The 67871-nt window shown below is 35.5% G+C and overlaps 5 protein-coding genes and 1 non-coding gene across 6 annotated transcripts; 4 read left to right on the top strand and 2 right to left on the bottom strand.

Annotated features, from left to right (window-relative positions):
- Positions 1–13: 13 nt before the first annotated feature.
- LOC133285605 (uncharacterized) lies at positions 14–2971 on the top strand. Its single transcript, XM_061482861.1, has one exon. The coding sequence runs from the start codon at positions 14–16 to the stop codon at positions 2969–2971; it is 2958 nt and encodes a 985-aa protein (XP_061338845.1).
- Positions 2972–9972: 7001 nt separating this feature from the next.
- On the top strand, positions 9973–19711 carry LOC133285606 (uncharacterized). Its single transcript, XM_061482862.1, has 9 exons — positions 9973–10083; positions 10199–10261; positions 13617–13749; positions 14584–14866; positions 16345–16473; positions 16574–16623; positions 16819–16916; positions 17085–17372; positions 18918–19711. The coding sequence occupies exons 2-9, from the start codon at positions 10211–10213 to the stop codon at positions 19398–19400; spliced, it is 1515 nt and encodes a 504-aa protein (XP_061338846.1). The 5' UTR covers positions 9973–10083; positions 10199–10210; the 3' UTR covers positions 19401–19711.
- An 11030-nt stretch (positions 19712–30741) lies between these two features.
- Positions 30742–31533, bottom strand: LOC133285607 (ethylene-responsive transcription factor ERF039-like). Its single transcript, XM_061482863.1, has one exon. The coding sequence runs from the start codon at positions 31528–31530 to the stop codon at positions 30742–30744; it is 789 nt and encodes a 262-aa protein (XP_061338847.1). The 5' UTR covers positions 31531–31533.
- A 13659-nt stretch (positions 31534–45192) lies between these two features.
- Positions 45193–47415, bottom strand: LOC133285603 (uncharacterized). Its single transcript, XM_061482859.1, has 3 exons — positions 46742–47415; positions 45985–46211; positions 45193–45848 (listed from the first exon to the last, which is right to left on the bottom strand). Exons 1-3 carry the CDS (start codon positions 47413–47415, stop codon positions 45193–45195), a joined length of 1557 nt encoding a protein of 518 aa, XP_061338843.1.
- Positions 47416–48990: 1575 nt separating this feature from the next.
- Positions 48991–49097, top strand: LOC133285608 (small nucleolar RNA R71). Its single transcript, XR_009748026.1, has one exon. It is a non-coding gene; the product is annotated as a small nucleolar RNA R71 (small nucleolar RNA).
- A 15905-nt stretch (positions 49098–65002) lies between these two features.
- On the top strand, positions 65003–66781 carry LOC133285604 (uncharacterized). The gene is made up of 4 exons (XM_061482860.1): positions 65003–65399; positions 65517–65821; positions 65942–66187; positions 66437–66781. Exons 1-4 carry the CDS (start codon positions 65003–65005, stop codon positions 66779–66781), a joined length of 1293 nt encoding a protein of 430 aa, XP_061338844.1.
- The last annotated feature ends 1090 nt before the right edge of the window (positions 66782–67871 follow it).

A 67871-nucleotide genomic window follows, 5' to 3' on the forward strand; every position in this document is an offset into this window, starting at 1 on the left:
CCACCGTTTGTCGATGGACCCTAAAGCAAAACCAGTTGCGCAAAAGAAGAGGAAGTTTGGCTTTGATCGCCAGAAGGTCATCGATGAAGAAATCAAAAGACTCCACGACGCCGGGTTCATCAGGGAAATCAAGTACACAACTTGGTTGTCCAATCCAGTGTTGGTAAAGAAATCAAACGGCGCGTGGAGAATGTGCGTTGACTACACAGATCTTAACAAGGTCTGCCCCAAGGACGCCTATCCTTTCCCAAGCATCGACCAGCTGGTTGACAACGCCTCTGGTTTCCAGATGTTGTCTTTTATGGACGCATATTCAGGCTATAATCAGATTCCGTTGTTAGAGGAAGATCAAGACAAAACGACGTTCATTACTCAGAACGCCAATTATTGTTATACGATGATGCCCTTCGGGTTGAAAAATGCGGGCGCCACGTATCAGAGGATGATGAACGAGGTATTCAGAGACTTGATCGGCAATTGTATAGAAGTTTACATTGATGACATGATAGCCAAATCAAAGACGGCAGACCAACATTTAGCAGATCTCCAAGGCGTTTTCCAAAGACTGCGAAAATTTAACATGCGCCTCAACCCCAGCAAGTGTGCTTTTGGTGTTCCCGCGGGAAAATTCCTTGGCTTCATGCTCACGGAGCGAGGCATAGAGGTCAACCCAGACAAGTGTAAGGCGGTCATTGAAATGCGGAGCCCGCAAACAATCAAGGAAGTTCAACAGCTAACTGGAAGGTTGGTAGCCCTCGCCCGATTTTTGGCAAACTCAGCACACAAGTCCCTCCCCCTATTCGGGTTGTTAAAAAAGGGGACCGCCTTTCGATGGTCAGAAGAATGCGAGAGCGCCTTTCAGGAGTTCAAAAGGGCTCTCTCATGCCCACCAGTACTTTCCAAACCCGAGCACGGAGAAATGTTGTACTTATACCTCGCCGTCGGATCGGAGGCAATCAGCGCGGCCCTAGTCAAGGAGTCAAAGGAAGGACAAAAGCCTGTCTATTTTATCAGCAAAGTCTTACAAGGAGCGGAACTCCGGTACCAGCAAGTTGAGAAGGTAGCATTAACACTCATCTTTGCTGCAAGGCGTTTAAGGCCGTACTTCCAGTGCCATCCAATCACTGTCAGAACAAACCAGCCAATTCGACAAGTGTTACATAAGCCAGACCTTGCTGGAAGAATGATGTCTTGGGCGATAGAACTATCAGAATACCAGATCGCCTACGAACCAAGAACGGCCATTAAGGCCCAAGCCTTGACAGACTTCATCGCCGAGATGACTCCAAACCCCCATCCTGAGAAGCATGCAACTGAAACGCCTTCAGCTGGTAACTGGAAGTTGTACGTTGATGGCTCTTCGAACGCCAAAGGATCGGGCGCGGGAATGATAGTTGAAAACCCAGATGGAGTAGCACTCGAACATTCTCTGACTTTTGATTTCAACGCCACAAATAATCAGGCGGAATATGAGGCCATGATAGCAGGACTGCTCCAAGCAAAAGAAATGGGCGCCCGACGCCTCAAAGTCTTCACTGACTCCCAACTGGTAGCTTTCCAGATCTCAGGCGAATACCAAACCAAAGGACCATTAATGTGCAGGTACTTGGAGAAGGTAAAGGAGTTGATTGGAAGTTTTGAAGCTGTTGAAGTAGAGCATATAAGGCGAGCTGAAAATACACGGGCAGATATCCTCGCCAAGCTGGAAAGCACCAAAAGCCCAGGGAACAACAGATCGGTAATCCAGCACAACATGCCAAACTCGTGCATCGTAATGAGCATTTCTAACCCCCCAGACGACGCCACTGAGGAAACCTGGAAAACGCCTATCATCAACTACTTAGCCGAATGGGTGTTACCCTCGGATAAGAATGAAGGTCAAAAGCTAATACGGCGGAGCGCACATTTCTGCCTAGTAAAAGGATGTTTATACAAACGAGGGACCTCAACCCCACTCCTGAAATGTCTGAACCCTAATGACGTTCCGTACGTAATTGAAGAAATTCATGAAGGTATCAATGGCCATCACATAGGTGGTCACTCGCTGGTAAAGAAGGCGTTGAGAGCAGGGTTTTACTGGCCAACCATGGAACGTGACGCTCACGAGCATGTAAAGAAATGCGAAAAGTGCCAGAGATTCGCTAACGTACACAGGGCACCACCCGAAGAATTGGCGTCAATCACATCTCCATGGCCTTTCTACAAGTGGGGAATTGACATTCTTGGGCCTTTTCCCAAGGCGGCTGGGCGAGTCCAGTGGCTAATCGTCGCCATTGACTACTTCACCAAATGGGTAGAGGCGAAACCCTTAGCTACTATCACGTCCCAAAAAGCAAGAAGGTTCTTTTGGAGAAGCATCATCTACCGATTTGGTATCCCTGGGGAGGTCATTACTGACAACGGCACTCAATTTACTGATGCCAAGTTCCGAGCACTGATGAACAGTCTACAGATCAGACATCACTTTACCGCTGTAGAACACCCTCAGTCCAATGGCTTAGTAGAATCCACCAACAAAATGTTGGGGAAAGGAATCAAGAAGAGGCTAGAAACGCACAAAGGAGCATGGTTAGAAAATCTAGACAACGTCCTATGGGGGTACAGAACTACCGCCCAGTCCTCCACCAGAGAAACGCCTTTCAGGCTGACATACGGTGCCGAAGCCATGATACCAGTGGAAATAGGCGAGCCTTCCTGGCGACGAGAGCACGTGACAGAGGTCACCAACAACCAGCACTTGAAAGAAGCGTTGGATCTGCTGGACGAAGTAAGAAGATACGCCGCCCACAACGATCGCCAGACAAAAGAAAGATCTGCCACTTATTACAACAAGAAAGTGATTCCACGAATTTTTGAAGAAAAGGATTTGGTTCTCAGAAGAGCAGACGTTGGAAACAAGAACGCCCGGGAAGGAAAGCTCGCCTCTAATTGGGAAGGTCCCTACCGTGTAGCAGACAAACTGGGAAAATGAGCCTACTCACTTGAGACGTTAGACGAAAAGGCGATTCCAAGGGCGTGGAACGCAGACAAGCTCAAACAGTACTATAGTTGAAATACCATGTAATTTCACCTGCACTCTTTTCCTTCCATACTTTTTTGTCCCAATGGGTTTTACTAGGGAAGGTTTTTAATGAGGCAGAGTCCCGTATGTTCAATAAAAAGAAAACATTGATCGCCTATACTGTTAAATTAATCAACAAGCGAGACGATTCTCACCCTCGCCGCAGTTGGACTTGGATGGTCCTCACCCCCAGCCAACGCCCAACAAGCGAGACGGTCCTCACCCTCGCCGCAGTTGGATTGGGATGGTCCTCACCCCCAGCCAACGCCCAACAAGCGAGACGGTCCTCACCCTCGCCGCAGTTGGACTGGGATGGTCCTCACCCCCAGCCAACGCCCAACAAGCGAGACGGTCCTCACCCTCGCCGCAGTTGGATTGGGATGGTCCTCACCCCCAGCCAACGCCCAACCAGCGAGACTGTTCTCACCCTCGCCGTAGTTGGACTGGGATGGTCCTCACCCCCAGCCAACGCCCAACAAGCGAGACTGTTCTCACCCTCGCCGTAGTTGGACTGGGATGGTCCTCACCCCCAGCCAACGCCCAACAAGCGAGACGGTTCTCACCCTCGCCGCAGTTGGAGCGAGATGGTCCTCACCCCCAGCCAACGCCCAACAAGCGAGATGGTCCTCACCTTCGCCGCAGTTGGACTAGGATGGTCCTCACCCCCAGCCAAAGCCCAACAAGCGAAATGGTCCTCACCCTCGCCGCAGTTGGACTGGGATGGTCCTCACCCCCAGCGAACGCCCTTAAATCAGGCTTAGTTCTCAGGAAAAACGAGAAAAATAAAGCGGTCGAAAAATAAAGCGGGAAAAACGACAAATGTAAAGAGAATCCCTTCATTGATATTGATAAGTTTTTAAACATAAAGTTCGCAGTTGACATACCAACCGCGCCGAAACAAAAGCCTAAGTCCTAAAGGAATGTCGTCAGCACATCTCAAACATCCTGAGCCTGAACGATCGAGTCCTTTCCAACTGCGGAAGCAACCGCCTCTGGCGCCTGATCATTCTGCTCAGCAATCATGACTTCGGTACCACCGCCACCCACAACAGGATCGGTTGACATAGCACGCCCACCATCATCTCGTGTATGATCACTATCCATGTCAGTCGTAGGAAGCACGCCGCGAGCTCTTTCATCGTCATCAGTCTCTGGCGCTGTTTCAATCACCTTCACAACATCACCTTCAAGGCGATTCACAATCTGGCCATCCTCAACATCATAAGACGGATCCAGGCTAGTCAAGTCAGCACCAGGATACCTGAGGGCAACCTGTTTAAGGGCGTTGTTGAAAGAATCATACATCAGATCGGCCAGAGCCTCTTCCAACTTCTCCACTTGCCCAGAAGCCTTCTTATAATCGTCATTCGTGGCGTGAAGGTTCCCGTGCGCAGCAAATAAATCTGAAGATAATTGATCTCTCTCCGCTTGAAGAATCTCTTTTTCCTTCTTCAAATTTTCCACTGATAGACTCAGGTTGCTTTTATCGGCGGTTAATAGTTTCACCGCATCCTCTGCCATTTTTAACTTCGCGGAAAGAGACTTCGAAGAAGCATTCCCATCGGCAACTTCTTTGCCAAGGCGCCCCACGTCAGCGGTCAAGCTATTAACCTGCCGCCCCAAATCAACAAGACGATCCTCCTGTTGGGAACACCGTTCCTCAAAATCCAGGGTAATCTCCTGTTGGCCCAGGATACGGCCAATAATCACTTGGGTGCAGTCCATGAACTGCTGACGGTCGAAATGCGCAGACATTACCATCTTAGGACGCCTGATATTGGGGAATCAGTGGATAAGGTCCCTCTCCGACAAGCGGAGCGCCCTGCTCACAGGAATTTCAGAAAAAGGAGGTGAACCTACAGCCTCAGATGGCCCACGAGGGTGGTCATCCCCTCCATCGCCTGAAGCATTGTTAATCGTCTGATCATTTTTAGAAGCGCCGTCCCGAGTCAGACCACCCCCAGAAGGCTCAGTACGTCTCGCCTGGGAAGGTCTGGGAGGTGTCAAGCTTGTTGTCGCACATCGTAATCCAGACCCCAAAGTTGATTCACTGGCAGAAGAATGGCCAGTCACACCAATGGAGTCTTTAATAATGGGGCGATTAGCCCGTTTTTCAAGTTCACCAGCAGGGATGTCAGCAGCAGAACAAACTTTTTTTCTTTTTCGGTCTCACCTCTTTGTCTTTCCCCTTGTCCAAGCTTTTCCTTTTAGAAGGAAGGATGGTCTGAGTCTGAGGCGCCACACCCTGCTTGGCCCTCACTTTAGCTGCTGCATCACGCGCAAGCTTCAACGCATCGGTCCCCATGCTTCCAACTACAAACAACAAGACAAGTCAGCACAAACACAAGAAAGAGCAAACACAAGAAACAACAGTATAGATCGCCACAAATAAAAACAACACTGAACGCCACCACACCTCCATGGCACAACACTTGCTTCGTGGGCCACCGGTCAAGACCCCCCTTCACTTCCAAAAACCAATTGATCGCATGTACCTCCCCAAAAGATAGGACCCCTAGAGCAAACGAGTACTGACCGGTTGGCGTCTCGTAATGAGCCTTAGTCCAATATAGGGGAAACCGACACTCCCCACTCGACGGATCAACAAAGAAAGGAAGCTCGCCCTCGCCAAACACTGGTTCAATCCAAAAGAAGGTAGCGTCCAATTCTTATAAGAGTTGGCGTATTGGGCAAATATTGATCCAATCACATTGCCCGCCTTCAATGAAACCCAGCCGAGCTTCGTCTTCTTGGTTGGCGACACTTGAAAACAGTAGAAGAATTATCTTACAGAGTAGGCCATATCGAAATACTTGCATATACTCTCGAAAACTCTGACAAACGCCCAAGCATTGGGATGCAGTTGCGAAGGCGCGACCTGTAAGTGAGATAACACCTCCATCTCGAACTCGGACAGCGGAAACCTCACTTTCTGATCAGTAAAGTGAGTTTTGTACACCATAAATCGCCACCGTGATCGGAATGCCATAAGAGGCGCGTCACAGGCCCGACGATCAGCACCGATCGCGACCGGTTGCCACTTCGCCTCGTTTGCACCATTTTCAGTTATGCTAAAGCTGGGTTCACCTTTATAGTGGCTGCGTAAGATACCCTTGTCAGAATAGCTTGAAGAAGTTGTGGCCACCACAGGATCAACCCATTCCCGCGCCCCGAGACCGTCGTCCGACGGAACAGTCACCATAAGTCTGGAAAGTCTTTTAAAGTCCTACCTAGGAGCGACAAACACACAGTCAGTCCTCTAAACTTCACTGACGCCAAGAAGACCATTGCAAAAGGAAACGGGATAGTCCAATTCACCCTATCAACACTCCTGTCACCTCCAACACCCCCCACGTCAAGCACAATGAAAGAAAAAAGAAAAATGTAACACAGTTAAATCACCATCAGAATCCGAGGTGTCTGATGAACTTGAATAAAAATCTGAATAGCTTAGGTTCGAAGGCCACCAAGCAGGCGGTATCTTATAAAGCCCTATGTCTTCAAAGATGGCGTCCCACACGCCATTCCTTATAAGGCGACCATCCTCCGGGTGGTATCTACGTAAACGGTTCTCTGTGGACTCATCATACATACGACGATGGAAAGATTTGGGGATGGGAGGAATTAGACCATGAGACGTCCGAAGGGCAACAAAAGAAGGGCGACGGTGGAAATAATACTCTAAAAGACGGTTTTGTCGCTGCCGGTTGATGTTGGATACGGGTCGAATTAATCGTCCAGTTCCGAGATCAGAACGCCACGAAACACGACGACGTGAAGCAACCTTTCGCCTCTTAGAGCCGGCAGGCGAACGCCCGCCAGATCTGGAACTCTCCTCACCAACTAACCCGCGACGCCCACTACGGGGATTAGAACATGACGCCTCAACAGCATACGGGAGCACATGACCTAAAGCTCTTTCAGGAAGGAGCTTTTGAATCTCCACTTCACTAAAGCCCAAAAGTTCGGGTACTTTCCCATGGGGCAACTTCTCAACCCCAGGAATTAAAGGACGACTTGGGGCGCGACTAGCCAGATACTCTCGCATTGTTGGCCCCACTGAACTATCCCCTAGTGCCTCAAAGGCTTCATCAAACTCCTCTTCCTTAATTTCTACTTCCGGTTCAGGAAGTATGAGACCAGGGATAGGTTCTGTAAACCCAACCATCAATACAGCAGAAAAAAGGTGTACAAGACAACCAAAAACAAGAATAGAAACGATAAGAGAAGAAGGACTATACCTGAGAATTCCAGAAAAGGAGAGAAAGAAGACCAGCACTATCACACTAAACTGAGGATAGGAAACAAAGGCTTTGAGCAAAAGCGCAACAGGGTAGGGTTCGTGTAAGGAAGAACCCCAACAAAGGGTCTCCCCCTTTTATACAGAAAGAGGAAGAGGAAGGTCCCGCACAGACACGTGTAAGTCCTCCTCACTTAATCGTACGATGACACAGCCATCTCGCAATGGGCGGTTGAGAAAAGAGGGCAAGGTGGACATTTCAAAAGTACAAGAAAAGGTCTCGCACGTGTAAGTCCTCCTCACTTAACCGTACGATGACACAGCCATCGTGCAATGGGCGGTTGAGAAAAGAGGGCAAGGTGGACATTTCAAAAGTACAAGAGAAGGTCTCGCACAGACACGTGTAAGTCCTCCTCACTTAACCGTACGATGACACAGCCATCGTGCAATGGGCGGTTGAGAAAAGAGGGCAAGGTGGTCATTTCAAAAGGACAAAAGAAGGTCTCGCACAGACACATGTAAGTCCTCCTCACTTGACCGTACAATGACACAACCATCGTGCAACGGGCGGTTGAGAAAAGGGGGCAAAGTGGTCACTTCAAAGGACAGGTCACCAGTCGCGTCACATTAATGCGCTGAACCCTGTGACGCTTGGATGCCTGCAATAAATAGTAATGATGGGAAAACTCATCATTACGACTCCTCGAAAACTGAAAAGCCTCCTAAAGTGCCAGAAGCGGCAGCCTTTTCACTGGGTGTCACCCACCAATCATCGTCATCAATGACCTTGTTACAACAATCACCAAAAGGAATCGCCCATGCTCAAATATTTCACATCGCCAAACAAGGCGTCGCCAAATCCTACCTGCCTCGGCACCAGCCTATGCTCGTTTGAATGCAGATAACTTATCTGCATTAACTGCGGAAATATTTTTCCGAGAAATTATTTAAGACAAACTGTTTGAATATTATGCTTTTGACTTTTGAGCTTTTTATTAACGCAAATTAATGAGTTGAAATGAATTATTATTCTCATGCTATGAACCAAATTTATAATTGTAGTGATTATCAGTTTTAATGACAAAATATTAACCATTAAATTATGGATCATTGAAATGTAAAACAAAACTGTTTGAATTTTATGACTTTTGACTTTTGACTAATGCAAATTAATGAGTTGAAATGATTTATTATAACTATTGAAATCATTTTATATTTGTAAGATTTTAGGAATAGTATAAGAAATATATTTATTTATAATGTTATACATGCTGAGAGATCTTCTATTTTTTGTTTTGTTTTTATAATGGTCTTTGCTCGCGTGGCACGCGAAAAGCATCATGTTTCATGGCACATTCTGGTATGTTGTTTCTGAAGTATGGCATTTCGAAAAATAAAATGATAAAATGTGACATTTTGATGGTTGTCCCATTATAATGAGATTTTTTTTTTTTTTTAACTGATCCTAATTATTTCTTTGAGGCGAATCAGAATCCTCTGGTATCTCCACGGATTCGATTCTTTGAGTCGCCTATGGGACTAATCCAGAGTTCAGATGCGAGTCCAAGGATTATCGTACTTATACCCCTCCCAGATGATGTTGGTGGGATTCGAACCGAGGTCCTCTCCCACCACTCAGTTCCTATGCTACCAGAACCGAGATCCTTTTTCTATTTTATATTCTTCTGCATAATTATCTCATTTTACAAATAACTTAGATATGATTAAATTAGAGGAATCTTTTTATAATAAGAGGAAGGTTGTAGTTACTATTTCTTTTTTTGATTACTTGTTATTATTAAATCGTAACCATTGATTTTTATCAATTTAATGGTTATAATTAATTAAAAATTAATAATTAATTAATAAGTATTACCCAATAAATTATAATCGTTAGATTGCGGAAATTATAGTTACTATCTCTTTTTGTTATTACTTGTTACTACTAACTCGTAACCGTTGATTTCCGTCAATCTAACGGTTATAATTTATTGGGTCATACTTATTAATTAATTATTAATTTTCAGTAAATTATAACCGTCAGATTGATGGAAATCAACGGTACGATTTAGTAGTAACAAGTAATAACAAAAAGAGATAGTAACTATAAGCTTCTCTAATTATAATATTTAATAAATTTTATAAATTAATCATTTAAAACCAATATTACTGCTTAATTTTTGGGTTTGATGTTTGTCCTTTTGAAAGACATAAGTTATATCATTTTAAGAGAGAGATAAACACAAAAAATAAAAATCGTGAGAGAGGAAGTGAGTGATTTTTTTAATTTAAATTTTAAATAAAAAATTATTATTTTATATTTATATCTCTTTTAAAATGACATAACTTTAATTACCAAAAAAAATAACATAACTTTATATAATTCAAAATAACAAACATTTTTTCCTTAATTTTTTTTTTGCCTAAAACATTAATTAAATCTTAGATCTATAATGAACTAGCACATCTCAAATCAATAAAAGAAGAAAAGAAATTATTTAAGACAAACACCAATTAATAAAGTGGGCAAAGTCGAAATGAAAATGTATCAATTTTCAATTCTTCGACGCGCAAGCAAGTAGCAACGTCGGTGAAAGATTCAAAAGTCAGGCATAAAACGACGACGTCTCTTCTGGCATCCTTCTTCGTCTTACCGTGCCGTTAAGAAACACAAGAATCAAACCAAACCAACACAAACACAAATAACAATCGCTAAATAGTGGTTCTTTCAAATCCTTTTCGTTAAATCGCAGTCACTTTGATTCGCATCACAATACAAAAGGTATAATTAATATAACGAATGTTTCCAATTTTATTTTATTTTTTCCTTTTTTTTTTCTCTGAAATTCTCGCTATTTGATTTCATCAACATGAACTTCATTTCTCGCGTTTGGCAGAAACTGGTTTCGATGGTGAAAGCTCAGAATCCGCAGCGTGGGGAATCAACCGCACCCTTAATTGTGAGTCACGTATTTGCCAATTTTTTCATGATTTATTTTTATTTTGTTTTTTATTTTTATTTTTGTAATATATATAAAATTTATATCTATGCACTAAGACTACAAGGTACATATTAGATGTGTCTAGAATTGTGTTTGTTTGATAAATTTTGCATTAAAAAAATAGATTTTACTTTTGTTGTAAATAAATATCATTAGGCAAAGTGATTCCTGTTTAAATATTCATGTTCTTATCAAAAGTTTGTATGAACCGAGAAAATGTTCACATAATCATTGAATGAATTGCATGCATGAACAAAACTAATTACACTTAGGCAGTTAAATTAGTTACGAGGTTAGCTGAGTTTGTATGATTGTGCATGTGGGAAGGATTTATCGTCTGGTTCATTGTCTTAAAAATTAGAATGCATCAATTAATCAACATCAGCATCACTTTTTATCGTAAAAGTAAATAAAATAAAAGAGTAAATACCCTTTTTGGTCCTCAGCAAATTTCACGATGCCCGCTTTAGTCCCTAGCAAATAAAAAGGTCCATCGTGGTCCCTAAGAAATTCAAAATGGACCTATTTTAGTCCTTTTAGGGACTAATATGGGTCTTTTTTGAATTTGTGAGGGACCACGATTTCAACTAAATGGGTCCATTTTGAATTTCTTAGGGACCATAATAGGCCTTTTTATTTGCTAGGGACTAAAGCGGGAATTATGAAATTTGCTGAGGACCAAAAAGGGTATTTACTCTAAATAAAATAAAAGTTCATTGTGTTTTCTGGTATTTTTATGAATAGTGACAAAATTTTAATACTCAAACATGAACTATAAACGAAGTTTGGATATTCACTTGTCTTAAATTACCAGAACTTGTCCTTTAACTGAAAGGACAGGTATCCCAAATGTAAGCAGCTAGAGATCACATTAAGAACTATTGATAAAAATAGACAACAAATGACAAAGTCTAGTAAGTTTGATTGGACACAGGCCACACCGCACAGAGGCAATGTAACTCATTAAGGTTTCTGAAGTAAACACATTCATACCAAAAAAAAGAGTATTATCCAGGATTGGTGCATTCATACATACATGAAAAATGGGGCTTGAGAAGGATCTCCAGGTGCTAAAAAAAAAGTATAGAAGTTACAAAAGAAGTCAAAGGATCACTAGAGATTGTGGTAAATTGGGGTGTTACTGATACCATCAATGGATTTGAAGGATTTTAGAAGAGAGGATGGAGGTGAACTTTGGCCTTCATTTCTCTCTCTAATAGCAGAATGAGAGAAGGGCCAAACCATTGACAATGAGCTTCACCAAAAGACTACATTTTGGTAACAATTTGACAACCCATTAGGGTAAAATCCATTACCATCAGTCCCAAAACTTTGAATCAAATCAGCATAAAACTTTAGCAAGAAATTGCATAATAATCAGTATGTATGCATCAGTGAAGGAAAAAACATGTAAACATAGGAAGTGCCTAACTAACTCATATAGATGAATTTCCAAGCAAGAATCTTACCTCAATTGAGAATGCAGGCAAAACAGCTGTAAAATGGTGGTTGAAGGACCAATATTTGCTCCTTGACTGAGATGAATAGTGAAGTGGCAGAGTGAAAATTTCACCTCAACCGAGAGTGAAAATCTCACCTCAGCACAGTGAGAACTGTGACCCCTCGAAAGAATGGTTCTTCATATATAAGTATGGAATCAGGCAAGATTGACCTATATTAGGAAATACATTTATTCATTGACTAATACATAATTGATTGATCAGAATCTGGAAATAACTAATCCTTATATTAACCGAGACAATCAGCCATAAAGGAGTGAATAATCGGTCTCATTAACAGTGGAATATTCTGCAGAATATATCTGCTGACCATAGCAGAGTATATCGGCTGACAACACTACAACTTCCTTTTCTTCTTACGTTCATGATAAGAAATAAGAATTAAAAAGTGCTGCCTATGTTTCCTGATAGGTACTTGGACTTAGAATAGAAATAATGGAGACCAAGCTACTTACAAGCAGAGGTAGCCCTCTGTTGAAATGCTGCAACGGAAATTCTGCAGACACACATAATTCCTGCGTCCTGCCCATCCCAAAACCTCTCTATATTACTCAATGTTGCCTACCTCCCCCAGATCCTTCCCTCCCCGCTTATCCTTAATCCTAAATAAGCAATTCCCTTCTTTTCCCATACGGGTCCCACACCCCTTGCCACGTAGGCAAGGTTATTGCAGCCCTTTACAGTCCAAATTCCTCGTATGCCCCTTACTCACATTGTCCTCAGTAGCGGTCACTTGAGTTGAGGCCTAACACTTCCTTTTCTAGTTCTCAGCTCAAACCCATTTCCTAAATCGAAATCACTTTGATTCCTAATTTAATTTCAATGTATTAGATGAGAGTTGGTTCCAATTTTTTCTTTGATTTGTTTTTCCTTCTGATCTACTGTGACTATCGCTGTTAATTCTGTGTTTGATTCATCAATATGAGCTTTATTTCTCGCATTTGGCCAAAAATAGTTTTGATGGTACAAGCATGAAACCCACAGCATGGGGAATCAAGCTTGCCATTGGTGGTAAGTCATGTTTTTGTGAATTTTTCACAATTTATGGTGACTTAACTGGGTTTGTTAAAATAAAGTGAGGATTTTTGTCTGTGTCAGAGGGTGGTGGAAGTTAAAATTCTAATGACTGGGCGAATGAATAGGGGAAGTAATTAATGTAAAAAGAAAAAAGAAAAACCAATGTCTATGCAAGTGTTAGTTATTGAAACAAATAATTGGGGTTCTGGTAAAAATTTGTAAGTTAGGAAAAACATGTTTTGATGTCAAAATCTGGGCATTATTGAAATATCGTATTTAGGAATGGGAAATTGTTCTCTATTGTAGCAAAATGGGTTCTGCTGACTAATAGGAAACATCTGTGCTAAAATGACTATGGAGTGAAGTAAATGCACACTGGGGAATACTTTATTAGCATGAATTGTCTATTGCCTGTTTTGCATTGACACCCACCTCCCTTCTTCCTCCCGCCTCCCCTAGGCCCCAGCCAGAAAAGGAAGGTAAGAAAATGCCTTTTGGGTTGGTCAAATATCTTCAGCTTGTTATTAGTTTTTTTCTACTTAAATATTTGGCTTCTTGATGTCTGCATTTCATGGGGAAGGGGGGATTGTTTTTTGTTAAATGCGGATCTTGATTTTAATCATAGTTTGGTTCAAATGCATTATTGCTAATTTGCTATTAGATATAGTTGTACATTTTTTAGTATGTGCACCTTCATTTTATGATTGTCTGGACTAAAGGAATAATAATATTATTAGCTGTTTTACTTAAGAATAAGTCAAGCTTATCTTTTACAGCCACAGGGAGATGGTTTGACAAATGATGGACTTCTGCCTCATTTATTTTCATCTTTACCAGCTCTCAATGAAGCTGCTTCTTATCTTGCACAAACAACATCATACTTAACTGGTTGTTTCTCTGATTATTCAGGCAAGCTTCTTTTGTGTTTTATCTTGTTTTTCAGGGTTGTAGTTTATGTAGATTCTTTTTAAAAGTTTAAGGATTTATGCAGTCTGTCACTATAAGTTTCCATAAATAAAAAGGAAATAATAAAACTGAATTATTATGCAGCATTTCAAAGTAAATGTGGTTTATCTGCAAAAAAAATTGTTTAGAGGTACTTAGCTTATCTGCTTTAAGTAAAAAAAGTAGAAATGCTACATTTAAGTTTTATCCCACTTCAACTGTTGCATTTATATTTGGGAATCAAAAATTGTAGAACCTGATCAGATTGTTTTGGAGTTATGGTCCCCTTCAAGGAAAGAATAATAGAAGCCACAAAGTACATGATTATTATTTTAGAACTTTAATGTGCTCTTGTGAGAACTTAGTCTAATATTCTTAGAGAAGCCCAGCCATAGAAAAATCCATGTTAAATATATGGCCTTTATTTGTGGTTTTCACTTGAGAATTTATCGTAGATCTAATTAGATTCTGGAAATCTACAATTCCTCGTTGTGTTCAAGTCTTCATGACTGCTTTAGTCTGGGTGCGCGACTGTAGGTCTTAGGATTCTTTTTTATATGCCTGTTCTACTTCATCATATTTCACCTGCACATAATTTTGAATTTGTTGAATCTGAATGAATTTTGAGTATTGACTTTATTCTTATATACTTCTATCCTTATAACAGTTATCTGATGCATTACATTTCCTCATGTTATCTTATTTGATTTCTGTCAACTCATGCATTTATAATGACTTTGTCAAGGCCTTGACTTTCGCAATTTGAGTTTAAAGTTTTTTTTCCCCTTGCTTTTTCAGTAGAACATTCCTCTAGATATTCTGGTGCTTCTGACATTCGTGCACAAGAGCTTGTGACCTTTCCTTCTGCAGAACCTGAAGCATCTTCATCTACTGAAATCAATCATATTACTTCAAATAGAAACCATGTAACAAGTGTTGAATCATCTAATGCTGCAACTTTTGCACCTCCACATATTCATGATGAAATCACAAGGACTTCTGGTGAAGATCCATTACAAAATGCCAGTGCACTTGTTGAATCAAATAATACTGGACAAAGTGGCATTTCCATTTTCCAAGGGTACTCTATCAACTCATTCTAAATGTGATTTTTCCTGATTAGGCCTTAAAAATAAAATCTTTTAACCAGATTATGAAGCTTAGCTGTTATAATCTGTCATTGTCGGATACTAGGAAACAGTTTTTTTACTGTTCAAAGTCTTCATAAGTTTTTTAATGAAATAATTTGCATCCAATGTACATTTGGCCAAAGCATATGAATTATGAAGGTTGTGCTGTACGTTTTTGTGGGTGCATATAAAGAAAGGCGTAGAATAGGAAACAGATGGGTTTAAAATATGGTAGTGGTAAGCAGTGGTTGTTTACATAATTAGATGTCATTGCTCAATGGCTGGTAACAGCTGTTATAAACTGTAGATGTGTCAGATTCGCATGACTTATGGTGATGCAGTGACAATACAAACTATGATATGATGATTGAATTTACAAATTTTGACCTTTCCAGAGAATGATTGGTTCTCCATACATGTTTTCCTCTCTATTTGGTGTATCTGTTACTGAAGTGTTAACTGTTGTAAATGCATTGAGATTCACAAACACCAAGTAAGTGAGTTTGAGAAAACTCTTGAGTCCATTCAAAAAATCATGGTATCTCATATTAATTGCTTCTGGTTGGTGTTGTAAATAATTATTTTATTCCTTTAGGTTATTCTAGAAGCTTCTTTGTGCTTAGCCCATTAGGTTGCTTAATCTCTTTAAATAGAGAACCTCTTGTACATGTTTAATACAATTCAATATACAATTCCTTTTTCCAAGTGTTGGTTATTATTTCCTTCAGACAAAACAATTATTATTTCATCTTTTTGTAGAGTGTTTGCATTCAGTTTTTGTTCTTTCATTTTTGTGTCCTTGTCTTTTTTCTTTTGTTTTTCCATATTTTCCCTTTCTTTTCCGGGAGTCTTTGATAAAACAAAAATGTTATTGTAGGATACTATATTTTCAATGAGTTTAAGAAAATAGAGAGTTCATAGGTTCTGCAAATAAAAGTTGACTGTTTATTCCTTGTGTAATTGGATATTACTATGCCTACCATTATCTTATTGCTCCCAGTTTGGGATATTTTCAATTTATCTTCTACATTTATAATTGTTGCATTTTTCTAGATAATAATTGATGATAAACAAAACATTATGCTCTCTGCATCTTTAATGCATTAGGATCTCCTTTCTTGATCTCGGATTTCCATTTATTTGATATGGAATCTTACTCAATTTATATGATATTGATATATACAAGTTTTCTCTTCCGTTCTATATCAAACATTACCCAAAATGATTGAGAGATATGGTTTAAACTCTGCCACTGTATCTACTTAGTGTGTAGACCACCATGATATTCAACTCTAATGTTTTCCTTGTTCTACCTGTCATATAACTACATCTAAAATCCATATTTTTTGTAGAACCATCTAAACTCCAAATTGTTAAGCTCCTTTGACAATTGACATGGGGATGATAAACTATGTTTTAATTACTTCAGCCTGATTGATCGTGCTCGAAGGACTGTGCGTGGATCTGCAGATGATATAGGATGGCTTCAACGTGCTCCGGGGATGCCTCCAGTTGAAGAAGGAACCGAGAGGTTCCTGGAAATTCTTGACAGTATCAGGTAAGTATCCTATTGTTTTATTTTTTTCCAATCTTCTCATTATTGTTGTTTGGTAACTCAATTTTTTTTTTTTTAAAAAAAAAAAAAAAAACTTGGTCAGGCATGGAGTTCACAGGTTACCAAATTCGATTGTTTATCTGTTGATTCCAGGTAAAGTGACTGATTATACTCACGGTCAAGTCAATAATGACCAATCACCCCTTCTACACCCCGACACAATAAAAACCCAAAATCCAATGATGCAGCTGGAATGACATGTTTTTTGACCACCTGGGCCATAGTAAATAGTAGAACTGTTGTGAAAGTATTCTTTTGCTACTAACTCTTTGTCTTTTGCAATGGCAGGTCTGTTCAGTAATCATGGTCCGCTTTACTTTGTCAATACGAAAGTCAGTTTCTCAAAACTGGGTTTGGTCTGTCATATTGCAAAGATTCATAGTGAGGTATAGTATAATAGTAGTTGCAGTAGTACTAGTAATATAATCAATAATAGTAATAAACGATGATAATAACAGTTCTTATAAAAACTGCTAACTCTAATTTTTGTATAGATCATATTGTTATTCTTTTTCTTAAGTCCTATTACTGAATGTTGAAAAATTATTAATTAGGCCTCAGTTGAGAAAAATGCCAGAGAGCTAAAAGAGTATATTGAGGAAATTTATTGGGGTTCAAAGAAGCGTGTTTTGCTTCTTGGACATAGCAAGGGAGGAGTAGATGCCGCAGCTGCTTTATCATTGTATTGGCCTGATTTGAAAGATAAAGTTGCTGGATTGGCATTAGCGCAAAGTCCCTATGGTGGTACTCCTATAGCATCAGATCTTCTGCGAGGAGGACAGCTTGGTGATTATGTAAATTTACGGAAACTTACTGAGATTATTATCTGTAAAGTTATTAAGGTATGTTGATTTCTTCTATTATCATTTTTTTGTTCGTTTTTGTTTGTACTTGAAATGTGTGTTTTCTTTGTTTCTTTTTCTGATCTGGCATATCCTTCTTGCATTTGAATATTAGATCAAAAGGATTTTTATACCTTTTTTTTCTGTAGAAACTTTGACCATCTGTTTTATTACTTGTTATCTGCATTTGCTAAGCAGACATACAGTGCACAATTTCATGTTGCTTGAGGGAATATCTTTTGATTTTATAGACACTATCTGCATTTTTATTTTTATTTTTGGAGGGCGGGGGGATAAAAGAAGAAATTCTTTAAGACAAAGAAGTAAAAATAGGAGGATAAGGAAATCTCCTTATCTTAAGCGCAAAATACTAAACAATAAAGAAAAAAAATAAAAACAAATCAATGGAGTAAAAATGCCCAACCCTTCAACAAATCTGTTAGGGAAACTCCTGAATAAAGATCATCGTTTTACCAAATTGAAGCCAAACACCTACTCTTATCCTAAATCAGCTGTTGTGCCAAAGAAAACTCCTTGAAGATACAAGAGTTATGCTCCAACCGTTATGCATCAAAGTGTAGCATAGATTGCACATTACCACAAAAATTTAGCCTCTTTTACTTCTAGCAAAACCACTAGATCTGGTCATCAAAAGTTGGCCTAAGGACGAAGAGCACACGACATGCCCAACATTCACCAAAATTGTCAAACAATGAGTTAATAGAGAAACAGCAACAAAACAATGTAAGAACAAACAAGGAGCCAATTCTGACCAAACATCACCCATAGTACACATATCAGGCCTCCAAACCTTCAATATTGCGTTTGCATTAATTTTATTATGCTTTGCATAGGGTTGAAAATAGATCAGGTCAGGTTAAGGCTAGGCTTTGCATTAGTAGACCCAGGCTTGTTTTGCAAAACACTGGCTTTAGCTTGGCCTGCTACTTATGTAAATAGACCCAGGCTACTTTGTGATTGAACAAAGCGGCTGGGGTTGCATGAGTGGTAGTCAATGTTAATCATTTAAATCCTTTGAAATTTAGCTCCAGAGGCATGCTTTTTTCCTCCTTTTGTTTAAAGAGTTGAAGATTCCTCAGCCCTCGTAGGGGTGATTTTGTTCTTTTCGTCCAACTTTAGTGGACAGCAGGATTTGGACTATTGATTGCTCTAGTTTAATCTTGCTGGTCATATTTTCAATTCCTTACCCTTTCTCCAAACTGGGATAACTTTGTTCTCGCCTAACCCACTTCTGACTTCCAAGGTTGGTGTTCAAGCCTTTTCAGAATAGCTTCCCCCAATCTATATATCTGTCAGTTGTCGCAAACAAAATTGAATGGTGTCATTATATTTATATGACTTTTTTGCTGGAGTAACTCGTTAATTAAGTTTGCTAGTTTTTGTGTTTTATTTAATGTTGTCATGTAAGCTACATAATTATGTTATATTTTCTTCGTCGAGTTTAGCATCTTTTAGTTTCCGTGAATGTACCACATTATTTAACTCATCATCACTTGATACTGTTTATCATTTATTATTGCAAAGGGTGACATGCGAGCCTTAGAAGACTTGACATATGAAAGGCGGAGAGAATTTTTAGAGAACCATCATCTGCCAGAAGAAGTGCCTATTGTTTCCTTTCGCACTGAAGCTGGCATTTCCCCTGCTGTTTTAGCCACATTATCTCATGTAGCGCATGCCGAACTTCCCTCGGTTGCTTCAGCAGGTGAACCTACAAAACTACCCGTGGTGATGCCCCTTGGTGCTGCTATGGCTGCTTGTGCGCAGTTGCTGCAGTTGAGGTATGGTGAGAAGAGTGATGGACTTGTGACATGCAGAGATGCAGAGGTTCCAGGATCTGTTGTGGTGCGACCTAAACGAAAATTGGACCATGCTTGGATGGTTTATTCATCGCTAAATGATGACCTTTCTGAAGGAGATGCATCTCAGGTGTGTGAGGCTCTATTGACTCTACTTGTTGAAGTTGGGCAGAAGAAGATGCATGAGTTAGCAATGAAAGATGAATGAAGCATTGAAGTTTTCTGTTGTACCTGTACATATTTTTCTCACCAAAACTCTATTCAATTTTTTTATTTTTATATATTTTATCATCTAGCGGATAAAAAGGTTGAAGTAGGTCATAGATGAGAATGTACATTCATATATCCTGTAGAGCGAACATGGCTCACCTTTTTACTTTCTGACGGTCCAAGCAGAACTATGTTTCTGTTTTACATTTTTAAATTTTTTTCCCATAATATGCAAGGTCAAAAGGGATATGCTGATTGGTACATTGAATTAGGCATGGCAATGGGGTGGGAAGAGATTTTTATTTTTTGTATGGTTATGATTTTCTGTATTTAATACTTTCATGAGTATTTGATTGCTGCACGTACAGTAGCTTTGCAGAAATATAAATCTCATATATATATGAGAAATATTAAGGGATATTTGGTGGGATGATTATTTTTAGATGTCTTGGAAAGTGAGGATGAGTTTCTTAAAATCCCATGTTTGGTAGTATATTGAAGAAAATTTTTCGGGAAATTATTTTTTTGAAATTCCATTTGTTGTTTTAAAAGAAGTAAGCAAAATCCAACCAAAAAATACCACCAAAATGGTGATATTTTGACTTTTCCATGAATATGGAAAACTAACTGGAAGCAAGTGATAAAATTAACCTTGATTAAATAGAAGGAGTAACCCCACCTTCTTCGGTAACATGCTTCTCCAACTGTATTAACAAACAAGCTGAAGCAGATGAGGCATCCAAGTAAAAGACTGCACGAGGTTCAGTTGTAATTTTGGTCTCAAAATTGTGAAAATGGGAATATTCATCGTCATTTAAAATCACCCATTAACTTCATGTATTTAAAAAGAAAGAAAAAATCATATTCATGTATTTGCAGGAAAAAGCTCACTATCGCATATATATATATATATATATGAGAAAAGTGTTTGTCATTTTTTTGTCCTTTTAAGAGAGAGAGACAGACACATAAATTTTTTTAATTTAAAATTTAAATTAAAAAAAAATCACCCACTTTCTTTCTCTAATGATTTTCATTTTTCTGTGTCTATCTCTCTCCTAAAATGACATAACTTATGTCATTTAAAATGACAAACATCAAACCCTATATGTGTGTACGTATATATATATATATATATATATATATATGTATGACTTATTGTTTCTTAAGCTGTTTGAGATAAGTTTATCTCCGGCTAATAAATCATAACCGTACAAAGATGGATCAATGGTGATAAGGGAAGAGAGAGAAAAAGAGAATCATAACCATTCAAAGGTGAATAAATTAATATAAGAAAATAAATAAATAAAACGACGTAGTTTTGAAGTTGCCGGAGATAAACTTATCTCAAGTAGTTCGAGAAATATTTTTCCCATATATATATATATATATAGAGAGAGAGAGAGATGAGGGCAAATAAAGAGACAAAAAAAAGCTGATTATTCAAAATCGAGGGTATAATTGTAATTTCAGTTTACATTCTCAATAATATTTTACACTCAATCAAACATTGATTTAGGAAAATTGACTCAATATTTTCGAAAAAAATTGGCCTACCAAATAACTTTTTGATAATATTCATGAAAAAGTCAATTTTCTACCATATTTCAGGAAATTTTGATTTTCGGATAATTTTTTTTTCTCTACCAAACATCTTTAAGCCTTATATTTATCTTTGAAATTATATAGGTATCAGTCTAAACATATTGTCGAGACTAAGAAAAAATTGAGTTATATAAAACCCTTTTTAAAACTGAAAATTTGCTGATAATAATCAGTTAAGTCTCCGAAGATAAGAAATTGTAGAAACATCGCTGCATTGACCAGGAAAAAAAAAAGTACATGTACCAAAAAAGAAAATCTTTGAAATTCACACTCCAGAAAACACCAGGCCCTATAGGTACATACCAGGATTTGCCAGCTAGTTCAATAGGCCAACTGAGATTAGGTTATAAGTTTTAACAGACATTGTGATACACATTTTAGGTTAGCAACTTCCTGCTCGGTGGAGCCAGTGAGGGACGATCGTTTTTCTTTAATTTCATGTAAATATTTAGCTTAGATTTAAGAGAAAATTAATGTAGCATAAGTTCATTCTCCTCAAGGTCAGCTTTCTAGTTTTTATTCTTATTATTCTTTATGTACAAAGATATTTTTTAGTAGATATTAATTATTATCCGAAATCCTAACAGATCCGATTAATCCGATTTCGGGTTTGAACCTCTTGAGTTTTCACCCTCTTCAAGATTTATGACTTTATGAATTCAAAATAACTATCCATTGAACAAGTCAAATTTTGGGGTCTAGTTGGTTTATCACTAGAGCAACAATTCTCGAGTTACAGTTTTTTTTTTTTAAATTCTTCTAATTTGATTTAGTGTTGACCCACAATCGCATTATCCTATTTAAATTAGTGTAAACTTTACTTCCTTCACCCCTCTCAAAAATGTTTTCTAAACTCCACCACTATTCTTGGTGAAGGCTTTCATTAATTTGATTCCTTTAAAGAATCATAAAAGGGTAATACAATTAGGGTTTTGTATCTATAATTTAACATGACCACAACAACTTTCCTACACACACAACATTTTGTGGGACCCACAATTTTTGAAACCAAAAAAAAAAAAAAAAACTCTGGCACGCAAAACGAATCTCTATAACATAACACAATCACTTTTCCTACAACATAACTCTTATTAAACCCATACAATTATCCGTTATAAGAGAAAAAGTATTATCTTCGTGCAGACACATTTCATCGATGGGTTTCATAGCAAAATTTTCTCTCACCTTATTCTTTTTTCTTTTTTTTTGGAGTTACCCAACCCTAATTATCTCTTTGAGACGAGTTGGCTCCCTCCGGTATCCCCACGAGCTTCGACTCTTTGAGCCGGCTATGGGACTAATCCGGAGTGCGGGGAAACAGTGATGGCTAAAGGTTCAGCCCCCTCCCCAAGAATGCATTCAGCGGGAATCGAACACATATCAAACCCCACTAACTCAGCGCCAAGTTCCCAACTGAGCTGCACCCATTGGGTCCTTATTCTTTTTTCTCTACAAGAAGTAATATTATTCTCCTGGAGAATAGTATTACCCAACATAAAAAGCCTTTAACTTTGCTTTTTCATGTGGGCTTTTTCATTCTTTTGTCCCTTATTAATTATTTAATAACCATTTTGTTTTTTATTGCAAGCTATTTACTAATCTGTCCCTCTTTAATTGATTAAATTGAATATTTAATTGATTAAATGGTCAAATGAAGATTTAATTGATTAAATCTTCCTCTTTATCAGAAGAACAACTTTATGCATGGGAGATTTAATCGACTAAATCTTCAAGTCAACGATTTTTGTCTATTTTGATCATTTAATCGATTAAATTTTTGGGTTGATCGATTAAAGAAGGCCAGATTGGTAGATAGTTCTGAATAAAGGATAAAATAATTATTAAATAATTAATGAGGGGCAAAAGGGTAAAAAACACCTCTTTATGTGAACTTCCATAATCATTGTATTCAAAACTAAAAAGTGCTTTAACAATCTGGTGATTATCATAATTAGTTTTTAAACATATCATCACTTTCCTACCAAGTCTCTCTCCCTCTAGACTAACAAAAGAGGAAACTTGCATAAAAAGCATACATGTATCATTTAAGACAAAAGCATCAGATGCATTCTTTCCAACGTGAAAGAAAAAATGAACCTGAACCTTGTCCCCTCTTTCCACACGATATGTTCTTCAGATTTAGCACCCTTGTGAATTCATCAAAAATGGTATTAATTAAACAATCACAAATTACAAAAATGTTATATTCTCTCCATTATTCATTAGTTGAATCTTAAATGTTTTAGAGTTTTTAATTAAAAAAATTATACTCTTATGTTAAATGAGATTAATTTTTATTTGTCATGTTACATTTACCTCGAAAAATATGAATTTCTTCTTTCTTTTTTTTTTTTTTTTTTTAAATTTGATGGGTCTCACTTTATTTAATTTTTAACATGACAGAATTTTTCTTCTATTATGCACGAGAAGTAATCCCTTCTAATTATTAGTCTTTAATGTGCACTGTGCTTCACTTTTATTAAGCTGCACGAGCTTTATTACATTGTATACAAATATGCTGTTCCTTTATTGGGAATCGTAGTATCCTCAAAGATAACGGACAAATCTCTCATATGAAGGGGGTTCACGTGGTCATCATATTTTGGCTCAATATTTATCAGATTTTTCGCATTTTTTCTATTCTCAACATTATTGACTAATAAAGCGTAAAATAAATACAAATTTGTGAAAAATAGTACCCTTAAAAAATAAAGGACCCTGTCAAATTCCAACTGGGTTAGAATATTTTGAAAGCAAAAGTAGTGAGCTTGTATTAATAAAAAAAAATGATATTTATATAAATAGATTCTTATTGGGTTTGTCATTTTAAATGACATAAGTTATGTCATTTTAGAAAAGATATAGACACAAGACATGAAAATCACAGGGGAGAAAGTGAGTGATTTTTTTTAATTTAAATTTTAAATAAATTTTTTTTATTTTGTGTCTATTTCTCTCTTAAAATGACATAATTTATGTCATATAAAATGACAAATATTTTTCCCTTATTTTAATTTTTCCAACAGCTCTAATTTCACACAGATAATTTACAAAATTGTTGGAGATTTTTTTCTCTTTTATGAGGAGAGATCTTTTGACTCCATTTTAAGATCGAGAAGTCTTATTTTTTATTTTAACTGTTGATTAATTTTGTCTATTTAACAATTATAGTTTATTAAATTATATCAATTAAGTAATTATTAATTTCAAACCAATTGCACTTATTAGATAGACAAAAATTAATGATTAAAATATAAAATAAGAATTCTTAATTTGACACTGTATCAAAATAATGCATTGGACTAATTGACCATTTTCTTCTGTTTTCAAATGGGTCACATTTAGACAACTAATAGGTTTTTATATGTGTGATACTAATCGAAAGAGAAGAAAAAGTAGAAATCAGAATAGGTGGTATCAAGAAAGAAAGAAAAAATTGTAAATAAATACAAGGGTCTCCAACTTTTCATGTTGCTGCCAAATTTTTCCTCCTGTGCAACCAATTACAACTATATACTAAGGGTAATACATAGTTATAATATTAAAATTATTTTTTCTCTTGCTGTCACGTCAACCAACAACTTTATGAGGAAAGAAAAAAAAACTTTTAAAATTACATCTATTTACTATATTTCTAATACATAGTTATAATTAATTGCTGCAAAAAATATCTTCTACAATAAAAAGAGAATTATATTTCCCTAAATATAATGCCCATAATAACTTTTTTTTTCCTTTCTTTTCTAAACAAGTACTAGTGGTGGGATTTTACGAACCTGTTGAACACTGCTAACAACTATGCTTAATACTAAACAGATGATTATGACAAATCACCAAACATAAAAGATACTTTCTGCTGCGTGTTTCTCTCATGTACTATATATTACCACAAAAAATCAAAACTTGAAGCATGTGTCTCTGCCGTTTTGTACTAATCCTCATTTCCAATAGTTTGTTAATTTCACCAAGTAATCAACAGGATTAATGTCCTTTCATAATGTTTACTTACTTTTTAAATAGTTAGAATCGTAAATATCTGATACAACTAATAATTCTTAACTTTGGTATAAGAAAATTATTACATAATCAATAATGTCATTTTTATGGTAGTTGATTCCATTATTTTTAAATTTAGACGGGTAATTAACTCGATCGAACGCTAGGTCAATGGGTTAATCGTTCGACCGATTGAACCAGATTTATATAGAATTATGTAACAAATATAATAATAAAAGTCTTTTAACATCAAAGACCGGATTGATTGCACAATTAATCTGTTAACTGAACCGGACCGGTTCGGTCTAATTAATTTTTGCAACAGTGGTTAATTCTATCTTTTGGGTGTCATAGTTATACGATAAAAAGAGTTGTTCTAGCCAATAAGATACATTATCCATTTTCCTTTAGTTGTTGTACCTTTCATGCCAAGTCTTGTACTAATTTGGGGTCTAATCCTAAATTCTTGTATAATTTTTTTTATATAGTTTGAAAGCTAGTTAAGTATGAAAATTAACTGTGGGTCAGGTTTATCAACATTGTTGTTTGTGTACTAAAAACTTATGTGCCGAAAAGCTGAAAATTATAATCTTTGTACTTTGAATCGTAAAACGATTGTGACATATAAAATATGGAAAAAATATGTGTCATTTTAAAGGATGTAAAGTTGTGTCATTTTAAGAGAGAGAAAGAGATAGATAAAGGAGGAGAGAGAGTTGACAAAAAAATAAAGGTGTAAGTCCCACCTCTTTGTGAGAGTGAAAGGATATACGTTGTGTCATTTAAAATGATAAACACTTTTCTTATAAAATATTCGGTCTTCAAAATATATAAATATTGGCCACTATTCAATTATTTATTGCATAGTGTAACAGGGGATAAAGAACATATGATAGTGAGGTCTGCTTCCTTTTTTCTCTTACTCTTTTCAATTATTTATTCTATTGTCGTGTTCAATTCTTTCTCTCCTCTTTTCTCATGGTGAGGTCATTTAGCACTTCCTGTTTAGTGGTTTGAATAATTCTAATACGAAAACAGTGCCCTTTTGCTATGCTAATTTACACTTTCTTTATATATATTTTCTCTGGTTAGATGATGTTGTCGCCTTCTTTGGGTGCCTACATGTGTGTCTATACAGATTGAGAATACGATAAATTTTCTTATGATTAATCATGATGCAAAATGGGATGCTTAAAAGCAAAAAATTATTCGATCTGGATCCTTCTAGGAATTAATATTAGCACAAGATATTGTTTGAAAGATTAATTTATAAGCAAATTGGTAAAGGCATGATTATTTAATGTATCATAGCATATCTTTCCAACCAAAAATTAAAAAGAAAAAAGAGGGAGAATAATGGAAAGAGCATAGGTTTTCTAGCTTTAAGTCAAAAAAAAAAAAAAAAAAACAGGGGGGTCAAATACATCAATCCATTATCAAAGGGGATCTAAATTAAATTACGTGCAACGTTTTTGAAGAACTAGTTTGGCACAGTTACATTAGTCCAAACGTTTACTGTATTTAAAAAGTTTCGATATTGAAAATATATTAAAGTAGAAATATATTCCAATACTGGTTAGGTATGGCACTGAAGAAAAAATCAGGTGTTAAATAAAAACATTTAAAACATAAGAAAATTTAAACAAGAATAATATATTAAACACCCAGAATACATCTTTTCATGTTAGATTTTTCGTAAGATGTTTTTTATTTGAAAATTTAATATTTAATTGTTTTTATAAATATTCATAAATTAATAAGATCTCGTTTACTTAATTTTTAAATATAACTTCATTATGTGAAAATCTCATGATAAAAAATTCAATTCCTTACCGTAAATTAAGTTATTCATTCAAAAAATAAATATCGCCCCCAATTGGCATGATTCGTTACGCGTTTGGTGGCAAGATGAACGGCAAGATAAGAGTAAACAAAAGATGATTGGGTATTTTTGTCAAAGAATAAAATTGGTAACTTCTGAAAATATGTTAAGTTCGATGTTGACCTGTTTGATTAATTTATATTTTTCAAAAATTTGTAATAGCATCATATGATAATAATACTATTAAATGGATTTTTCTTTTAACGCTATTACATGCCCATAATTAGGGATGTTAACGGGCCGAGTCGAACTTTCATCTTAAAAGACAAAGCTATGTTTAAATGTGTTAGCCTGATCAAATATATTACCTGTTATGAATATAATTATCGGCATGTGGCTTGAGTTATTTACAAAAAAAGAAAAACTTGACTTAATCTGTTTAAAAAAAATAAAATAACAAAAATTTATGCAAACAAAATATACAATCAACATGACTAGTAATTCTCTAAATATTCATAAATTCAATATATATCCAAATAATATAATATAGAACAAAATCATTAAAAAAAATTGTTTAACCAATAAAATGGAATGAAATGGAATGAGGAGAGAGAGAGAAAGCTATTATAAATAGTATAAAAAATAAAAATAAAAACAAAAACTAATATACTAGGCTAGCCTGATAGGCTCTAAGACCGAGCTTTTGAATTGGAGTCTGATGCATTTTTATTAAACGACATTTTATATAAGTCCAAGTCTAGTTTCAACAACCAATATTAAGCATGTAAACTCAGACTTTCACAAATCGAGCCAAAGACCCCTAAAAACTCGTGATTCATTTATCGCCTCTAGTCATAATCATCTCATGCTCATGTATCAGATATAGACATCTTGCTCAATTGTATAGATGAATAAAAACTTTATGTACTGGGAAGTGGGAATCATGCTTACGTAATAAACGCTTTCATAAATCAACTTTTGCTTTTAGAAAAAAAATAGCTAATGGTTATTTAAAAGTACAATTTTTATTCTGATAAATGAAAAAAATTTAAAAAGAAAAACGGATTAAAGAGCAGGGATATTTATCTTTTATTATAAATCATTTTTTATTTAAGTAAAAATAATCAAAATAAAACTAATTTAAATTTGTAATTATATAATTAAGTAGTTTGAAAGACTAAGAAAAATTACATAAATAGAACCAATAACTCAGGTGTGTTATAATTAAGATAGAAAGCACACATGACATAGGAGTTTTTAGGATTACGAAAGTGGGTGTACAAGGAGTTTTGAGTTAAGTACGAGTTAGGTAACAACATGATTATCTTTGTAATAATTTTTCTCTTTCATAGTAAAAATATTCATGCTTTTAGGTGGACATAAACATATGACTTAACAAAACACATTAAATTAATATGTTTATGTGCAGTTGATGTCATCTTGTTAATTAACTACTCTGATAGAGTCCAGCACAAACAATCAAATCACTTCTCATACTTAAGCTAAACATAGTAAATTCTTATCTTGTCAAGTAATTATTCTAATAAGTCCAGCGCAAACAATCAAATCACTTATCATATTTAAGCTGACATGGTGTGCTGGCTAACAATTAAAAAATAGCATTACTATTAATAAATTTCGGTGAAAAAAAAGAGATTTTTTTTTGGTATACCAACCCTACAAAGCTCAACTATAAGATTAATTCTGAGTCAGAATTTAGTCACAGTTAAAGTTTTTTGCGCCTTCCTAAATATATATTTGCGAGGAATCAAACTTAAATTCTCTCCCTATCTACTCAACTTGTGTTGCCAATTGAACATATATATATATATATAGAGGTAGGATCATTTGACATCAGTGTCAAATTTGAATTTTGACACCTCAGTTGAGAGCCATTAGATCACAAAAAATCAATGGTGTCACATGCTTACGAATCAGAGTCGTTGATCTTTTATGATCTAATTGCTCTCAGATGAGGTGTCAAATTTAAAATTTGACACTGGTGTCAAATGATCCTATCTCATATATATATATATATATATATATATATATATATATATATATATATATATATATGGGCAGGATTGTTTGATACCAGTGTCAAACATTAAATTTTAACTCCAAATCCTAACCCGTTGATTTTCGTCAATCAACGATTATCATTTATTGAGAAATAATAATTAATTAATAAGTTTGATTCCCAGTAAATGATAACCGTTGAATGACAGAAATTAATAATTAAGATTTGGTGTTAAATTTCAAAGTTTGACACATGTGTCAAAGAATCCTACCCATGTGTGTGTGTGGAAAAATGATTTGTCATGTGACTGGATATAAGATTTTGTTCAGTCACGTATTTTTTAACTATGTATTACGGATAATACATAATTATGTTATTAGTGTCATTTTGCAATATATTATTTAATATTATAACTATATATGACCCGTAATATATAGTTAAAAAATAACTTTAATATTATAATTATATACTACTCGTAGTACATAGTTAAAAAATGTGTGACTGGAGAAAACCTTATGTCAAGTGATACGACATCCACTTAATCCTATATATATATGAGGAATGTTATATTTATAAACTTTTTGTTTACAAACTCTTACAAACTACATTAAGTATATGACCGGTCATACTTCAATCAAAAGTGTATGACCGGTCATATTTAGTGTAATTTGTAAAAAAAAGTTTGTAAACAGATCTTTCTCCTATAAATATATATAGAGGAACGTTATACTTACAACTTTTCTTTTTACAATCTCTTACAACCATATCTTAACACAGTTGATTTTCGCCAATCAATGGTTATGATTTTCGCAAATTAAACTCTTTAATTAATTATTAATTCACAATAAATGATAACCGTTGATTGACGAAAATCAACGGTGTTAAGATATGATTGTAAGAAGTTGTAAAAAAAAAAGTTGTAAGTATAACATTCTTTTATTTATTTTTATATATATATATATATATATATATATATATATATATATACTTTCTACTTTTAAGTTAATTAAATAACAGATTTAATATATATTTTTTTTTTTGATAACACAGATTTAATTTTTATGTAACGTGTCATAGTACAATTGATTAGATTGGTAAGTACCTAATTAGGAAGGGTAAAAAGTAAAAACAGAGAGTAATTCTCTATAATCTACGTTAATAAGGATATCTATGATAATATCGAAAACATAATTAAAGAGAAAAAGTATTTATCTTCCAACACAATATGATAATTCCATAAAGGTAAGACATTAAATTCATGGATTCTTTTTCTTATATGATCTTCACTTCGCCTATTTCTAACCAACGTGAGATTTCACTACTCATAATTAGTTCTCAATATTCTCTTTTCATATGCGAATTCCAAGTCTCTATTCGCTCCCCTATCGCGGAAGCTATTTGAAATTACATAAAAGGCTTCACTACATTCATCAAATTCTTAAATTATATAGGTTTGCAAACCTTACAAATTCGGACACTAACTACCATTTTTAAATTTTGAGTTCACAAGGATCAATCAATCATTAGCTCTGATGATATAAAATCTATTTCAACCCAAAACGTCATAATGTTACACAGTCTAATATTTTCAATTGAAAGTAGAAGAAGTATGTGCTCCAATTTTCCCAAGTAATGCATTTCATGGTAGTAGAGAGACTTGGTGCGATATGGAATAGATAGTCTTGCTGACCCTAAACCTTTATTCACCAAAAAAGACAAAAAATAAAAATAAAATAGCAATAGACACAGCCATTTACAGATAAAAATGGAAACTGTACCTTAACTGGTCTTCTCTGTGCAAATTGCAGAATGCAGTGACTAAATAAGAAGCTAAACTCTTGAATGTTACTTTTTTTTTTGTTCTTATTTAATATTGTTTTTACAATGAAACAACCTCTAGTAGTTCTCCCAAAAAGATGGCTCCTCAAGGCGGAATCCACTATTAACAGCACATAAATGCCAAGAAGAAGAGTTGTAGGAGCGAAGTCCATGGTTTTCATCAGGGAAAAGATCTGGTAAGTCAAACAATGTGTCATCATCTTTGGTAGAAGGAGAATTTGAAGACTCTTGAGTATTGTCAATGGATAGAGTTGAATAAGAAGAAGCTTGTTCTGTTTGGCTTGGTTCTGCTTCAGCTTGACATTGCTTAACATCTTCAAAAGCAGTGTTTGCTGCTTTTGCAGCTGCAATTTGAATATCCTTAGGAGATGTGCTATTTGGCCTTGGAAGATCTTTAGCCAATTCGGGGAAATTGAGGTATGCTGAATTGCCTTTGATAGCTAAGGCAGCTACATCATGTGCTCTTGCTGCCATTTCTGAAGTAGAGTATGTTCCAAGCCATATTCTTGATTTCTTTCTTGGCTCTCTAATCTCAGACACCCATTTGCCCCAACTTCTCATTCTTACTCCTCTATATGTTGGGTGCTTGCTACTTTCACTTTCACTTCTCTGCCTCTTCTTTGTGCTTGAATTTGAATCATTTGAAGGAGTTTTTGAGTCTTGCTTGGTTGATGAATTAGAATTTGAAGTAGAAGATGATGTTGTTGTTGAGGAGGAGGAGGAGGAGGAGGATGTTGTAGAAGTTTTGGTGTCAGTAAAGTTGGTGGGAATGGTTGTGGAAGTGGAGGATATTGTTGCAAAGGAATTGTCCTGAGCATCATTTTCCATGTTGATATGTTTTCCCATGGTAGGTAGGGAGTTTGAGAAAGAATGAATGGAGGGTGCACAAAAATAGATAGAGCTGTTTGGCTTGTGATTCTACAAAAGAGAAATGGGATTTATGTAAAGAAGAAAGAAAAAGAAAAAAAGAAATTAAAAGAAAAGGAGAAAAAAAGGAGAATAAAAAAAGCATGCATAAGGAACAGTGGTTTGTTTCCCATGTGGGAATTGAATAACATGATTTATCTTAATTTTATAGATTAATGGTACTTACCACTGGTCTTTTCTGGTGTCTATATTCTACAAATGTTACATAACTTTCCATCTCTTCTATTTTTACATGTGTTAGCACAGTTTGTTCTCCTTTTATGAACAACTCCTCTTTGAGTTCCTGTAAGTGGTAGGTCCTTTGTTTTTTCAACCATGAATTTTGCATGAATGCTCCATAATGATCCCTCTGATTTATAATTGATTTGTGGGGTGGCCAGCTGGGTCCTCAGATAGAATAAGACCCATAAATCTCAACCTTGTATTTTACCTTTCAATTGGGTCTTTCTTTTCTCTTGGTGATGTGTATAATTAAATTTTTTATATAATTATTAGTTAACTTAGCATACTGCATCAATGTCCCCTCAAAATATCAAAATTTTATATCGTAAGCTTGTTAGTATGTCACATTCAACTTGACCCAATTATATGTCTTAACCTGATCTGGACTTCTGCTAAGGATTGTTCCAATTCCAAAATTGTTATTACTTATTAATGTATAAATTATTTTTCTCCAGTTGTGATCACTTGGCACAACCAATCGTATCAGAACTATTGTCTCATAATCAGTGGTGGAAATTCTATCAAAGACTATTTTTGATTACCAAATTTTGTGCAGTATTATTCACCAGTTGAGGCTACCCACGTGGGTTTTGGTACCGAAGGAAGAAGACAAATAACGCAACACACATAAGACTACTCCATTTTTTCCATTCAAAATTCATAATGTTGTAATCACAAAACAGTAACATGTATTATGTATGGAATTATTGTTTTGTAGAAATAATTTTATTTTATATATATATATATATATGGAATCCATATTTTTTTTTCTTTTTTCTCCTCATATGAAAAAATTCTTTGATATTCCTATAATATCATACATCCTTCTAAAAAAGGTAAGAAGTTGAGATTTAAATAAAAATAAAGATAAAGATATTCGTTTAAATGGAAATAAAAATTTTACTTTTAAAAAATAGGAGTACCAATATGGTATTCCCATAACACCAAAGAAAAATCTGCTCGTATAATTCTATATAAATTTCATATATTTTTATATACATAAAAAATAATTTTATCGCCCACAAACATCAATCACATTGTGTATATTGCTAACCTAACAAGCATGGACATAGATTTTTTTGAAAAATTTGCTTGTCGGATACGTGTCTGACACAGATACGTTCTGACACTCGTCTAATACGCAGTCAACATTTGAGGCATATAGTTAACTCTTTGACACGTTTCGACACGTTTTTTCGACACGCATTCAATTTTTTCCGACACGCGATCAACGCTCCGACACATTTTTTTTATTCTTAATTTTATTTTATTAACTAAATATAACAACATAATTTATAAATTAATTTTTTTCTATTATGAAATTTGACATGAAAAATTAACAAAGTACGAAATTTTTTTTATTTATATTATGAAATTTAAATATTTGATTAGTTATATGACTTATTATGGACTCTTATATGTATTAAATATAAATTATATTTTATATATTAAAAATATTATTTAATATCAAAACATGTCTCACTGTGTCAAAATATAATATTTTTTAAAATTAACATGTCGACATATTGTATCATATCTCATGTCCAGTGTCGATTGCATTATAGTTGCTAGGTGTTAATTGTTATGCACTTATTTAACTATTGCTGAAACCTATATTGGCATTACATAGCAAAGGTTGAGACGTGGATTTACTTTAACACAAAACATGGCTGACATACACATGGTGCACATGCTTGTGGGCCACTGTTGGGTCCAAGGGTCAACTATGCAAATTCTTTTCTCCACTCTATTTTTTTTTTCTTCTCAAAATATGTGCTGATATTCAAAATCAACAACCAACCCATACTGAATATTTGAGTGATGTACGCAAAAAATTGTGGGAAGCGTGGCAACACGTGTTATGATTTGTGAGTTGAATTAGGTCCTCAGATAAGGTCAAAAAAAATAAAAATTAAGGATGATATTAAGAAAAGATTTCTTAATTATATTAATCTTAATATGATAAGAATAGATTAAATATTGGACCTCCCAAAATTACTAGAGATCCAAAATTTCACAGGAAATTTTATAAATAAAAGATAAAACTTATATATGTACACACTCTTCATTCAGTGATGGACCCAGAAAAAAAAATTTATGTCCGCACATTTAGTTGCCCCTGAATATTTTTTTAAAGACAGTTAAGATTAACGTTTTATGTATAAAGTTATGAACTCGCTCATAATCTAGTTGCTTCCATAACAAGTTGCAGTCAATAGTTTGACCAGACATTTTCCCCCTAAATCAATTTGCGTTGCTACGTTGTTTTAATCATCTTTGTACGTTGCTACATTGCTAACTAATATAAGAGTAAATACTTTTTTTGGTTTCTAACAAAAAATTCGGTCCCCACTTTAATCCTTTACAAAAAAAATTAGTGACATGGTCCCTATGAAATTCAAAGTGGACACATTTTAATCCTTTTAAGCGACTAATATGGGTCTTTTTTGAATTTGTGAGAATCACGATTTTAACTAAATTGATCTACTTTGAATTTTTTAGTAACCTCAAGACTAATTTTTCTTTATAAGGGACTAAAGTGGGGGTTGTATTTTTTGTTAAGGAATTAAAAGGATATTTACTCCTAATATAAATATTGAACCAAGATACAAATAAAAACCTATAAAAAAAAAACTAAAATCACCAGTTTTATGTCCTCACTTGCGGACATGTGACCCAACCTGGGTCTGCCAGTGTCTCCATTATATGTCATTATGCCCACACATCACATCTTGGTTACGCTACTATTTTATTGTGCACGTTGATCTGCTTATAGGGGTGTTAACGGGCCGAGCCGAGCCGAGCTTTGGTCTTAAAAGGCTGAGCCTGTGTTTAAATGTGTCAGCCAGACCAAGCCTGTTATTTGTTCTGAATATAATTTCAGCCTGTGGCCTGTCTTATTTATAAAAAACAAAAGTCTGGTTTAGTCTGTTTAAAACAAAATAAGACAACAAAAATTTATCCAAACAAAATATACAGTCAACAACATTAGTAATTTCATAAATATTCATAAATTTAATGTATATCCAAACAGCATAATATAAAGCAAAATCATTCAAAAAGTTTGTTTAATTAATAAAATGGGATGAAATGGATTGAGGAAAGAGAGGGTATCACAAGTAGTATAAAAAATATAAAATAAAAATAAAAATTAATATATTATGTCAGCCTGAGAGGCTCTAAGGCCGAGCTTTTAAATTGGAGCCTGAGACTTTTTTATTAAACGAGCTTTTATACAAGTCTAAGCCTGATTCCAACAATCAATTTTAGACATAAAAACTCAGGCCTTCACGAGCTGAAGCAAAGACCCCTGACTTTTTTAGCACCCCTTACATCAAAAATATTTCATCCATAAGTACACGAGAGAGCTCATAAATCAAAAATATTTAACCCATGTGACACGTGTTTTAACTTGCAAATTTTTTATTCAAAAAAAATTACAAAAATTGAAATATTGATGATTTTTCCGTGTATTTTATTTAGTTTTTTCCTTCTATTTATTTTAAATGAAATCAAATTTTTAATCAACTCGTATGATCCATGATTCGTAACCGATCATGTCCATATTTCAATTTTTGACCCATAAACAAAAATGTATTGTGTTCGAATTGGATAATTTGACCTATAAATATGTCAGACCTCCTTGATCTGACACGAATCTGATCGGCTAATATGTTTTTCCACCCCTAAATTGCAGGAAGATGAAGTTTAAACATAAAGGCTAGGTGAAGATTTACCCCACACAAAAAAAAAAAGAAGAAGAAGCAAACAAACAAACAGTTCTAGTAAAAAAAATAGAAGAATTTTAAAGAACCGGAAGTTAAGTAACCATGAAACGGCTTTGACAATTTTAGTTAATGGGGTAGGTTCAACAATTATTCATTCCATGAACAATTAAATGAGTATGGGTAGCTTGTTGTACAATAAACTAAGGTATTATTTTATTTTATTTTCATTTTCTAGTAAAATAAACTGGGGTACTTTTATTCTATAATTTTTATTCAGGTAAAGTCGGGCAAATGTGTTTGCTTCTATATATCTTGTCTTGTTGACGAGGTATCCACTCTCCTTAGCCCCCATTTCGTGTTCCAAGCAGCTAGCAGGAGGAAGTAGATTTATAACTACAATACCCATATATTATTTCCTAATCCTCATAATTGAATTGTTTTAGTGACTTAATAAATTTTCAATACTCATATTCTTTTTTTCTGAAATTATATTAATAGTTTTATTATAAACTAATTATCTTAAAAAGACTTACATTGTGCTCAAAGAGGCTGTGCGGAATACTGGTGTTTAATCCTACATAAATTTTACTAAAAAAAAAAAACTTCATTTTATTTAAAATGTGAATAACAAGGATTAAATCTGTGATACCTCATAAATCAATTATTTTTAAAAAATAAGTTAAGTTATTGAGTAAAAATACATAAATAATTTTACATTTGATAATTTTTACAATTTTTATATATAAGTGAAAGTGACCATCAACTTACCACCTACCTTATACAAAGCGGAGGATTGCAAGCTCCACTATTTTGTTTTTTTAACAAAAAAGTCCTACTTCCCATCAATCCTTAAATAAATAAATAAAAATAAAAAACTGAAAAATCTAACAAAAAGGCACCTACGTAAGGCCAAGCTAAAATGATTTATGCTTTCACGGCATTTTCTGTTGCTCTCTTGAAGTCAACTATGCGATGTACAAAAACAGTAAGTTCTATATTTCCCTCTTCTGAAATGCATATTTCTAATCAGTAATTAGGGGTTTGAAATATTTCTCAGAAGTTTGGTATTTCATGGTTGCTTTGGCAAGTAGATTAATTTGTTTCTGATTTTCAACAGCTTATGTACAGTTCGTTACATTAGAGTAGTTTTTTTTTTTTTTTAGAGATATTCCAATCAGTTCATTGTTTTGCAACTAATCCGATTCGGGGCGAGTCCAGGATTAAGGCTTTAAATTCCTTCCAAAGGTGGTACCGGAGAGATTCAAATACATGCTCTCACCCCTACCTGTGAGAGTAGTTCTCTTATGTTACATAGAGAAGTCACGTGGGGCCCTGTTGCGTAAAATCGACAAGTGTACCGATCGTACCAAGTGATAAAATGATGAGTATAGTATAGTCTCCACGAGAATTGAGGCACCGAAGTTATTATAACTATTCCTATCTTGTTGGATTAATAAAATTGATTTGAGAATAATTGTGATTGTAAAAGTGAGAACAATTTAAAAACTTGTGAACAATTCAAAGATGTCTTTAAAACAAGTTTTGAGAATAACAGATTAAGATTGAGAAAATAATTAAAAGAATATTGCGGTAAAAGACGCCAACACCTTTACGATCCCCACCTTGCAATATTAATTAATGTTTACATTTAATTTAACCATTGATCAAACAATTCACCATCTGTTAATTAATTAGTTAAGCCCTAATTCCTTAGTGATCTTAACTTTATTAACCCTATTAGAATCCTAATCCCTTAGAAATTCTTTTTTAAGTTAAGCCTGTTAAATCAATGAATCTTTCACGTTTGCAATTCATGTAGCCTATCCCTAGTGCGTACATGAATTGTTATTTTACCCTTTGTCAGGAACTAGAATCTCAATATTCTTACTAAAAACCCTAACCCTCGCAATCTTAATAGAGTGATCGGTTCTAAAAGAATTATAAGATGAAGAACGGGATAAAATAAATGCAATTGAAATAATTTAATATAAAATTTAACCAAACTACAAGGGGTTCACATCAAGGGTTGCGACCCTTACCACAATAATAAAAGACTAACCATACATGTTCATGTCTGACAATTTAATGTAAGAAAAAGAAATCATGAATAAAACAATAACCAGAATATTTGGAGAAGAAGAAAGCTTGAATCTTCAATCCAAAAGCTTGCTTCGATTTCTGCCTCCGTATTCTTCCCGTGCATAAGTTTTTTTCTTAGGGTTTCTGACTCATTTTTATATCCAATGACTCAATCAGGTCAAAATCTTTTTCCATATATGATTTCTGTTTCTGTTTTTATCCAAATCTATAATTCAGAAAACTGACAGTGCGATACCGCACGATTAGCGCCAGATCCACGCTAATCGCGCGGTGAACCAGTGGAGAAGCCTTGTGCTTGGCGCGACTAGCGTGAAGCTCATGCTATTAGCGCGAAGTTGCATTATGTTGGCTCTCTTTCCTTGGTCTGGTGCCGTCCTCTTGTTATCGCGTGAAGCAGTTGTTCTCACATAGCTTATTTCCATGCTTTCCTCCTATAGAAATATAAAACCAGAGTGAAAGTGTGCCTGAAAATAGATTATCAATAATTCACTAAAATCATGCTTTTTATCACTGAATTACTGTCAAATCCTCATCCTTTTAACTCAAAAATACCTATATGCTGAAGGCACATCAAACAATTCCCAGATTTAGATATTGTTGTCCCCAGCAATAAATAAAATCAAACATTAAGCAGCAGTGATATTTCTGTGAGAAGACTTTATGTCCTTGATGACATTTTCTACATGGAGGAGATTAAGAGTTCTAATGTTGTGCATGAGTGAATTCAAGTTGAAAATTTTAAAAATCACTTTTTGCATAGGGAATTAGAATCTAGCTCAATCACTCCTTACCAAGATACTTGTTGCACCTTCCACTCCTGTGTATAGGGTTTAAACTCTCAATCCATCAGTGCAATAAGACTACCATAGGCTTGATCTCATTCTAAAGTTCCTAAAGATGAGGAACATGTAAAACATGCACAATTAGATCCAAAGGTTTTTGTAGGTTGTAACTTGGCTTAAGCTAAGGTAGGAATATTTGGGGAAGTGGCTAATTTTTTTTTTCTGGATATGAGATTGAAACAACTGATTTTCAGTTGTTCACACTCAGACACAATTTCACCTAGTCCTTTCCTTTCTATTCATACTTTTCTTTTTCTTCTTGACCTTTTCATGCTTTGTTGTTGCTCTGCAGCTTTTCATTTTGTTTCTTTTCTATTTGGTCTCAGCTTTTGCTTTCACTATCTCTTTATTTCTGTGAACTTTTTCCTTGAATTTATATAATCAGTGCTTCAATCTCATTCAAGGTGTGTTGGCAAGAAAATAAGCTAAGAGTTTTATGGTTAAATTCAACAAGAAACAACAGGCCAAAGCTCAAAGGGGCTAGCAATGGAAATTTTTCAGGTCAGCTATTTGGCCAATGAGTTAACAAGAAAGAATTGCCCTTATCATTTCAAATCATGCATGTGATATAGAGAAAAAAATCAAGTTCTAGAGTATTATTACAATGAGGTCTCTAAAAAAGATTACTGTATAGGCTCAAACCTCACGGTTGTGCAATCAAACTAGAATCTAAATCCCACTTATCATCACATATCAACTGTAATCCTCAACAAAGAATTCAATCATTAGGGCAATAATAACTCTTAAGACTTCAACACAGAATTCAATCCATTGTAACTTCTCACACAGTATCTTATATGCTCCTTAAGATTTAATCATTTTATTGCACGAGTAGCTAATGCAAATTCAGGTATGTTGCTCAAAAGTCTTCTTCTATCAAACAAAAACAAAAATAACAACAACAATTGAGACAAAAGGGTTCAGATATCTCCCCTGCTGATTCAGAAAAAATATCTGTTAGAGGTCTTTTCATCTAGTTCCTCTGTGCCACATGTGGGGCGCGCCCAATTCCCAGATTTAGAAAATTGTTGTCCCCAGCAATAAAACTAGACTAGTCAAAGAATAAGAATTTCTGCGCAGGTAACACACTCACACGGGTTAAAGCATCAATTCATCATAACTGAGAAGATAACTAAACATCATAACATCTCGATTGTCTTAACACAAAATAGAAATGTAAAAACATCATCAAAATAACAAATAACTAAAGATAAATGGTAAGCAGGGGATCAACCATCCAGCCACGACTCATCCATGTCATCCCCTCCTACAGCCTGTGGTGTATCTGTAGGCCCTGCTGCTGGCTCAGTGGGGACTGTGGTCTCAATGGGCTCCTCAGGTGCTGGTGGTGGTGGAAAATGTGGCTGATACGAAGATGTATCTACCCCAGTAGCTTGGCAGATGTCCTCTAACATGTGTGTCCAATAATCACCCCGTATGGTCAAACGGTCAAGCTGTCCCTGCATGTTCTGAATTTGTCCTTGCATGGTGAGGATAACAGGGGAATCTGCATATAGATGTTGTGGTGCTGCTGGTCTCACTGGTGCTGCAGATGTGGTGCTCTGTACTGCAGCAGAAGGATGGATATGCTCTGGACGTGGCCCATATGGTTCACGGGGCCACATACGCGAACTCCGCGTAGCTAAAGTAGATGCTGGCAGCTCCGCAGCTCTAATCATCTGTCTGTTTCTTGCTTCTACCAGCATTTCTCTGTACATTTCATATGTCAAGGTTGTAGCTACCTTCACATCCATTGGTTCATCTGACGGTATCTGGACTCCGGCTTGGATGCATAAGTGCATATTCAAAGAGGAATGTGCCAAGCGGAAGTCGCCTCTGCCAGCTGTGATGATATGGAGAATCCTGTCAGAAAGTGTATGAGAAATGGCAAGATTCATCTCACTCATTATTACATAAAGTAAGATTGCCCTCTCTACATTTACATCTGTCAGGTTTGTAGAAGGGATAATTGTAGAGTTGTTAAACTGATGCCAGAATGCAGCTTCTCCAGTCAATGCATGCTTTATCATCTTTTCTGGCACTTGCTCTAAACCTGCTTTCGTTATCCAAGATGAATATAGGCCAGTAATCCCCCTTCTCACTCTATCTGCCACCTCAGGCATATCTTCCCTATATAAATTTCGAGTGGTGGTAGGATGAAGTTTATTAAAAATCGTGGTGAACCGGCAAACATCTCCAACATTATAAGAGGTCTTCAGGAAGGCCTCAATATCTGTGGCTGCAAAAGGGACCTCTTTTCCTCTTGCCCAGCTTACTCGGATAGTGTCAATCCTCTCCCTATCCACATTTGCACAGAATTCCTTCAGAATGAAACTGGAGCTAGGTGCTGCAAATGTTGCCAGTGTGTCCCATTTCCTGCTTTTGATTAGAGCCAAAAGGGAACTGGTCTCGGGGAATGTTTCTAAGGAAATCTGCCTCTCAGGTGTCACCTTCTTAGGCAGGAACCATTGCTCATATCGTTGTTGATGCTCTGCAGATACCAATTAGTGTAACACCCTCCCTTGTATGCATCCAAGAGAGTTGTTTGCTAAGCGGATTAGAGTTCTTTAATCATATTTTAGAGATTGAAAATCACTTTTACAATGCCAATTAAAAACTTATACTTGAAATCGGGTTCGTCACAAAAATCAGAGTATACTTTCAAAGTTTCTCAACTACTGAAAATATAACTTTCCTGGCAGACCTTGCTGTCTTTAAAAATTCGTATAAAATTCACTTCAACGATTCAAAAACATATTCTTTGTTCATGCCATTTTGGATGACCGTTGGACCTAGTACTTTTGAGCACAAATTCACGATTTGGGAACTTGGAGGATAGTTCTTGTAATATTATGGGACTGCTTTGGTGGACCATATTGTGTACCAAGCTTCACTTGAAATTGAATCAAATTGTCAGCATGCTTTAGACACCTTATGTGCGCACCTTAGAGAGTAATATGGAAATTTGCAAAATTAAAAATCATGGGTCCATTTTTATGGTGTTAAAACCTTAGGATCCTTTCGCGGTACACGTTGACAGATTAATGGGAATCTTCATCATAGCCGGATGAAGCTCTTGGCCTTTTGCTACCAGATGTAGCAGTACCTTTGGTTCCGGCCTTTGTACCCTTTTTAGTTTGTTTTCCCTGAAAACCAGAAAAGTACCAAGGCATGTATCTTTATAGAGTGTAATAATTGAAATCAATTATATCCATCAATGCATTGTATGTAAGCCTTTTATGAATAATACCTGAGCTTCATCAAATTCAATTCAACAACCATGTCATATGCAATCATTCCATATATGCATTATACACAACCTTATTGTTATTTAATTCAACTCATGGATTTATAAAGACTTGAGTACAACTGACAGCCTATGAGTGAAAACCTTTTCACCTCAGAAATCGCCGACGCGATTCACGCCAAACCCACGCGAATCGCGCGGTGAGACAGTAAGCCCAAACACATATTATCAGAAAATAGGCACTTGCTTATGGAAACCAAACCTCAATCGCCCAAAACACCCAGAATACCTCACACAATGCACATATTATCACATAGAACATTTAACAAACATGTAATATGCATGCAATACGAAATCATCTAAATCAACCAATCACCATTCTTAGCAATATAAAGCACATACGACAAAACCAAAGTGAAGATTATTACCTTGTCACCTGCCATAGAATGAATAGAAGAAAAGAAGGATGAAACCCAAGGGAGAAAAGCCCCAAACGTGTAAGCCCTAAATGTTACTCAACTTGAATGTAGCCCAAAATGATCCCCAAATGTAACCCAAGGGTTGTGGTTCCACCGTGGGTTTTATAGGAGGGTGGTGTGGGTGGTTATGATGAAAGTGGAGAAGTGGGGGAAAAGGAAAGGAAGATTAGGTGATGGAGGTTGAGGGAATATGGTGGTTCGTGGATGTGTCGGGAATAAGAGAGAGAGAGAGAGAGAGAGAGAGAGAGTAGTGGGATGAGAATGAAGGGAGAAGGGAATTAAAAAGGAGTAGTGGGGTTGGGAGGCTGTTAGGGTTTTGTAAATTTTGAAATTCAAAAAAAACCTCCAAAATCGTTGGGGCGGTTAGCGCGGTATTGGTAAACCCTCCAAAGTCGCCAGCGCTATTAGCGCCAAGACCACGCTGATAACGCGGTGAGACAGGAACAGAAGCAAATTCTCACGCGGATAGCGTGATTGTCACGCGGTGAGCGTGGAAAAAACTGTTGGCGCTACTCGTGCCACTACCACGGCTTTAGCGTGGTAAGACAGTGAGTACCACCCTTTTTCACGCATTTAGCGCTGAATCCACGCGGTTGGCGTGAACTGACAGTAAGCTTAAGGGAATGTTGATTCACCTGGCACGATTAGCGCCATTATCACGCGATTAGTGTAACACCCCGTATATATCCGGTTTGTTATCATATCATCGTATTAAGCCACGCTTAATTTAAAAATACGAAATATCTTTTTCTGTTCAATTATGACGTCATTATCATTAGCCAAGTTGAATTACTTAATTCATTTCATAAAAACATCGCTTGTATGTAAATTGTAAAAGACAGCTAACTGAAATACCTCATAACATAAATGTGAGTATCTAAGTCACGGATTTACAACACGTAGTCCGGACAATATCCTGATACATCAATAATTACAACTGGAAGCAACTAAACATAAAGTCCCACTAAATAAGGCAACAAGCCCCACAGCAGTCTCAACAATAATATCAATATAAGGCCAGAAAACATAAACAACATCCAATATCCAGTCATGTCAGCATACAACATATATAATCAGCTAAGCTCCGGCCTCCTGCCGCCAGAGGTCTCAACCCCCGCATTACCTGAACCTGAAATATGTGCCCCAAACGTGGAGTGAGATCTCTAAAAAGAAATCTCAGTAAGACAAGGGGTCCTCGAGGATCTTCCACCCCAAGCTCACTTACACGAACAATATAAGTTCAAAAGCATTTAACAGTATAAGTTCCAAAACTTTGCAGTGCAACAGATATTCATGCCATAAAGATGATGCCTCCAAATCTTGAAAGCAAACACAATAACAGCCAACTCCAACAAGTCACGTAGGAATGCAAGGTGCCTAGGGTTTTGGGCCAAGTTATGTACTTATAGAGGTTTAAGTCATTAAACACACAGTATTAGCATTAATTTCTATGCTTAGCATTTTAATCCCAAACTTAGGATTCTGAACCCACTCATTTTTCTAAGATTTATCATATTTTTATTTTATTTTTTGCAGCACATTTTCGGTATGCGCTTTTCCATAGCCAGTATCAGTTCTGGCACTAGTTCTCATTATTTTGACTTGAAACTTGTTTGACAATTCCTATATATTATTCTAGTGACATATATTTATAATTTTCTGGGATACGTCATCGGTACGCAATCATACCGAGTAGCAGAACCGGTATCTGCACTTTTCGTTAGAAAAGTGACTTTCAGCATTATTACTCACTTACTATAATTATTTAAGCCTCATAATAATTATTAGGGTCAATTATGGAATTATTTCCTAATTTCACATAATTAATTAATTAACTTCCTTAATTAACGGTGCAGATTCTTACAATTAGCGTGAGTTCACAATTCCCTTTTTAAATGGATTTGCTCCCAAGATGCATGTGACATCAACTTAGTGCTATGAGTAAGGACTTTTAACTATACCTCTTTACCATTTATCTCATGACTCTAAAAATAAAATAAATGACTCGAAACTCTTGGGTTGCCTCCCAAGAAGCGTTTGTTTAACGTCTCGAGCCTGACGAGAATAATTTACGCCTCAGGTGAAGCCAAAGGGACAGAAACTGTGTCCCTACTTACTTGTTCTCCATGATATAATTTCAATCTACACCCATTGACCTTAAAAGGTCTTTCAGCATTTAGAGGTGAGATTTCAACAGTACCATATGGAAATACTTTCTTAACAACAAAAGGACCAAACCAACGAGACTTAAGCTTACCTGGAAACAACCTCAGTTGAGAGTTGTATAGTAATACCTATTGTCCTGGCTCAAAATCTTTTGGTTGAATCTTTTTGTCATGCCACTTCTTTGTCTTTTCTTTGTAAATCCTGGCATTCTCATAAGCTACTAACCTGAACTCATCTAACTTGTTTAATTGCAACAATCTCTTATCATGAGCTTTTGATGGTTCAAAATTTAAAAATTTAATAGCCCACAAAGCTCTATGTTCTAGTTCTACAGGAAGGTGACAAGACTTACCATACACCAGTTGGAATGGTGGCATACCTATTGGTGTTTTGAAAGCAGTCCTGTATGCCCAGTGTGCATCATCTAGTTTCTTAGCCCAATCCTTCCTTGAATTGCCCACTGTCTTCTCCAGAATCCTCTTCAGCTCTCTATTTGAGATTTCGACTTGTCCGCTAGTCTGAGGATGGTATGGGACAGCCGTCACCTTGTGAGTGACGCCATACTTAGTAAGCAAGCTTTCAAACTGCTTGCTGCAGAAATGAGTGCCACCGTCACTGATGATTGCACGAGGAACGCCGAAGCGGGTGAAAATGTTCTTTCGCAAGAAAGGAACTACCACCTTTGCATCATTAGTAGGTAAAGCAACCGTTTCTACCCACTTGGACACGTAATCCACAGCAACCAGGATGTATTGGTTAGAATATGACTTAGGTAATGGTCTCATAAAGTCAATCCCCTAAACATCAAACAATTCCACCTCTAGTATGCAGTTGAGAGGCATCTCATCTTTGCGGGTTATGTTTCCCGTCCTCTGGCACTTATCACATCTCTCTACAAACTCTCGTGCATCCTTGAAAATTGTAGGCCAGTAATACCCACTTTGCAACACCTTCTGTGCAGTCCTGTTGCCTCCAAAATGTCCTCCATAATCAGATGCATGGCAATGCCACAAAATATCTGGCATTTCGAATTCAGCTACACACCTGCGAATAACACCACCAGCACCTTGAAAACAAAGAAAAGGATTATCCCAGTGGTACCTCCTTGTATCATGAAGGAATTTCTTTTTCTGCTGCCAAGTGAGATTATCAGGCATCGACCCAACAGCTTTGTAGTTTGCAAAGTTTGCAAACCATGGATGCATAATTACTGCCATCACTTGCTTATCAGGAAAAGACTCATTGACCTCAATTTCAGGTCCTTCTTGTAAGTTCTTATCTTGAATCCTAGACAAGTGATCAGCAACTTTATTCTCCACTCCAGCTTTGTCTTTGATTTCCAAGTCAAACTCTTGAAACAAGAGCATCCAACGCAGCAAACGTTGCTTTGCATCCTGCTTGGTCATCAAATACTTAAGAGCAACATGGTCAGTAAATACAATAACTTTAGAACCTATCAAATAAGATCTAAATTTATCTAATGCATAAACAACTGCTAGCATCTCTTTTTTCAGTAGTGGCATAATTGGCTTGTGCCTTATTAAAGACCTTGCTAGCATAGTAAATGACATGTAACAACTTGTTCTTACGCTGACCAAGTACTACACCCATAGTGTATCCGCTCGCATCACACATGAGTTCGAACGGAAGACTCCAGTCTGGCGCTGTCATCACAGTCGCCGTGGTAAGCTTTTCCTTTAACACATTGAATGCATTGAGGCAGGCTTCATCAAAAAGGAAGTCTTGTTCTTTCATCAACAGTTGGCTAAGAGGCTTTGCAACTTCAAAAAATCCACGATGAATCTCCGATAAAAACCTGCATGGCCTAAGAAACTTCGCACACCATTAACATTAACGGGAGGGGGAAGTTTTTCAATTAACATCAACTTAACTTTATCAACTTCAATGCCTTTTTCAGAGATTTTGTGGCCTAACACTATACCATCTTGTACCATGAAGTGGCACTTTTCCCAATTTAATACCAGATTAGTTGCCTGACATCTTTTCAAAACTTTAGCTAAATTAACTAAGCATGAATCAAAACAGGAACCAAATACAGAAAAATCATCCATAAACACCTCTAAACATTTTTCTACCATATCAGAGAAGATAGAGAGCCTACACCATTGAAATGTCGCAGGCGCATTGCAGAGGCCGAATGGCATCCTTCTGTAAGCAAAAACTCCGAATGGGCATGTAAAAGATGTTTTCTCCTAATCCTCTGGTGCTACTGGAATTTGGTTGTAGCCGGAATAACCATCCAAGAAGCAATAAAAAGCATAAATAAAGGGAAGAGGAAAATGATCCTTTCTTGTGACATCATTTAGTCTCCTGTAGTCCACTCACATCCTCCAGCACGTAATAGTTCTGGTGGGAATCAACTCATTTTGATCATTTTTCACAACAGTTACTCCTCCTTTCTTTGGAACTGTCTGTACTGGACTCACCCATGCAGTGTCAGAAATTGGGTAAATCATTTCAGCATCCATGAGCTTCATCACTTCCTTGCGGACTACTTCCTTCATTGTGGGGTTTAGTCTCCTCTGAGGCTGTCTCACTGGTTTGACATTGTCTTCCATGAGGATCTTGTGAGTACAGAAAGAAGGGTTTATGCCCTTCAAATCAGAAATAGACCACTCGGTAGCTGTCTTATTCTGCTTGAGTACTTCCAACAAATTTTTCTCTTCATCATAAGACAATTCCTTATTGATGATAACAGGATATTGTTCTTCATCTCCTAAGAAGGCGTATTTCAGAGTTTCAAGTAACTCTTTTAATTCTACTTTTGGTGCCAATGTAACTGAGTTATCTTCTTTCTTTTCTAGCACCTCAAAGACAACATCTCGCTCTTCTTGTGGAGTAACTTCATCTAGAGCCTCCAACTCATCTCCAAGCTCTTGATCATCAATCTTCTCTTCTTTGACTACTTCGTCAAACACATCAAGTCTGAAGCAGTCACTCTGGTCAGATGAGTTTTTCATAGCATCAAACACATTGATAGTGATTGTCTCATCATTCATCCGTAGCTCGAGCTTTCCTTGTTCTACATCAATCATATCTCGAGTTGTGGCCAAGAACGGCCTTCCCAGTAAAAGGTATTTCACTCTCTTCCTCCATATCCAACATAATGAAATCGGCAGGGAAGATAAACTTGTCAACCTTGACAAGGACATCTTCTATGACTCCATTAGCTCTCCTTAACGAACGGTCAGCCAGTTGTAAAGAGACCATGGTTGGCTTCAACTCAGAATTTCCCAATGATTTGCATATTGACAATGGCATCATATTGATGCTTGCCCCAAGATCACAAAGTGCCCGGCCAACATTGGTGTTGCCTATCGCAATTGGGATGTTGAAACTCCCAGGATCTCGAAGCTTTGGTGGGAACTTCTTCTATATAATGGCACTGCACTCTTTAGTAAGTGCTACTATCTCACAATCCTGCAAATTATGCTTTCTAGACAATAAATCTTTCATGAACTTAGCATAGTTAGGCATATTAGCTAAAGTTTCAGCAAAAGGAATATTAATATGCAACTTTTTAAACATATCTAAAAGCCTGGCATACTGTTGTTTCTGTGCCTGCTGCTTGAGCTTCATAGGATAAGGAGGTTTCTCAAACCGAGAAAAATCCATCGGTTTCTTTGGAGCTTCAACATATTTCTCCTTTGCCTCTTCTTTTTCTTGCCTTGCAGGTTCTCCTTTCTCACTTGCATGTGTTTCCACCTCTTTTTCACGCTCTGGCTCAATTAATGGTTCATTGACTTTCTTTTGTTGAACCACTTTTGGCTTGTCTTGAGGAGTAATCACAATCTCATTCCTAGTTACAATGGATTTGCAGTCTTCCTTAGGATTCACAATAGTATCTCTAGGGAACTTCCCTTGAGCTCTTTCAGCTAACTGCCTAGACAACTGGCCTATCTGACTCTCCAAGTTCCAGATGGAAGCATCTTGTTCTTGTGGTAGGCTCTTGTCTCATTTATAAAGGCATCAGTGGTTTGCATATGATCATTTGTGGTCTTGGAAAGCTGCGACATTACTTTCTCCAATTCTGATGGCTCTTTATGTGGAAGAGAAGGAGGTTACAGGTAATTGTTGGATTTATAATCCAAGCCTCCCCCTTGATTTCACCTATGAAAGTTGCTCCCTTGGGCGCCATTCTGATTCCTCTGGAAACTTTGGGTATTCTGTGGTGGCCTTAGATCATACCAAACTCCATTTACCTGGAACGGTTCAGCTCCATTGAGTGTCGGGCACTCATTAGTATCATACATCTCTTTGCAGTACTCACAATTAAATACATTAACTTTAGCTGTTGAGATCTGCATTTTATCTAGCTTGGCATTCATACTGGCTAGCTGTTGAGAGATCACCTTTTGCTTAGCCAGTGATGCATCATTGTTCCCCAATTGTAAGATTCCTTTCTTGGGCTGAACAGGTTGGGCTATCATAGATGCATTTCATTCCTTGCCATACAATCAATCAGCTCTAAGGTTTGAGCTGTTGTCTTCTTTCCTATAGTTCCACCATTGATAATCATTCTGGAGTTTGGTGTCACCCCATTATAGAAGACTCTAACCTTCTTGGTATCTGGCAAGTCATATTGTGGGCACTTTCTGATCAACTCCTGGAATCGGGTCCAGGCTGCACATAAGGTCTCTCCTGGTTGTTGAGTAAAATTGGTGATTTCGTTCACCAACTTATTGTACTTTTCCATGGAAAAGTGCTCAGCAAAGAATTTGGCTGCTAACTCGTCCCATGTGCGGATACTGTTAGGAGCCTGTCGATCTAACCATTTGAGAGCTCCCCCGATCAAAGAAAACGGAAATAATCGGAGTCTGATCGCATCATTTGTCACTCCGTTGTGCTTAGCTATATCACAGATTCTTAAAAATCTGCCTATGAAGTCGTGAGGATCTTCATAGTCTTCCCCACCAAACTGAGTTTTCTCCACCAATGTGATTAGTGATGGTTGGATGTCATAGTTATTGGCATTAATCGGTGGCTTGACAATGCTAGAGTTTGGCCTTGTGAATTGTGAGGCCAAAACTGATTCCATCAACTCATCCGCCGGTGGATCTTGAGCTTCCATCTCTGTTTCTACTTCAAATTGTCGAGTCAAAATTTCTGCTTGCCTCCTTTGCCTGGTAAGTTGTCTTAATCTTTTTGCAGTCCTTTCTATCTACAGATCGTAGATCAAAGTTTCAGGATCAACTGTACCACGCATAAACTAAAACAAACAGATTAGTAACACAAAATCCAATCAAGAAATCAAAAGTTATAAATAAACTTGGCGTAGTCAATCCCCGGCAACGGCGCCAAAAACTTGTTGCGTAAAATCGGCAAGTGTACTGATCGTTCCAAGTAATAAAATGATGAGTAGAGTATCGTCTCCACGAGGATTGAGGCACCAAAGTTATTATAACTATTCCTATCTTGTTGGATTAATAAAATTGATTTGAGAATAATTGTGATTATAAAAGTGAGAACAATTTAAAAACTTGTGAACAATTCAAAGATGTCTTTAAAACAAGTTTTGAGAATAACAGATTAAGGTTGAGAAAATAATTAAAAGAATATTGTGGTAAAAGACGCCAACACCTTTATGATCCCCACCTTGCAATATTAATTAATGTTTACATTTAATTTAACCATTGATCAAACAATTCACCATATGTTAATTAATTAGTTAAGCCCTAATTCCTTAGTGATCTTAACTTTATTAACCCTATTAGAATCCTAATCCCTTAGAAATTCCTTTTTAAGTTAAGCCTTTTAAATCAGTGAATCTTTCAGGTTTGCAATTCATGTAGCCTATCCCTAGTGCGTACATGAATTGTTATTTTACCCTTTGTTTGGAACTAGAATCTCAATATTCCTACTGAAAACCCTAACCCTCGCAATCTTAATAGAGTGATCGGTTCTAAACGAATTATAAGATGAAGAACGGGATAAAATAAATGCAATCGAAATAATTAAATATAAAATTTAACCAAACTACAAGGTGTTCACATCAAGGGTTGTGACCCTTACCACAATAATAAAAGACTAGCCAGACATGTTCATGTCTGACAATTTAATGTAAGAAAAAGAAATCATGAATAAAACAATAACCAGAATATTTGGAGAAGAAGAAAGCTTGAATCTTCAATTCAAAAGCTTGCTTCGATTTCTACCTCTGTATTCTTCCCGTGCAAAGTTTTTTTCTTAGGGTTTCTGACTCCTTTTTATATCCAATGACTCAATCAGGTCAAAATCTTTTTTCAGATATGATTTCTGTTTCTGTTTTTATCCAAATCTATAATTCAGAAAACTGACAGCGCGATGCCGCGCGATTAGCGCCAGATCCACGCTAATCGCGCGGTGAACCAGTGGAGAAGCCTTGTGCTTGGCGCGACTAGCGTGAAGCTCATGCTATTAGCGCGAAGTTGCATTGTGTTGGCTCTCTTTCCTTGGTCTGGTGCCATCCTCTTGTTATCGCGTGAAGTAGTTGTTCTCACATAGCTTATTTCCATGCTTTCCTCGTATAGAAATATAAAACCAGAGTGAAAGAGTGCCTGAAAGTAGATTATCAATAATTCACTAAAATCATGCTTTTTATCACTGAATTACTGTCAAATCCTCGTCCTTTTAACTCTAAAATACCTATATGTTGAAGGCACATCAGGCCCATTATTAAAGGATAAAAAAAATAAAAATGAGTGGATTTTGAAATGAGATAACATGAGATAATTACCTCATGTAAAATAAGAGTAATATTTTCCTATTATAAAATCGTTCGTGTACCAAAACATGGTTTGTCTTTTACAGAGTTGGTTCATTATATATTAAAGTTTATCAATAAATGGTCTAGAGTTTGATCCATAGTATAACAATTTTCACCACGGCACAAAAATTCATATTCGAATTAATTTGTTTTTAAATTCGTATAGTGTTTGTATTTACAAAAATTAACTCGAAAAAATTATTACTTGTCAACCTACAAATGCAAAATTAACTTACATTAATCGTATTCTAAGTTATTTGTATCGTGTTGTATGAATACGACATTTTGTAAATGTAGCATTCAATATATAAGTTATTCATTTCTAGCTTGTTATATTGTATCAAGCTGCATAATAAATGATACACTTTGAGATTAGTGGATTATTATAGTGTGTTTTGTCTTGTTAACCCACAAAATAAATGGATCATATTCATGTTGAAGGCTTTGACTCATTTTTTAAATTTGTGTTATGTCATTTCAAAATTGCCTCCTTTACTTGTTGCCTCATTCGCCTAATTAAAAAAAATTACATACAAGGTAAGCAAAAATTAAAAAAGGTTTTTGTGGCATGCGAAGAGGTATAATAAAAATTTTCATATGCCTTTACTCATGGCTTAATCTTTTGAGAGAATTGATTGTGCAATATGGTTTCAGAGAATACAGATAAATGGTCTAAAGTTCGATCAATTTTGCCCATTTTCTTTTAATAAAAAGTTAAATGTCAACATAAAGTAAACCAAAAAAAGGCTTGTGCATTATCTACACTTTAAAATAAAAGTTTCTTCATAAGGAGGCATGTTAAGAAATATATGTACCTTCACCTAACGACTTAAGTTTTTGAGAAAATTCGTTAAAAAAATTATTCTACATTTGATTTGAGTTGCAAGACAAATACAATAATATAATAAGAAACGAGCAATAAGATAATTTTTTGGGTTGTGAAATATTTTATGATAGAATAATGTAAAATTTATTGTAATACTTTTGCCCATTACTTATCTAATATTTTCAACTAGGGCTAGCCTGGGCTGGGCTTGGAAGGTAGGACTTTTACAACCCATTCCCAAAAGCGGGCGGGGTGAGCTGACTCATTTTTTGACGGGTAGATGGCGGGAAGGGGCGGGGTAGGTCAGTGTAAAACACATATTGGGGCTAGCGGACCAACCTGCCCCCTGCCAAACATAGTTTTTTAGCCCACTTTCAAATTTAGAGCGGGGTGAGCTCACTCATTTTTTGGTGGATTGATGATGGGGCAGGGCGTTTCGCCCACTTTGCCACCTCTACTTTCAACGATCAAACAAAGTAGTTTCCAAAAAAAAAGGTCAAAGTATAATTTATTTTTTTTGTGAAAAGTGTTTGTCATTTTAAATGACACAATTTTGTGTCATTTTTTATGAATCTACGTCGTTTTGGTGTGTATTTTTTGTATGTTTTACATTTTCTCTTTTTTATAAAATTAAGAGAGAGAAAAAGAAAGTGGAGGAGAGAATGTAAAACATACCAAAACAACGTAGTTTCATTAAGAATGACACAAAATAGCGTCATTTAAAATGACAAACATTTTTTCCCTTTTTATACTATATCATCTCTTATTTTTTAACAAATCAAAGTAACCCTATGTGTATTAACTTATTTGAAGTTAAATGTGTTTTTAAATAAAATTTGGTCATATAAAACTTTTATATTTTAGAAAAAATGTGTCAAACATGAAAAAAAATAGTATATATGGTAGATGAGCTGTTTATTTTATTTTATTTTTAAAAACACGTCTGACTATTTTATTTATGATTAAAACCTAACCTATTTTCGTCCTAATGGTAAGACTCCAAACTTATAATAAATAAAATTTAAAGTTACCTTATAAGAAAAATACTCAACTTAGTAATAATGGGAATAATTCGAAGATTATTTCAAGAAAGAACTATCTATCAAGCATCAGGCGAAGCATTTATTCTTTGTTAGGGAACTTTTCATCGGGCAAGACAAAGAGTACTTGACAAATGTATCTCAAGTAAATAAAATATCTTGCATCAAATATACATCTCGCACTAAAGACATATTTCGCATGAAGAATACATCTCGATCCTCATGCGTGTGGCATCAACACCGAGCTAGGGGACTTCAGCTCTGGACCTACTATAGAGGCTTATTCTAAACAAAGCCCAAAAGGCCCATCATACTCATGCGACATTGTTTGGCTAGAAAAATCATCTCGCAGTACGAGCATGGATATCACTACATACTTGGCCATCAAGCATACATAACTTAACCTGAAAGAAATCATCATTGTCGAAATCAACAACTCAGGCAAGTTGGCCATCAATAGGAGCTAGTGAGTGATTGGTAGCTCCAACTTGCCACCATGAACCATAGAGTCTACTTTAAACATAGGCTTACCTATTAAGAAATAGCTTAAAAGAGGTCTTCTCTCTCCACCTATAATAACCCTAATTTTATAATTATGAAATTAGAGGTTTATTATGAAGACCTTAAGGTCATAAATGGAATGAAGATGAAATTCTAAGAATTTTGATATCCATATTGATAGTATTCTACACAGGTGGATTTTCATCTGTTATTGGCAGTCAGTAGAATAGCTCCAATTTAGCAAATTTGAGTTAGAGAGCTATTTTGATGATATGATTATCATAGATGAGGTTAGTATATGATTTGATAAAGTTTGATACCCATATTGGGGTATTTTGGGAAAGTCACTTCTGTCGGGTATTTTGTAGAATCCTGGAACGGGAAAAAGATGAGAAAATAGAAAGAAAGACCAATATATGCCTAACAAGTCATAATTAGAACAATAATGTTAAAGTTAAAAAAATTATGAAATCCGGGTACAGTTAAGAACACCGGTAAAGACTACAGTGCAATTAAACAACAATAAGTGGATCTGTGCTCTACTAATCAAATTTTTGAGTTAGGAACATGATAATTAAATAAATTTAATATTAATTACTTAAAGTTAGAGTCTTGGGTGTTTTCGAGTAGGAATTTGATAACAGTTCAGATAAAAATTACATCGGGTGTCACTAAAGAACAGAAAGTCACTTAAGTGACTTGGTCAAAACCCTAGAAGACTAGGGCACCCTCCCATTCAGCCTTGTGCAGTGCTTCCTTCTCTCTCTCTCTCTACCATTTTTGAATTTTAAGTTTTCTCCTCTTCTCTCTAGATTTCCACCATCAAAACTCCACCAAATCACTATACTTCCTTTACAAAACTTGTTCCTCTCATCCTCCTCTTCAAGAACATACCAATTTTGTTCTTGGAAACCAAATTTTCATGGTGAATCCCTCCCCAAACAGCAGCGGTCTTGAGCATTTCCATGCCATGCAGATGGTGTTTTGAGTTCTCCTTGAAGAACACCACTTTGGTGTTTATTTCCTTGAATTTTAGTGCAAGTTCTTGAATTCTTTTCTTGAAAAATCTCACCTTTGAGTTGTGCTCTTGAGTTCTAACTTTAGGTCTTTGTTAAAGGTGTGTTTTTAGTGGAAAAGATGCATCTTTGTCGGAGAAAAGTGGAAGCTTGAAGCCTTGGAGTTAACTTGAAGAAGTAAGCATGATTACTTGGAAAAATAGTAACTAAAACCCTCCCCACCCACCTATATGATTCGGCCAACATGGGTTCTTTATGGGATTGATGTTATAATTTGATAAAGATGGATTCTTGATGTTGGAAAGTGTGGAAAATCATGAGTTGAACCAAAGAAAATGTTAAAAATGCAACCTTTAAGCTTAAGAACACTAATCTTGCTTAAGGATGGAATTTAAACCCTAATGACACTATCATGTCAAATCTACCCTCATGAGTATAATTAGGATTTTATGTTTAAAATTTAATTAAATAGTGAATTAGTGGATTAATTAAGTGTAGGACTTAATTAACTAAAGAAATGGTGGAAGTAACAAGTGAAAAACCTTAATTTTCACTCTCACACAATTCGGCCAAGTGTGGACATATTAGGGTTAGTATTTTAAAATTTGTTATAAGACCTAAGTAGGATACTAATCAAGGGTTTAAGTGATGTGGACCATGCATAATGAATTAATTAATTATAAAACCCTAAAAATGGACCTAATTAGGGTTTAGAAGCACTCATTATGTAATTAGTGAACTAAGACCTAATGTGAATATGTGGGAATGCATAAGTGACCTAGTAATAGAAAAACCCTAAAATTAAAGTAACTTAGGGTTTCCAACTAAACCTAATTAGGATTTGCTAATTAAACACACTTTGGTTAAATGATCAAATTTTAGGCTAACTTTGGGAGAGCATATCTCCCTCCACATAGGTCCAATAGGTATGTGCCATACATAATTTTGAATCTTGAGATGTCAGCTATGCTGTATCAAAATTTGGTACCATTTGAAGATGTGTAGCATTCTGTAGGTCCGATTGAGTGGAGCCTGCCCAGGGAGGCCATGTGCAGGGGCTGTACGTGTCTGCGTCTTCCATGAATTGTTTCTCTCTCATTTCTTACTCAAATTAGGCTCATGATATATCAAATTAAATCTAAAGGTGTCTAGTTTTTTGTATAAAAATTTGAGAGCAATTGGTTTATTATATTTTCTATAATTGCAGAAATGGTGAGGGATGTTTAGAGCTCTGTTTGGAGTTGGCAGGCAGTTTTGCTTGTCCAACTTCAAACGGTGATAACCGGAAATAGAGAACTCCAAATGAGGCATGTGATACATTTTTGGAAACTTAATTAAGTCTAGATTAACATACTAAAAGATGAGAATGTTATAACAAGTGGGTTACGCACAGTGACTAGAAGATAGAAGCGTGTACAGTTATAGGAAAATCGTAAAAGTGAGATTTAGGCTAAGTGGATTTATGGGAACCCCTTAGTAACTTATAATAATTAATATTCAAGGTTATGAATGACACATATTGATGATAAATGTCTTGATTAGTTGTAAGTTAAGTGGAAAAATTCTTAATCTAAGAGATTTTATTAATGGACTAAGTGTCTAATGAGTTATTGTTGACTTAGGGAACAAATGAACACCTTATGTACCCTATGTATGTCACAACCATGAAGGATATATATGGCTAGGATGAGTTGAAAATAATACAAGTTATCTTAGTTGCCTTAGAGTGTAATTCTAAGTTGATTGAAGTGCTTAGATCACATAGTTGATTTTGTTGTAAGATAACAATTTCTTATGCATTAAAAACATGTAAATATATGGAATTAATGGTCTAGACTTGTGATGGGCATATTATTGGCATATGAGTATGGAAAGTGGAATCATTAAACGATTAAGTCTTGTATATGACTTGATTAATTACTATGTAATTAATGATGTGAATGGTTCCTCCTCTAGGTTTGCCTAGAGAACCTTGCACTTGAGGATTGTTTTGGAGCATACGTACTATATTGGAGTGTGGGCTTGTGCTAAGCTCCTTGAGGTAAGCTCCTAGTTTTGGTTGCTCCTTTCTCTTGTGGCCCCACCATGATAGTGGGCAATATGGTTGAATTGTATGAAAGTATATGATATGTGGTATATGTGCACTCATTCACATTTATATAGATATTATATGATTCTTGATGCTTTTATGATGCATTGATGATGTATGGTATGAGGTTCCTGGCCAGTGAATATGTATGTAGGTTGCCTATGGCTTGACCTATTAGTTATTTCATACTACAGTTTGTGAGTCACACTAGGCATGTGGGACATGTCAGTTAGCTATTCTTGGGAAGAACCCTTGAATAGTTAACTAGAGAATGAATTATGATGCTATGTTTATGCTGTATGTTTGTTATATATGCTTTATATCTGACTTGTCATGCAGGAAGTGGACTTAGGGGATTAGAGGATCCTCTAAGAACTTTGAGCTTACTGAGATGTTGTTATCTCACTCCTTTTTAGGTACATCATTTCAGGTACCCATGGTAACTGTGAGCAGTCTAAGGGCAAGGGCCCAGCTACAGATTAGTGGATTGAGGCTGCTGTTTATTTTACGCTATTATATTGTGATATGGCATGTGTAGTGTTTTGACATGCCTAGTTAGATTATTTTGAGACTATGTTGCTGTATGTAATAATGCTCAGGATTGTTATTAATTGAGCTTCTGGATTATGGTTGTATTTATTATAAGTTATATTATATGCATGTGATGAGGACATATAGACATGATGTATGGATGTATTAAATTGGGCACGGAGCCATTATGTATGCATTGACCCTGTGAGGGGATTGCAGTCCGTGTGGGACTTGTAAGCTGTCTGTTATTTAACTATGTTTATCATGTGTGATTATGTGTGAGATTCTTATCTCCCAGTTATCCGTTAAATAGCCGTTATGCTGTCGGTGAGACTCTTTCAGGAATGACACTTGTTGTCATATCCGGTTGGCCAATGGCCACTAGTAATGGCTAATGAGACTTAGATAGTAGATTATGATGTTAAAATTTCGCTAATGTAATAAATCATGTGAACGCTTTTAAAAATGTTTTCAGAAATATTTTTGGAAAAAGTTTACTTGGATTTTTACAAGACGTTTTATTAATCTTTCAATAAAATCTTTCGCTATTTAGGCTATAATATCATGTATGTTAACAACCGGAGTACTACGGAGTGTTACACCACCAATCAACCAGAACACCGCCTTATAAATGACAGTGATAAACACGGCACTCAGGCACTATAAATACAAAAGCCATTGGCCCATATATGATATCTCTTTTTGAATACTTGAACCACCTTGAATATAAAAACTGACTTGGGCGTCGGAGTGCCTTTGCAGGTACCCCTAGTTGATTGCATACAATCCAATGAAGACAACCATCTCGCAATGCAATACAATATCTTGCCTAATTCTTGAACTCCAAGCATCTCGGGAACAACATAATCTCTTCGTCAACATCCTCAATCTTCAACCATGTGTGGTTAGGCTCAACTCATTTGGTGTTAGACTAATCATTAGCATTTCACAATATTACATTATTTTTGGATAATAAGATGTTGCATTTCTTTTTTGGTAATCATAAGATGTTGCATTTAATCTGCTCTTAACGTGTCTTGACTCAATTATCTTCCATTAAAAAATCAAAGAATTCATTTGTTAAGATGCTATTTCATGATGAGTTTTATATTTATTTTATACAATATGAGTTTTATATTTTAAGTAGACACTGCTGATTTTATACATTTTATTCTACAGTTAACATACATAAAGGTTCTTTAGAGAAAAGTGTACTTCTCATAAATTCTATAAAATCTACAATTTACATATATAATCTCCTATATTTTTAACATTGTAAAGTATCATTTCAACTCAAAAAATTAAGTTGTTAAGTGAAAACCTTTTAATGATTTTTTATATTTCTGTAACACACTCCCTCCACAAAAGCTCATTGTTTTTTCAATAATTTTTATATTTTTCTAATATGCCTTCTCACATGATGTTCAATTGAAGAGGGGATAATGCATAATGTCCATGCATGTGTTTAAAATCTCCATAATAATTAATCATTTATTAATAGAATGAGGACAGTAAGGATTCAACTCGTGACCGTATAGCCACGGAGACTTTGATATCATGTAAAGAATCATTTCAACTTAAAATCTTAAGTTGTTAAGTGAACACATTTTTAATGGTTTTTAAATTTCTTTAACAAGCTTCCTCGTACAAGAGCCCATTAGTCTTTTAAATGATTTTTATATCTCTAACAAACATAAATTGTACAAACTTTTGCATGTATAATGTTAGACAAAGTGCTTACAATAGATAGTGCTTACTTAACAATTTTTTAATGTTTTGAAATTAGTTACTCCCATCTCTCAAGCTATACTCAATTATTTTAATATACCTTTTACAGTGATCTAAAGCTCCTTAGGAGCATTTTCTCCACGAACTTTAGTTCAAAATAATAATTTATGCTACTATATCAAGATATAACATGTTTTCCCAACAATTGATTTGTTCGAAATGTATAAACTCTACAAGCCAAAACTTATTTGAAAGCATAGTTACTAAGCGTCTAGTCACCCATATTTAACAGGAAACACCAATAATAAGAATCAACTTAAAATAACCACTAAGTACGTGGATCAATTGATAATTAAAGGATTGTTGCAACTTTTTTTTTTTTTTGGTAAACAGATTGTTCCAACTTAAATAATGATCTCGAGTAGGAGTCTCTGGAAATGCAGCTATATTAAAACTTGATAAAAAAACTTTGTCGCTCATGTGGTCCTATCTGACTTAAATTGGACTAGTCGAATAATCGATGAACTAAAAAAAAAATCACTTAAAATAATCTTTATATTAAACATGAGAGTTAATATAAACTGAATAAAGGTATATGTAGAAAAGTACATGAGAGTTAAACATAAAATTCATTCTCCCCTCACTACTCAAGATAGTGATCAATTCTGAATGTTCAACATAATTAGTAATTTGAGTTACTCTGTCGTTTCTTATTTGAGGTCCGTCGATAATTTACAATTTACATATCACTTATAAGGAAGTTAGAGTAATAGAAATATAATAAAAGTGTAACCAATAAAATTTTGTGAATGGTAATTGTTGTGAATTTTTTTTTTGGCAAAATGAATAAAGGTATGTGCATTAAAAAAGTCAATTAATGAGGATTTTCACTAGATTTTGTCTACTATGAGAAAGAGATGCATGGGGGAGGTGACACCAACAAAGATGAAGCATTAAGGGCGAAGATTCTTGGATGAAGGTCAAATCTTCCTTTAGAAAAATAAAAAGTAAAAGACAGGGGCGACAATACTTCTTTAGTTGAGTGAGAGTCCTCTTTGAGATGATAGCGTAATTGGACCCAAATTTTTTAAAGCACTGCAAGGGATGTTTGGTTTCCTTTATTATTATTGGAAAAAATTGTTTTTTATTTCAAAAAAAAAATTAAATAAAATATTAACTATAAATTCTTTTTAAAAATAAAATAAGTTTATGCAAACACAAAATATAAAAAGAACGATTTGTGTGTTAAATATAGAGTATATTACTCTTCTTCTTTTTTTCGGTAAACAAGTACATTACTCTTAATTACATTGAGATTTGTTGAAACGACAATAAATTCTAAACTTGATAAAAAAATTATACTCTACTTTATTTTTATTTTTATTTTTACTTTTTACAGCTAGTAACTTAACACCATTAAGCATTTATAAAAAAAATCATTTTTATTAATTATTAAATATTTATTTATATCACAATAAAATTATTTAAAGAATATGTAATCTTATAATTTTCTTATATAAGAAGATATACTCTGTCAGTGTATTTATTTTACTGCTATAAATAAGACATACTATATATGTTTATTATTGATATTATACTTTTTATTTAATTTCATTTATTGAGTCATCTATCCCAACAATTTGAAGGTAATGAGAAAATGTTAATTCTTTGTTTTTAATTTTATTATTTTATTATTTTATTTTTCTAACATTGCGAACTAGAATTCGCTTTGTATAAAAACATAAAATTTTCAAATGATACAAATTTGACCACAAATTTATCTTTTAGTGACTAAAATAAAATTTTCATGAAATTCGATTTTATATTTGTATGTAGGGAAAAGTGTAAAGGACACACACTTATATCCTTTTAAGAGAGATAAAGGAACAAGTTATGTGTGAGAGAAAGTGGAGGAAAAATTTTGTAATTTAAAAAAATACACTACATTTATCTAAAAGGACCATCTTTTTAAATGACAAACATTAAACCCTTGTATGTAATACAAAGTGGGGAATTGTTTTAGGGAAAAAGGTTTGTCCTTCTAAAGTACACAAGCTCAACTGTGTCCTTTTAGTGTTAAACATTATATTTTATCGATAAGACATAGTTATAATATGAAAAATTGATTTTTTTTTCTCTCTCCTTAGTCACTTCAACTGACATGGAGAGAGAAAAAGAACAACTTTTCATATTGTAATTATGTCTTACTGGTAAGACATAGTATTAAAAATTAAAAGGATACAACTTATGTCCTTTAATATAGACACTTAAGCCATTGTTTTATCATGTTACATGATAAAAAATCATTTTCTTATACACTCATAATATACGTGGAGTCCATTAAATAGTAAAATAAGAAAAAACCAAAGGTGAAGCCCAATTTGAATTGTATGTATAAGAAGATTGTTATTTTATCATGTAACGTGAGAAAAACAATTCCCAGATGAAAATCAAATGCAAATGGAAACGAGATCTCCCCCTCCTACACACATCTTCACTTATTATTTAATGATAATATTTTCGGTTAATATCCTCTCTGTATGGAAATTTTTTTAATTTTATGTTCCTCTTTTCATAAGAAGTTCATTCGTATACTAACTTAAAGGTAAAATTATTAACACTTTTATTCATTTATTCATATTAATTCTTAGTTATTTATAATTCCGATTACCTAAATTGTCCTTCATTAACTTATATCTTTGATTTGTCAAACTTATTTTATTACTTACCTTTACTTATTTACACAATTAAATTTCAAATATTTGACTTATTTTAATGATTGAGTTTTTACCAACACAAATTAAAAAAATAATAATAATCAAATTATATCACTAAGCAAACAAGAAAAAGTCTAATGAATTATAGTCTCATTGCCTCTTAGGTTTATTTTTTGTTCATTACTTTTCATTTTTAATTTGTTCAAAAATGTATCATAATTCTAATTTTTATAAAAGTGCCAGTCATCTAAATTGTTTTAAGCAAATCACTTAATAACAAATATTTAACTTTGACTAGAAGAAAGATCTTATGTACATTTTCGAATATTCTTATTTGTATTATCAAAGTTACATTCAATACTTAGATATACCAAAGTATTAATTTTTTTTTTAAAAATTAAAAAAGTAATTATTTCTAATGAATCTGATAGATAATTAGATATACCAAAGAATTAATTTTTTAAATTCATTTTTTAGTTATTTTAAAAGATATTTTCAGAAGTAATTGTTGAATTTTTATGTATGTATATTTTAAAAGATAATTTCCGAAGTAATGTATGTATTTTAAAAGATACTTTTGCAGCCAAAATATTACAAATTAATGAAAAAAATATATCTGAGCTATTTTTTAATAAATTAAATAAAAAATTAATAAAGAAACTAAAACAAAAAGAAAAAAAGAAAATAATTCGTTTTATTTTTCTTATTTGCATAGTGATAATTTTCTATTGTTATTATATATATTTAATTTTTATATATATATATATATATATATATTATTTTTAATTTTATTAGAATCAGCTCTAAAGTAAAAGTTTCACTCTAGTTGAGATATTTAGTACCACTGTCAGATAGTGAGAGGATTTGGTATTAAAAATGATATCTGATCAGACAAATACAATATGGGCTGGTCAAAGTATACTGGGCCATATCACACACGGTTGAAGTGAGAAGGCTTTTGGGTAATTTGCCTTTTGGGCTGGTGGTTGATGATGATGATGAGAGGACTTTGGTTCTCCTTCGGCGCGTTGAGCCTGACTGGGGGTACCTGCAATGACACTCCAACGCTCAAGTCAATATCAATGTGAGGTTTATGTGTATTCTTACTGAATTAGAAGATAATACCTGCTGAGTCTAGCAGATGATGTTTTCTAACTTAAAAGAAGCAATGAATTAATCATAAATGTGTGAAAATAGTCATTAAATGCAAGAAATATTGATTATTCCTTCTCAATCATGCTCTCACTCAAGTTATATGTTAAATCGCACGAAACGCCACAAAAAGGAGCAAAAACGGAGAAACCAAATTTCCCGCTGGCGCACGACGCGCGGAGGTTGGCGCACGGGGCTCGGTACTTGGCGCACGGGGCGCTTTATCGACGATTTGCTTCTGTTTCGGCCGCGCACGGAGCGAGGGAGGTGGCGCACGACACTCCAATCTGGCGCCCAGCGCGCGGTAGTTGGCGCACGGCGCGCGGTACTGGTGCACGGCACTCCAGAGTTGGCGCCCGGGGCGCCGTTGACAGATTCAGCTTCTGTTTCTCCCAAGTTTGGAGCGTCAGGCTTGGCGCCCCGTGCGTGGGCGATATATTTTTAAGTGCGAATCAGCTAAAATAAGGCCCAATGGGAGTGCAAAGGAAAATAGGTTTTCCCAAAACCTAATAAAAGGATCAGAAACATAAGGGAGAGGGACTTTTTGACAACGAAGAAGAGAAAGACAACAAGGAGAGTTGAATTTCTTGGAGCTTCGAGGAGATTCAAGGATACGATCATCAAGACGAAAAAGCTTCATCTTCCTTTTCTCTTCTAGGTTTTAAATGTTATTTTCTTTTATTGTTATTTTGTCAGACATGAATATGTCTGGCTAGTTTTATCATTGTGGTAAGGGTCACAACCCTTGATGTGAACCCCTTGTACCTTGGTTGAATTTTATGTTTATCTATTTTAATTGCATTTATCTTTTCTTGTTCTTCATTCTATAATTCTATTGGAACTGATCAATCTAGTAGGATTGCGAGGGTTAAGGTTTACAATAGGGATGTTGGAATTCTAATTCCTGACAAAGAATAAGATAACTGTTCATGTACGCACTAGGGATAGGCTACATGAACAGCGAACGTTAAAGGTTCATTGATTCTAAGGGTTAACCCGAAAAGGGATTTCTAAGGGATTAGGATTCTAATAGAGTTAACAAGGTTAAAGTCACTAAGGGATTAGGGCTTAACTACTCATATAAAAGATGATGAATTGTTCGATCAATTAAATAGGTAAATGTAAACGTAATCCAAGTTGCAAGGTGGGGATCGGAAAGGTGTTTGTTTCTCTTTACCGCAATATTTTCTCAAATATTTTCTCCATCCTCAATCTTTTGTTCTTGCATTCTGAAAGCACTTTTGGAATCATTTACATTTCTACATTAATTGTTTTAGTTTGTTTCATGAACTACAATCATTCTCAACCTATTTTGATTAATCCAACAAGAGAGGAATAGTTATAACAACTTAGGTGCCTCAATCCTCGTGGAGACGATACTCTACTCACTCTTTATTATTTGGTACGATCGGTTCACTTGCCGATTTCACGATCAAGTTTTTGGCAGTTTTTGGCGCCGTTGCCGGGGATTGACTACGCCAAGTTATTTATAACTTTTGATTTTCTTGCTTGGATCTTTGTGTTACTAATCTGTTTGCTTTAGTTTATGCGTGGTACAGTTGATCCTGCAACTTTGATTTACGATCCAGAGATAGAAAGGACTGCAAAGAGGATAAGACAACATACCAAGAAGAAGAGGCAAGCAGAGGCTTCTACTTCACATTCTGAAGCAGAAAATTCTACTTCACACTTTGAAGTATAAACAGAGATGGCAGAAGAAAATCCACCAGCAGCTGAGCTGATGGAATCAGTTTTGGCTCCTCAATTCACAAGGCCAAACTCGAGTATTGTCAAACCACCGATAGCTGCTAATAATTATGACATCCAGCCAGCACTCATCACCTTGGTGGAGAAAACTCAGTTTGGTGGAGAGGACTATGAAGATCCCCATGACTTCATAGACAGATTTTTAAGGATCTGTGATACAACTAAACACAACGGAATGTCAGACGATGCGATCAGACTCCGATTGTTCCCGTTTGCATTGACCGGGAGAGCTCTCAAATGGTTGGATCGACAAGCTCCCAACAGCATCAGAACATGGGAGGATTTGGCGGCTAAATTTTTTGCTGAACACTTTGCCATGGAAAAGTACAATAAGTTGGTGAATGAAATCACCAATTTTACCCAACAACCAGAGAGACTTTATGTGCAGCCTGGACTCGATACCAGGAGTTGATCAGGAAGTGTCCACAATATGACTTGCCAGATACAAAGAAGGTCAGAGTCTTCTATAATGGGATGACGCCAGAATGCAGAATGATTGTCAATGGTGCAGCTGGTGGCACCATAGGAAAGAAGACAGCAGATGAGACCTTAGAGCTGCTGGATTTAATGGCAAGGAATGAGAATGCGTCTATGGCAGCAGCATTCCCATCTGTTCAGCCCAAGAAAGGAATTTTACAATTGGGGAATAATGATGCATCACTGGCTGAGCAAAATGTGATTTCACAGCAATTGGCCAGTTTGAATGCCAAGCTGGACAAGATGCAGCTCTCAACATCCAAGGTTGATATATTTAACTGTGAGTATTGCAAGGAGCCGCATGATACTAATGAGTGCCCTACACTCAATAGAGCTGAACAATTCCAGGTCAATGGAATTTGGTATGATCCAAGGCCTCCGCAGAATATTCAAGGTTACCAAAGGAATCAAAATGGCGGCCAAGGAAATAACTTTCAAAGGAGGAATCAAGGGAGCGGCTTGGATTATAAATCCAACAACTATCTGCAACCTCCTCCTCTGCCACAAAAAGAGCCATCTGAATTGGAGAAAGCGATGATACAACTTTCCAAAACCACTAATGATCACATAAATGAGACAAGAGCCTACCACAAGAACCAAGACGCTTCAATCAGAAACTTGGAAACTCAAATTGGCCAACTTTCAAGACAACTAGCTGAGAGGAGTCAAGAAAAGAGCGATGCAGTGTCAAAGGAGCAATGCAATGTCATCACTACAAGGAATGAGGAGCTAGAAAAAGAGAAAGTTGAAGTTTCTACAAGAAAGGATGAACAAGCTCAAAAAGATGAAGAAGAAGCAAAGGAACAACCTCATGCAGTTCAAAAGAAGCAATGGGATTTCTCACGTTTTGAGAAACTCCCATATCCAATGAGGCCAAAGCAAAATGAGCAAAGGAAGCAATTGTCTAAATTTTTAGATATTTTTAAGAAATTGCAGATTAATATTCCTTTTGCAGACACTCTGGAGCAAATGCCCTCATATGCCAAATTCTTGAAGGAAACATTATCTAAGAAGAGGAAGCTCACAGAGGATGAACCTGTCACATTAACAGAGGAGTGCAGTGTAATCCTACAGAAAAACATGCCTCCAAAGTTGAAGGATCCAGGAAGCTTCAGTATTCCATGCATCATTGGCAAGACAACTATAGAGAGAGTCTTATGTGATCTTGGTGCCAGCGTTAATGTGATGCCATTAACCCTGATGAAGAAGCTGGGAATTGATGAAGTCAAGCCAACTAGGATGAATGTTCAACTGGCCGACCGCTCAACAAAGCAAGCACATGGTATTGTGGAAGATGTGCTAGTCAAGGTAGACAAATTTCTAATTCCTGCTGATTTTGTTATCCTTGACATTGATGAAGATGCCAGTGTGCCTATGATCTTCGGGAGGCCATTCTTAGCAACCTCAGGAGCATTAATCGATGTACCTAAGGGTGAGTTGATAATGCGCGTGGATGGAGAGCAAGCAATATTCAAAGTACTTATAAATAAAGCTCCTCCATTGCCTGCTCCTCAACCTAAGAATCAAGTCAATTACATTGCGGAGAAAAAGGTTGAGGAAAGGAATAAGCAGGAAATTCATCAGTGGCATGAAGGAAGCAAGCCGAAGGTTAAGATGGAAAAGCCCAAGGGTAAGGAAAAGCATGTGAGGACTAAGTTTAAAGTTTCTGAGAACCCTCATCCTTATCCACATGCATATGAGTATAACCATGGCGGGACACAAATTCTGAGCAAGGGTATAGTGTCATCACTGAGCCCGAGTTACCAGCCAGCATGATCACAAGGGGTACGTCAGGCTCTTGACGTTAAACAAGCGCTACTTGGGAGGCAACCCAATGAGTTTTTATTATTATTATTTTTATTTCCTTCCCCTTATTTGTCTTTAATTTTTATTTTGATGTTTTATTTTCGTTGTCTTTGTTTGACCATCTAGGTTTATGTTAGGGTAATTTGAACCTCTTTGGTATTTTGAGTTATAATTCTCCAGTACATTGGTTATGTTATTTTCTGCCTGATATTTCACATGTGTGATGTTTATACTTGTGCAGCAGTATTTTCTCCGACTACTTTAGTTATTGCTGAGGACAGAATATTCTAAATCTGGGAATTGGGGCCGCATACACGGCAATCGAGGTATCACACACAGAAAAAGGTTCAGCAGATTCATAGCTACTTCAATTCCTTGGTTGAATATGAGGAAGCATTGCATGATATGCAAGATTGTCATGACATTGCATAGAGCATGAATAGAGATTATGATTGCTCGTTTGTTTGATTTCTATGATAATGATGCTTGAAATGAAATTAAGAGGAGTCTAGTTTGATACCATAACTTGTGAGGTTTGTGCCTATACAGTTAATTTTGTTTAAGAGTCCTCACTGAGTGGTACTCTAGAACTTGATCTAATTCTCTCCAATGCATGTGTTGATTGAAGTGATAGAGGCATTTTGTTCTATTAAGCTTATGGACAAATAGCTACCTGAGAAATCATCCATTGTTAGCCATGTTGAGCCTGAGACCAATTTTTTTAATTACCTTATTAAACTGTTTAGACCACTTCCATAAGAACTTACCTTGATTGAGATTGAAATGTCAATTATCAAAAAGTTAGAAGAAATTGAGGTAAGCTCCACTAGAAGTTAAGCAGTTGAAAAGGAAAAGAAAAGAATAGTTCTCACATGAATATAAAGAGAAAGAAAAATAAATTGCAAAAATTGACGAGCAATGATGAAGGAAAAAGTGAGAAAAAGGAAGGAATCATGAATTCGAATAAAAAGTGGTGCTGAAACTTGAATTGAGAGATGATTGAGTATTAATGAAAATGGTGTTTCAATCTCAATAATTATTCAGCTACTTTCCAAAAGAT

Source organism: Gastrolobium bilobum, unplaced genomic scaffold (assembly GCF_033153095.1).
Source record: "Gastrolobium bilobum isolate Gb01-03AN ecotype WA unplaced genomic scaffold, APGP_CSIRO_Gbil_v1 utg10976, whole genome shotgun sequence".
Classification (NCBI taxonomy): domain Eukaryota; kingdom Viridiplantae; phylum Streptophyta; class Magnoliopsida; order Fabales; family Fabaceae; genus Gastrolobium; species Gastrolobium bilobum.

Bases quoted from the DNA above. Each gene is read 5' to 3' on its own strand.
- LOC133285605 (XM_061482861.1), top strand. From the start codon at position 14: ATGGACCCTAAAGCAAAACCAGTTGCGCAAAAGAAGAGGAAGTTTGGC.
- LOC133285606 (XM_061482862.1), top strand. From the start codon at position 10,211: ATGGTGAAAGCTCAGAATCCGCAGCGTGGGGAATCAACCGCACCCTTA. The intron at 16,474-16,573 runs GTAAGTATCCTA...AAACTTGGTCAG, and splicing joins GAAATTCTTGACAGTATCAG to GCATGGAGTTCACAGGTTAC. The intron at 17,373-18,917 runs GTATGTTGATTT...ATTATTGCAAAG, and splicing joins TTATCTGTAAAGTTATTAAG to GGTGACATGCGAGCCTTAGA.
- LOC133285607 (XM_061482863.1), bottom strand. From the start codon at position 31,530: ATGGGAAAACATATCAACATGGAAAATGATGCTCAGGACAATTCCTTT.
- LOC133285603 (XM_061482859.1), bottom strand. From the start codon at position 47,415: ATGAATGATGAGACAATCACTATCAATGTGTTTGATGCTATGAAAAAC. The intron at 46,212-46,741 runs GTGAGTGGACTA...TAGGCCATGCAG, and splicing joins ACTATTACGTGCTGGAGGAT to GTTTTTATCGGAGATTCATC. The intron at 45,849-45,984 runs GTAAGAACAAGT...CTTATTTGATAG, and splicing joins GGGTGTAGTACTTGGTCAGC to GTTCTAAAGTTATTGTATTT.
- LOC133285604 (XM_061482860.1), top strand. From the start codon at position 65,003: ATGACGCCAGAATGCAGAATGATTGTCAATGGTGCAGCTGGTGGCACC. The intron at 65,400-65,516 runs GTTACCAAAGGA...TGCCACAAAAAG, and splicing joins GCCTCCGCAGAATATTCAAG to AGCCATCTGAATTGGAGAAA. The intron at 65,822-65,941 runs GTTCAAAAGAAG...AAGAAATTGCAG, and splicing joins CAAAGGAACAACCTCATGCA to ATTAATATTCCTTTTGCAGA.